The 72089-nt window shown below is 39.7% G+C and overlaps 2 protein-coding genes across 2 annotated transcripts; both read right to left on the bottom strand.

Moving 5' to 3' along the window:
• Positions 1-7050: 7050 nt before the first annotated feature.
• On the bottom strand, positions 7051-15027 carry LOC121320923 (zinc-binding protein A33-like). The gene is made up of 6 exons (XM_041259703.1): positions 14430-15027; positions 13658-13753; positions 11070-11303; positions 9925-9947; positions 8959-9107; positions 7051-8403 (listed from the first exon to the last, which is right to left on the bottom strand). Exons 1-6 carry the CDS (start codon positions 14991-14993, stop codon positions 7874-7876), a joined length of 1596 nt encoding a protein of 531 aa, XP_041115637.1. The 5' UTR covers positions 14994-15027; the 3' UTR covers positions 7051-7873.
• A 10291-nt stretch (positions 15028-25318) lies between these two features.
• LOC121321161 lies at positions 25319-54653 on the bottom strand. Its single transcript, XM_041260060.1, has 41 exons — positions 53557-54653; positions 53358-53476; positions 52896-53049; positions 52004-52128; positions 51503-51692; positions 49209-49360; positions 45549-45729; positions 42115-42831; positions 41913-42034; positions 41582-41807; positions 41369-41490; positions 38721-38910; positions 38520-38638; positions 38141-38351; positions 37932-38053; positions 37608-37833; positions 37393-37514; positions 34740-34929; positions 34539-34657; positions 34160-34370; positions 33951-34072; positions 33627-33819; positions 33412-33533; positions 30764-30953; positions 30563-30681; positions 30184-30394; positions 29975-30096; positions 29651-29876; positions 29458-29579; positions 29095-29290; positions 28897-29018; positions 28717-28816; positions 28374-28496; positions 27930-28102; positions 27626-27723; positions 27283-27410; positions 26836-27016; positions 26277-26421; positions 26079-26154; positions 25741-25905; positions 25319-25491 (listed from the first exon to the last, which is right to left on the bottom strand). The coding sequence occupies exons 1-41, from the start codon at positions 54638-54640 to the stop codon at positions 25397-25399; spliced, it is 7731 nt and encodes a 2576-aa protein (XP_041115994.1). The 5' UTR covers positions 54641-54653; the 3' UTR covers positions 25319-25396.
• Positions 54654-72089: the final 17436 nt, after the last annotated feature.

Genomic DNA, 72089 nt, shown 5'->3' with positions numbered 1-72089 from the left:
CCTAGAAACAATCCAAGAGCCAGTGGCTTCAGAATAGAGGTCTGCTTGGGCCCAAATTTAAATCCTGAGCCTGAGCCTGGCACCAATTGAAATATTTGCATACCCCACCATCTCCACAAACATATTCCAAACATAGGCTATTAAAACACTATTAAAACTATTAAAACTAAGTACCTTCTGTGTACTTTCAAAGTGATCATATGGATGAGCCTATAACTGAGCATCTATCTTTTGCTATATAAATTACATCCTTTGAAATCTTTTATTTCTCTCCAAAAGGCAGGGAAATAATTCATCTGAAATATATATTTAAAAAAAATGGAACCATGTCAACTTCACAAGTGTTTGTGTCAATCTAAATGTAAGGCATGGTATGTTTCTAGTCACCACTTCAGTTTGTGGATCCATTTATATTAGAAATATGTTCTAAAAGGTTTTGATTAAGACATAATGTTTTAATGACACATTAAAATGCTTAGGGTAAAACATAATCACAGACATGCAGAAAGAAATTAAGTTCTTTCAAGTGATGCAAGGCAAGAGATGCCTACAGCATGTCAAACAAATACCCCCTTTTCATCATTTAGGCATGCTTTTATATACAGTTCTTAAAGCAAAGCATGTATAGCTGTAGAACAAACACAGAAGGGCTAATACTGTACTAGAAATAAAACTCAATGGCCACAGGAACACTATGAAAGACCCCGTAAAACATTACTGCACCATTGCTTCCCAATTACTTATATTCTAATTTAGGTAAACAATATCTATCTACAACAACATTACACTTGTATAGTATTGTGAGGCGAGAGTGTATTAAATGGAATGTCCAGACAGTAATTTATGTGTACAGAAATAAAATAATTTATTTTTATTTTCTATACACAACAAAAAGGATTAAATAACAAACGAAAAACAAAATGGTGTGAGGGAAGGAGTGCAGGGGTGAAATCCAAAACAAACTGTGATGACTCGTCTTTAATTTGTCTTCGTGGTGACCATAAACAAAAAAAAGACAAAAGAAATGTTAGTATTTCAAAAAAAACCCGCTGCACAAAACCAGTATCTCCCTTCACCCGTTACTCCTCCTACTTTTTCTTTCGGACCAACCCCGAACACAGTAGTACGTTCCCTTTAGTATGTAATGTCCCGCCTCTGTAGTCAGTGGAACACCAATCCCCAACCGACACGTGTCCTTATCCTTCACTTGACTCCAGTGGCTGGAATTTACATACTCGTACTTCCGCCCCTCACCAAGGTGCCGCCCCTCAAAAGATGACTTTTGCCATGGTCACGAGATCTTGGTAAGGGAAGTCCCGAGTTGGTTTGATGCCACCTACTGTCGGGAGGCTGAATCACAGACCGAAACCCCTTTGACTCATCACATATCCCACCCCTCAGAGTGGAGCCGAAGGAACACTCGGAAACCTCTAACCCTTCCCTTTTACCTCCCTCCCGGGAAAAAAAATCAGCATTTTGATGTAACTTACCCGCACGATACCTTATTTGAAAGGCGAAGGGTTGGAGCGCCAGGTACCACCGCGTAATCCTAGCGTTTGAATCCTTCATCGTGTCTAACCACTTTAAAGAAGCGTGATCTGTGATGAGTACAAAGGGTCGTCCCAGAAGATAGTATTTTAAAGATTCCACTGCCCATTTCACTGCCAGGCATTCTTTCTCCACTACCGAATACCTCTGTTCTCTGGGCAGTAACTTCCGACTGATGTATAGTATCGGGTGTTCTATACCATCTCTCTCCTGGGACAGAACCGCCCCCAGACCAGTCTGCGATGCATCTGTCTGCAGGACGAACTCTCGGCTGAAATCCGGGCTTATTAATGCTGGGGCCTGACTCAAATTAGTTTTAATAGATTCAAAGGCTGTCTGACACTCTGCACTCCACTTAATTTTATTTGGAGCGTTCTTTTTAGTGAGATCAGTGAGAGGGGCGGCTATAGTGGAAAAGTGTGGAATAAAGCGGCGGTAATAACCAGCCAACCCTAACAGTGATCTCACCTGGGTTTTCGTGGTAGGTACCGGTGAATCCAACAAAGCCTGGACTTTTGAAACCAACGGTTTCACTCTACCCTTACCCATTATGAAACCTAAATATTTAGTTTCTTCTTTTCCAATAGCGCACTTTGCCATGTTCGCTGTGAGCCCCGCCCTCCTCAGAGACTGTAAGACGGCTTCTAATCTAGTCAAATGTTCTCTCCAGGAAGAACTATAAATGACTACATCATCGATATACGCAGCTGCATACTCTCGATGAGGTTGTAAAACCCTGTCCATTAGTCTCTGAAAAGTAGCAGGCGCTCCATGAAGTCCGAACGGCATAGTACAAAATTGAAAAAGACCCTCTGGGGTTGAAAATGCCGTTTTCTCACGAGAGGCTTTCGTTAATGGAATTTGCCAATATCCTTTCGTCAGATCCAGAGTTGAAATAAACCGAGCTTGCCCCAGTTTGTCTAAGAGTTCATCTACTCGAGGCATGGGATATGCATCAAACTTGGAGATAGCATTCACCCTCCTAAAATCGATACATAATCGTAGTGACCCATCTGGCTTGTCTATTGGTACTATTGGGCTACACCACTCACTTCGGGAAGGTTCAATTACCCCAAGTTTCAACATACACTCCACCTCCCTTCGAACAGAATCTCTCCGACTCTCTGGAATGCGATACGGTCTCTGTCTAACTCTTAGACCTGGCGGAGTGATAATAGCATGTTCGATCAAATGCGTTCTTCCAGGCACGTTAGAAAACACATCACTGAACATTTTAATTAGATTGCTTACCTCTTCACGCTGATCAGGAGTTAATTGTTCCCCCATCGGGACCTCAATTGCTGACTCTGACTCAATTGAGGGTCCAAAATCCTCTCCCTCCTGTACAGGAGATATAAAATGGACTTCCCGTTCTTTCCACGGTTTCAGGAGATTAACATGATAAATTTGACTTTCTTTCCGACGCCCAGGCTGTCGGATCTCATAATTGACTTTACCAATTGCTCGAATAACCTGAAAGGGACCCTGCCATTTAGCAAACAACTTAGATTCCGATGAGGGCAACAATAACAACACTTTATCTCCAGGTCGAAAGTTCCGAATTCTTGCATTTTTATTGTAGCTTTGTTGCTGCTTCTGCTGTGCCGCTTTGAGATTGTCATGTGCCAATCGACCGACTAATTCTAAGCGATCGCGTAACTGCAACACGTATTTTACTACATTTTTAGACTCCTTTGACTGTTCTTCCCAGCCTTCTCTTATGAGATCCAAGATACCCCGCGGCTGCCGACCGTACAAGAGCTCAAACGGGGAAAACCCCGTTGAGGATTGTGGTACCTCGCGAACTGCAAAGAGCAAGTAGGGAAGCAGTTTAGCCCAATTGCGTTTTTCTTGATCTACAAAGCGGCGCAACATATTTTTCAAAGTCTGATTAAATCGTTCAACAAGCCCATCCGTTTGTGGATGAAAAACTGAGGTTCTAATTGAACGAATTTTCAATAATTTATATAGTTGCTGAATACAGTCTGACATAAAATTAGTGCCCTGATCAGTGAGAATTTCTTTCGGGATTCCCACCCTAGAGAATATTTTTACCAATTCATTCGCTACAGCTATTGCATTCATAGAGCGTAAGGGAACAGCTTCTGGATATCTCGTTGCGTAGTCCACTACTACTAAAATATACCGATATCCTGACTCTGTTCCCTCCAGAGGGCCTACTAAATCTACACCAATCCTTTCAAACGGTACCCCAATAATTGGAAGTGGAACCAGAGGTGCGGGGCGAACTGACTTAGGGGCAGCTAATTGACATTCAGGACACTCCGATACATACTTCCGCACAAGACCATAAACCCCAGGCCAAAAAAACCGGGCCAGAATTCGTTCCTGAGTCTTTTCAGTTCCCAAATGACCTGAAAATGGAATGTCATGCGCCAATCTCATGATTTCTGACTGAAAAGGCCTAGGAACCAATAACTGTTTTACGAGCTGTCCCGTCCCGGGAGCCCGGGTTATTCTATATAATAAGTGCCCAGATACAGAAAAATGCGGAAATACCACCGGTTGTCCTTCCTGCATATCCTTCCCCTCGATATATCTAACCTGTTTCCAAGCATACTGTAACGTGGGATCATTTTGTTGTTCATATCCCAAGTCAATATCTCGGTCCCAATGGTTAGGTACACAGAGAGGAGTGTCTTTTATTACATGACCTTCCACCTCAGTAACCTCGCAGCCCCGGTTACACTGAATACCTACTCCCTTTCCTTGCCGTTTCAACGATTGGTTTACTTTTGTGTCAGACCCCTCCCCTTGTCGTCTCAGAGTTCCCTCATATTTTTCCACCCGACGCTCTCTTTTTGTTTTTCTTGGGCGGATTTTAGGGTTAAACAGGTCGGATTGCAACGGAAAAATCTCGCCAATTGTTTTCTCCTGTTGCTTTAATTGTCCCCTGGTAGAAACTAAGACCATTTCCCGACCTAAAATACGATCAAAAAACGGCCAGTCTCTTCCCAGGAGAACAGGGTATGGTAAACATTGCGCTACAGCCACTTTAACGCAAGCTGAATAATCACCTACAATAAGTCTAACTTTAGTGGTGGGATAAACCCGAGTTTCTCCATGAATACAGGAGATAGCCACTTTACCCTGTGGCTCCCAGGCTACCCCATCCAAGAGAGCTTGCCGAATCAATGTTTGTGCACACCCAGAGTCCGCAAATGCGTAAGTACTCTTTCCCCCGACCTGTACTCTTAACTGATAAGGGCCCTCCCGACATTCCCCAGTGTTCCTACCTGTTACTGCTGACCAGGATCTTGTCGCCAGGTCCACCTTTCTTACTGGACAATTCCTGGCAATGTGTCCAGGCTCATTACATTGGTAGCACACTTGGTTAGGAGGCATCAACGGAGTTAATCTGTCCTGCGAGTCCGCGACCGGCAGGTTAGGGGGATTCTCTCTCGCCCAGGATGGGGCTAACCTCGACCTCCATGGTCTGAAGGTCCGGTTACCCCCTCTGGGCTTCATTGGTTGGTTGGTCCGAGTTAGTTTAGGGGCAGGAGTGGGGTCTGACCCGGCACCTTCGTTTGCGTCTTCGTAGGCCTCCGCCAGGAGGAGGGCATCCTCGAGAGTGGTAGGTCTATTCCTCTTAATCCACTCTCGATTCCCTGGCGGTAGTATAGACGCAAACTGTTCTATAACTATTTTCTGCACCAGTTCTTGGGGTGTATGTTCTTCTGGCCGCAGCCACCGGGTGCACTGATCTAAAAGATATTGTCCCGCAACCCGGGGCCGCATCCCCTTGGACAGCTGGTATTCCCGAAAACGGCGCCGGTATGTTTCCTCCGTGATCCCGAGGCGTGAGAGAATGGCTTCTTTAACTTTAACATAGTCCCCTGCATTCGTGGCCGTCAGGGCTCGATACGCTGCCTGAGCTTCCCCTGTCAGGCAGGGTGCCAATTTCATGGCCCAGTGTTCCCTAGGCCACTCTGCAGCCTCTGCCACTCTCTCAAACGTAATCAAGAAAGCCTCGGGATCATCTTCCGAGGTCATCTTCTGAAGATTAGGCTGAGCTGCAAACATCCGGGCAACCGCTCTCTCTGATGTTGATATTGATAGTTTTTCTACCAGCTGTCCCAAGAACTGGGCGAGCTGTTCCAGGTGCCGTGTCTCTCTCTCCTCTCGCTTCTCCTCCTGCTCCCTAAACATTGTCAAAACTGTAGCTGGATCCATTTTCACTTCTGACACCACGTGTGAGGCGAGAGTGTATTAAATGGAATGTCCAGACAGTAATTTATGTGTACAGAAATAAAATAATTTATTTTTATTTTCTATACACAACAAAAGGATTAAATAACAAAAGAAAACAAAATGGTGTGAGGGAAGGAGTGCAGGGGTGAAATCCAAAACAAACTGATGACTCGTCTTTAATTTGTCTTCGTGGTGACCATAAAAAAAAAAAAAGACAAAAGAAATGTTAGTATTTCAAAAAAAACCCGCTGCACAAAACCAGTATCTCCCTTCACCCGTGACTCCTCCTACTTTTTCTTTCGGACCAACCCCGAACACAGTAGTACGTTCCCTTTAGTATGTAATGTCCCGCCTCTGTAGTCAGTGGAACACCAATCCCCAACCGACACGTGTCCTTATCCTTCACTTGACTCCAGTGGCTGGAAGTTACATACTCGTACTTCCGCCCCTCACCAAGGTGCCGCCCCTCAAAAGATGACTTTTGCCATGGTCACGAGATCTTGGTAAGGGAAGTCCCGAGTTGGTTTGATGCCACCTACTGTCGGGAGGCTGAATCACAGACCGAAAACCCTTTGACTCATCACAAGTATGTTTTACATTCAAAACCACCCAAAGACCTTAAGAAAAACAATAAAAAAAATCATGTCAAAATAAAAGTGCCAAGCTGTTCAGTAGTTAAGGTCAGGCATTGTTACATGCCAATGCAGATATGTAGGTCTTAAAGTGATATATAAACTAGGAGAGTCTTTGAATCGCAACTAGACGAGGAAGACCATTCCAGAGCTTTAGAGCATGGCAACTGAAGACTGTCTATGTGTTTATCTCAAAGCTTGCAAGCAGACCCTTATTTGAGGATCAAAGAGAGTGAGTGAGCTGGTTAGGTGTAGGTGGGGCTTGATCTCTAACGTAAGTTAAAAGCAGAATCTTAATTAATATGTGGATTGGTAGCCAGTGAAGAGACAGTTGCATGATAGGCTGACGCATGTCAATTGTTGTCAATAGCGGGTCATCCAGAATATGTATGAACTGCAATCTGTGTATGGAATCAGAAATCAAGATAATAAATAATGCATTACAATAGTAGAGTCTAAAAGTCATGAATGCATGAACCAACTTCTCAACATCTCACTCAGCTAGACAAGACCTAATCTTAGCAAGATTACAAAAATGGTAAACTGTGTTTGTCACAGCTTTAGTGTTGGTCTAAAATGTCATCAGTGTGACCAAAGACACTTCAAGATTTCTAACCTCATCTGCGTCAAAATAAAATCTAAAAATAAACATACCAGAGAAAAATGCATTATTTAATACAAAGTTATTCAGTCCATGTATTTCCATTTGACAGGCAGCATTTCCTGAAAAGAACAATTCAATATTATAATATTTCTGGTATACAAAATGTCCCAGTCTCACCTATAAATAACACATTTTTTTTCTCTTGTGCATTTCCATATTCATATCTAGTTATACAAAAGATAACTTATTTTATTAAAACAGGATCATTAGCACTTGTTAAAAGCTAATTTGTGGACTTTGGTTTCAGCTATAGTCTTTGATTATTAAGAGCAGAATACTTTGATTGTATAGAGATAGACTAAAACAGGAAACAGTTGCTTCATTTTCTGTTTTTAATAAACTGAAAACTAAATCAAAGTAGAAAGGTGTTTCGGTTAAAACAGATTAGGAACAAATCCGTCAAGTTAAATGTTGTACACTACACTGTTCACAACAGACAGAGTCTTAAACACATAAGTTCACAATATACTGTAAATGTATTAACATTGGTACCAACACAATTAAACAAAGCTATCATTTTAAACGCTGAATGTGTCATGTGAAAAATATCAGAATTGTAGGATAATAAAGATTGTAAAACCGAGACATAGTCAATAACAACATCACTGGCAAATAATGGCATTGTAATATCATGTCATCATTTTGCACTTTCAGACTTAGAAAAAAATGACACCTCAGGGACAATAAGAACTACAATGTCCTGAAGTATGACATTACTGCTGTTTTATTTTCGAATATTATCATAGTCAAATGCATTAGTACACATGCATTGCTTTATGCGCTTATGTTAATTCTAGTTTTTCAGATTACCGTTGAGCTAGAGAACTATTAAAGGTGCACCATTCCCTCCTTTGCTGTTACACGGGTTGAGCACAGCATGAACGGCTTCAGTGAATTTACTATAAAAAGAAAGTAAAAGAGTCATCTTTTCAGCATCATAAAAAGACAACACCCCCCCTGTGTAATCCAAATACACACCGACTCTTTCTAAATTGGAGTTCATGTTCAGTTTTATTGACCTATTATCATGCCATCCTGTGCAGTGGCCTCCGCTGCAATCCAGAGACCATGAAATGTTATTTCTCCCCAGCCAGGTTTTCCCTTTCCTGGGCAGTGAAGAATATGCAACTCCAATCTCCCAGTCTGTCTTGCTTTTTACAACCACTTCCCAGTAGTGCCTTCCAAAGTTGAACCCCTCACATCCCAACACGTACAAGGTGTCATCAAACCTCTTGGGATTGTACGGGGATTTCACAGGCTCATCTGTGTAGCGCACAACGGTTCCATTTTCTGATAAAATTAGATTTTCATTTGCAGTTCCAGGGTCCAAAGTGATAGTTGTTGCATCTATTGAGAAAAAGTAAAAAGTTGTGGTCAAGAGGTCCAATACACAGAAAAGTTCCATTTATAAAGCAATATTGTGAGTGAAGTACCTTAACATGAACCACATGTGGTGGTATACATATAAAAATAACTATTTAAAATAACTGATTATGCAAATGTCTGTTTTATTTATGAATTATATTCTGTAGAAAGGCCAATGCAGCACTCGATGTGCCCCCCCCCCTCCCCCCAAGCAGAAGTAAGTCTAAGTCTTGGGTGATCTTCTGTATGTTTTTAAGGAAGAAACAAAACCTGTATTTGGGAATGTAACAAGGATGATTGGAGATCCGGATAAAATCTTTTTTAATCTGTATGGGACACTGTCAGTGTCCACAAGGCCTGCTTTCTTATTAAAAGCAGAGCATACAGATGACTAAAGAATGAAAAAATACACTGAACAGATCCCAAGGACTATTATATATTTCAGTGTAAAGGAACCTGATTGCAGCTGCAGCTTTAAAATGGCTACAACCAGAACAATCCTGAAAAAAGTGAGCATTAAAGTGATACAGTACTTACATGCCAAAAAAGCCTTCCTGACAGAGGCAGTCTGTTTTGTTAAACTGTCTGAAAGCTTAGTAATGGATTTAATTAAGGATGAAAGTTTTTCTTCGTCGACGACTGTTTCAGGAACAATTAGCTGTTGCTTCCTCAGTATGGAGTGCATTCTAAAAATAAAAGCGTGTTAGCATTTTCAAGAGACTAATTATTCTTGAATAAAGATCTCAGATAAAGCAGATGGGTGGTTTTCTGATCTACAATGAACTTTTTTTCATTTTAGAACCTGCAAAAAATCTGTGCAGTTAAGCACCAGACTCGCTGTACCATCAAACAAAAGAATGCTCCCAGAACAATTCCAATACTGAAGAATTGACATTTTAAATGAAAAACTGGACGTGTGCTATAAATAGGATTATAATTCATAATTCTGGTGTACAGAAGTCACCCTTAGAACATATGCACAACACTAATGATTAATAATATTATGAGTACAATGTTTGTTTTTTTGTGATTTAAAATAAGCTAATATATGTTGCGTGCAGGGAGCCTCCGATTCTAAAATAAATAACTTGAACAGACAGAACGTCTCGTGCCCTCCTCCCCCTCCCCACTGAACAGCATGACATCTCTTCATGAGAGATTCTCTATATCAGGGGTTCCCAAACTGAGGACACAATCCCATGTGGGCCGCGCGAGCAAAGACATTCTATGTATTGTTTATATGTAATAATGAAAAGCAATAATAAAATAATAATGAAGAAAAAATTTGATTCAAATGAAAAAAAGAACAATTTAGATTGTTTATGTAGTGTTTTAGGTTTTGTCATTTTTCTTGAGTGCTAATAGCAGGGCAGCTAAAAGTAGGTGGGCCTCGGGTAAAAAAAAAAAAAAAAAAAAGTTTAAGAACCCCTGCCCTACACCCAATGTGTTATCTTGCCCTGAAATAAATAAATAAAGAAATACATTTGAGCAACCAGCACTTACCTATATTCATTGCAGTTCACACTCTGAAAAAGAAAATTGATGATGCACTATTTATTATTTATCTGACATGCCTAGGACTGAGACATTTGTATCTATAATTCATTAAGAACTCTGCTGCTCGCATGGTGTTCTCTCTGTCTCTCTTCTCCCATGCTACTCCACTGGCTACTCCAATGGCTCCCAATCTCCGCTTGCATCCTTGAGCAGACTGCACCCAACTACCGCCAGACCCTCATCTCTCCCTACATGCCACCGGACCTCTCTGCTCCGCCTGCACAAGAAGACTGGCTGTACCTCCTCTACGCTCCCCTGCCTCCAGAGCCCGCTCCTCCACCCTCGTCCCTGCAGTGGTGGAACGACCTTCCTATGGATATCAGGACTGCCCAGTCCCTGACCACCTTCCGGCGCCTCCTCAAGACACACCTCTTCAGACAACACCTGTAAAACTCAACTCTTCCTTTCTGGACAATATGGCACTCTGCCCTTAATGCCCTTTAACTTGCACTTATCTGCTCCCTATTTTACTGTATTTAATCCTGCACTTAACCCAATCTGTAGTATTTTGGATTTCACTTGCACTCGTATCAAACCCTGATGAATCTATCAACACTGTTATCTGCTCTTGAACTGCCCTGATATCAAATTGTGCTGAGTTTTGTATTTGCTCTTGTTCGTACTGAAGTCATTGCATTTTGTTTCATGCTCTTAATTGTACTGTAATTTTTTAGATGTATTTTGTGTGTACAACTGTAAATTGCCCTTGGTAAAGGCGTCTGCTAATAAAATAAATAAATAAATAAATAATAATAATAATAATAATAATAATAATAATAATAATAATATAACAGAGCTAGGCATAAGAGTTATATAACAGAATGATTTTATTATTCTTTTTATAGATTCCTCACCCCACCCCTAATACATGTGAAGAGCAATTCTAAATAGGATTGTAAAACAGCACCAGAAGTATTATCAGGATATAACATATTTAAATTAAATATATTGTTCAATGTTCTGCCCAGTATTCACTTGTGGCATGGTGAACAATAGCTAAGGAAAATACAGGTCTTGTGGTTTTAGGGAATTCTGAGAAGTTGTGTACTGAATGTCTACAGGAAAGCAACGAGAGGAAAAACATGGTTTACCTTGAGGAACCTTAAAGTGTCAGTCTGGTTTAAAAGGTGGTGAATCTGTTGGAGAACTCCTTCCACATCATCTAGCTCCTCCACCTGTTCATTGGTCTGGGATTCGATTTGTGAAATGGCAACCTGCCTTTCAGACTCAATGAACTGTAGAGCCTGTAGTTCATCTTCTTCAATGAGAGCTTTTATCTGTTTATAATGATTAACTGCTTTTTCATGGAAAGCTGAATATGCATCCTGTAAAAAACAGTAATCCACATCAAGCTGGCATGACCAGTTTAATAGGTTCCAGAAGTATCTTACAGTCTTATACCTAACTGTGGAACAAAACCATGGCAAACTATACAGCAATTTCATTGCTCTGGCTCATCCCAAAACCAGGAGACTGCTGACTGAAACATTTACATTTGGTACTGCAGTGAGTCACTATGATGATACCATTATTTGGATGGCAGTGCAAGCACTGTATTTGTTACTCAATGTATCTGAAGACAATCTGTAATGCACGGTTGGGGCTTTGATGATACTGTAAGAAAATACTTCAGCTAGAAATCAGAAAAAAAAAAAAAAAAAAACTTTTCAGCATATTGTACTTGTAGGATTAAGAGAACCTGGTTTACCTTTTATTTTACTGTACAATGTTCACCATAAGAACACTTTTCATTTGAGTTGTGCTATGGTACTGTTCATACACAAAACATAATGTACTAAAGACTATGATAAGGTCTATGTCAGTAACAGTGTATAATAGATAAACTGCATAAAGCAAAGAGAGTTGTAAATATAAATTGTGAAGGACAGAGAGAGAATAACACTTTTGCAGAACCCTAGTGATAATTCACAGCAATGACATATCACCTACATGACATCACCATGTTTTCCCCTTCACATTTTAATGAAAACTGCCAGTGCATACAGTTCAGTAACGTTTGGATATATCCATTAACCTCAGAAAGGTGTCGATGGTATCAAACAAGACACATTATTATCATCTGTAATTCTAATCCCTAAAAATAAAAACCTTTGGGACATGGGGGTTAAAAAGGAATAATTAATCAGATACATTCATGTTAGTATACAGGGCCATTCTTAGGGATGGGAATTTTAAATGTTTAAAACATATAAACTCTAAAGAAGTGGTTAAATGTTGAATAATATGCTAGACATAATCGGTCACGTGACAAATTTCACCAAATGCATATTTTTTAATGTATTGATTTTAGTAATTTATCATCATATACAGTCAGTCTCATATACACACGTATCAGACTGCTGTGGAGCCAGAGTAAGGACAGGTATTATAAAAAGGAAGGGGTTTGGCAATTGCCTCCAAGTAGCTTTTCTAATTGGTGCAACAGAAAGATTGACACTGGGGCGGGTTTTATTCTCAGTCGATCTTGCCCTTCATTGGGGCACTCTGTTTTTCATGTTGTAGTGGGCGTGGTATGGTATCAACTCCACCGTGTAATAAAGTTAATGACAAGAGTTTTTTTTTCTGAAGTTTTTATATATTTTTAATAAAATGGCATCTCTAAACAAAGGAACGAACCGAAGCCACGGGGCCAGCACAGGGTCATCTCAATAGTGCGGTACTATGGGGTGCCAAACAGGCAATATATCAACTTTGGGATATATATACATCAATGTTTGAAATATATGGATTGATATTTTATATATATATATATATATATATATATATATATATATATATATATATATATATATATATATATTCTATTGATTGCTTAGTATTATATGCAGGACGACCACTATAAGATTGTTATCTTTATTAAAAATGTGCACAGATGAATGTACCGGTTAATCAACTAATGCCCATAAATTAACTGATCAAAAATTTGAATCGAGTGACAGCCCTAATTTGAATATATACTTTGGTGTTTACGTGTTTTTACTTTGTAGTTATGTCTTTGCAATGTTAAAACATCATTTGCTTATTTAGGGTTTCTTTGCTTATAAAATACTAACCAGCGCTATCCATTCTGTGCCAACTCAACCAAAACATAATATGCCCCCCACCCACAATTTTGACATGAAATTATATACAAGGCTGGCAGAGAATTCTTTTAAGTTTTAGGGTCATAGATATCTGTATACCCATTTGTCAACCCAGTTTGAAATTTCCAATTCAAAAGTTTTCTTAACCTTTTAAATCCTCTTACTGATCAGAAGGACTGAACAGGCAACAATCATTTCTCCATGTCAAACCAATTGCCTTTTCTCACCAGCTGAACCTAAGCAAATTGATATCAAGTCTTTGAGGTCCAGCCTGGCTAGCCTCCACCTGGCCTCGTGGGTGCCTGACCAGCAGGGGTTGCTGAAGTGTGATGTGATAAATTATCCCCAGACAATTTTCCTCCCAAACCCATTGGGTTCTTAGCCATAAAACAACCTTGTTCTCCACATGGTAGAGATTTAAGCTGGCAGGTCAATGTGCCGCCAAACCAGCTCAGAATATTTTACACCTTTTAACATGGGCCTGTATGAACTAAACATGGAAAACATTGAGCAGGAGCTCTTGGCTGAGAGGTATGGATTGGCCTTACAGTAAAACAAACAAAAAAGTTGCTTACCTGTGAATGAGAGTGTATTTCTCGAAGCTGTTTTATTGTATCCTTTATTTTAATCTTCTTTGTATTAAGGTCCTGTAATTTCTCAACAAGGGAATCCTGGTAAAGAAGACATTTGACACTGTCAATGGGATGTGAAGTTGGTTTTATAGGCTGTTTTAAGTGAGAGGGAAGCTCCAATTGCCACTGTCCCTGTTCTACCCGCTCTGTAGATAGGGAGGCCTTCAACTTTCAGTGTCATGAACAGAGCAATTTACACAAACATTTATAAATAAAATAAAAAGTGAAGACATTTTAGCAACACCACCAGAGGTATCAGTTAACTGATAGACAGTTTTGAGATAAAATTGTAAGAAAACTGACGTATGGATAAGGGGGTGGTGCATCAAATGTTAGGAGAACTTTTTCTGAACCAAAGCATTTTAGTTGGATAAAAGTATGATATTAGCCAGGAAGTAGAACATTTATATTGGAATAGTATGCATAGGTGATAGTGCATTTAAAACTTGAAGTATAAATTCAAGGTTACCAAGGCAACAGCACAAATAAAAGCTTGATGTTTATTTGGTAATAAAATAACAATCCTCCAACTGAATAGCACTGTGGTCCATTCAAGGCTTTACTTGGCTTTATCAGTCACACATGAGCTTATGATTTGTCTGTAAAGTGATTCTGCTCATAGTAAAAGCCTGGAATTGTTTGAAACCACTAATATTCAACATCCCTATCCCCAATTGTATTCAAACCTCTGCCCTCTTTATTCAAACCTCCTTACCTCTGCTTCTTTTTTTGCTTCCTCTATGGTACACACTGTGTGCTGTTTGTGCTGGCCCACGATACAGCAGAGCATGCAAATGCAAGTGCGATGCTCTCTACAGAAGATCTTTAGGATTTCCTTGTGCTCGGGACACTTTCTCAAGGACATTGCCTCTGCAGGCTCCACCAGGTCGTGTTCTTTCAGGTACATCTTCTCGCTGTGGGGACGGAGGTGGGTCATGCAGAAGAAGGCTTCACACTGAAGGCAGCTCATCACGGCGGGGGCCTCTTCTTCCAGACAATAATCACAGATAATGCCTTTCTGCTTACACCTTGCATGCTGCTGCACCTTCTCAGACAGCTCTCCATTCTTCACTAGTCTTGGCTTCACCTCAAACTCAACATGGCATTCGGGACAACTGTACTTGTCAGCCGCTGTTTTGTGCTTCAGATGATCCTGAATGCATTTGAGGCAGAAACTGTGCGAGCAATTAAGCGAAACTGGATATGTAAATACCTGAAGGCACATAAAACAAGTTAATTCATCTTTAAAGATATTGACAGATTTCATAAAACCAGCCATCGCAAGCAAAGGCACTCTTCTTGACAGGTCTCACTTGTAAGAGAATAAATCAGTCTGTATAATATTTCTTTCCTGACTTGTTGACAGATGCTGTTTAACCTGCATAAATAATAAATTCAAGTTTTAATCACTTATGAGAAAAATGACCCATCACTGTGGACTTAGGTTTCAAGCAGACTGCCATCACTGTCATTTTGACAATTGTATGTTGTTAGGGAAAACTTTTCCTCAATTGCCAGAATTATTGTATTTACAGCAGTAAAGCAGTTGTGGATTTCTGTTAGCGGTGTTATAGTTCAAACTTTAGCACTAAATAGTTCTCATTTAATTTCCAAGCACTTTTTATAAATTACTGAAAAATGTGTATACATGTACAAGATTAAAGGTGTACAGAATGATATATATGGAAAAGGCTTTGCAGATATATTTAATACAATATGAAGATTACCTTTAATATGGTTTCTTCATAGTATGATGAACTCCACACACCAGCTAAACTCCTGGTCTCCATAATGCTTGGTCAGGAGATAATAAAACTGATCTCTTTGCCAGAGATCCTCTTTGTAATCTTTTTCTGGTACCAAATCCCATATCACTTCCTCCATAAAAGCCGTTGTCACAACCAATTCATTGTACAAACTTTGAAAGTAGAACAGTAAAGAAAAGATAAAAAGGAGGGTGGGATATAGGTGTGTGGAGTTCATCATACTACGAAGAAACCACATTACAGGTAATCTTCATCTTCCAACCACATACACTGAGTGGACAAAACATTAGGAACACCTTCCTAATATTGAGTTGCACCCCCTTTTGCCCTCAGAACAGCCTCAATTCTTTGGGGCATGGACTCTACAAGGTGTCGAAAGCATTCCATAGGGATGCTGGCCCATGTTGACTCCAATGCTTCCCACAGTTGTGTCAAGTTGGCTGGTAGTGGATCTCTACTCCGAATAGCTTGTTCCATCTCATCCCACAGATGCTCAATTGAATTGAGATCTGGTGACTGGGCAGGCCACTGCAGTAAGCTGAATTCACTGTCATGTTCGTGGAACCATTCCTGGACAATCCTAGCCTTGTGGCATGGGGCATTATCTTGCTGAAAAAATCCATTAGCAGATGGATACACTGCTGCCATGAAGGGATGCACCTGATTGGCAATGATGTTCAGATATCCTGTGGCATTCAAACGTTGCTCCACTTTTATCAAGGGGCCCAATGTGTGCCATGAAAACACACCCCACACCATCACACCACCACCACCAGCCTGCAATGTTGACACGCGGCATGATGGATGCATGTACTCATGTGGTTTTCTCCATACCCTAGTCCTCCCATCAGTGTGAAACAACAGGAACCGGGATTCATCAGACCAGGCAATGTTTTTCCAATCCTCCAGTGTTTTTTCGTTCCTTAGCCCACTGCAACAGCAGTTTCTTGTGTTTTGCTGAAAGAAGTGGAACTCTGTTAGGTCGTCAGCTGCCATACCCCAAGTTGTGCATTCTTTTATGGGTCTTTTGGCACCAATGTTGTACTGGACTGTCAGTTGACTAACTGTAGCCCGTCTGTTGCTCTGCAAAATTCATGTCAGCCTCCTTTGGCCTCTTTCATCAATGAGCCGTTTTCGACCACTGGCCTGCCGTTGGCTGGATGTCCTTTGGGTGGTGGACCATCCTTGATACACACGGGAAACTGCTGAGCATGAAAAACCCAGCAGCGTTGCAGTTCTTGACACACTGAAACCGGCGCGCCTGGCACCTACTACCATACCCCGTTCAAAGGCACTTAAATCTTTTGTCTTGCCCATTTACCCTCTGAATGGCATACATACACAATTCATTTCTCAATTGTGCAAGGCTTAAAAATCCTTCTTTAACCTGTCTCCCCTTCATCTACACTGACTGAAGTGGATCATAGCTTTCATCTGGATTCACCTCGTCAGTCTATTTCACGGAAAGAGCAGGTGTTCCTAATGTTTTTTACACTCCGTGTATAATGAACTCCACACACAGCTAAGTAAAATTAGGCTGAAAACAAGACACATTCAAGTTTTAATGCAAATAAAAGGTCTCCAAGGAGGGCCCATTAGCAGCGTGTCAGTACCCTATGTTGGGCAGATTTTATTTTTGCTCCTATATTAATCTTACTCTGGAATTTTGATGGATCCTGAAAATGGTTTCATTCTAAGGTTACAAACAAACTTGATGCAGAAAGAGATCCAATTTAAACTTGTCTGTAAACATGGATTTTTCGTTTTGTATTTGTGTTGTGATCTCCTTACTGAGATCACCTGCATTAGATATGCAGTAGACATTTCTCTAATCTGTAGTTAGGGTCTGACTGTGGTAACCTGATTTGTTGAATACAGGTTAAGGCTCCCTTGAGGGATAATGTTTCCCTGGGGTTCTTAGGTGGTAGCCCCACCAAACACTCTAAGGGTGGGACCTACAATGTGACCCTCCCTGCCAGGTAGCCAGATGGAGATTGCAGCAATGAGAACATTGATAGAGGGTAGGTAGAACCCCTGTGCAATAGGTGGCTGAGGTATGATAATACCTGTAAATCGTGCACTGATTTTGGATCACAGCCCAGTATAAAATTCCTTCCACTCAACTGTGCGGACCTCAAACCTGAAGGTTTCCCTCCTTCAGTCTTCCTGCATCTAGCCTCAAATTGCAAAGTGATTGCGGAAACATTGATGTTGTTTTGGACCGCAGATCGCTGCTCCACTGTAGGTGGAGAGATCCTCTTTCCCCCACTCTTACAAATACGAAATCTTTAGGATCAGTGAGGAGCAACTAACAAGACTGGCTCCCTTTTATTTATTATCCAGTTAATGTTGAATTATTGTCAGGGATGAAAATGCCTTCCTGTGCCAGTTGACAAAGAAATGGATTGGATCGTGTGCCATGGCTGCTGCCCGCTGAAACTGCAGCTGCTGTTCCTCTGTTGCGAGAAAGACTACTCTTGTAAACTCTGCGGGATCTATAATCCTGGGGTATCCTCTCTGCTCTATATCCCTGATGCTCTTGTTAAGTACAGACCATATCTGGATTGTGATATCCTGTTTTAACTGGTCAATGGTTTTCAGCGCACGTCCGCTTGCTGAAAGTCTGGATGATTTTAGAGAAGGTGTGAGTTGTTTTAACCATTCCTCTGATAGGCCTGCTATCTTAATGTTTCCAATGTTTTAATGGTACAGCAATATGTTTCTAGTCACCACTTCAGGTTATGGATCCATTTATATAAGAAATGTGTTCTAAAAGGTTTTGATTATTATTATTAAGACATAACGTTTTAATGACACATTAAAATGCTTAGGGTTAAGCATCGTATCAACGACACGCAGAAAGAAACAAAGTTCTTTCAAAAGTTATAGAAGGTTCAGATCAAACCAAACACTGATTTCAAGAGATGCCTTCAGCACATCAACCAAATATCTCCTTTTCACCATTCATGTATGATTTTATATACAGTTCTTAAAGCAAAGCGTGTATCGTTTTAGATCAAACATGTCCTTTATGCTATGTACTTGCCGAGTATGACTATTCCTTTCATTTCAGTTAAAACCAGGATCCCCATGTCTGGAAATTAACAAGATTTACATACAATATGGTTATGGAAACCAATTCAATTTAAATGTAATGATCTGCTTTGTTCACTTTAAATTATGTTGATTACATTTGAAAACATTTTTTAAAATTATTTTTAGTATACTTCATACAGAGGGGTTTATGCTGTACTAGAAATAAAACTCACACAGACGGTAGCGGTCGCACTCAGCGGCAGGTTCTTCTGGTTTGGGGGTCCCACAAGAGGGTCATTCCGACCAGGGCTGCAACTTTGAAAGCAAGGTTAAGGAGTAACTCGCCAGCTGTACCCTGACGGGATTCCACAGCCACTGTAGGTCTGTGGAAAACCTGTACTGGAGATTGCCCCAACTACAGAGCTGTACTCTTGGGCAATGCACCCTGCAGACTTTTTGGGGACAAAAAGAGACTAAGGTGTGGGCAATGTAGTGATCCATGCGTCTATGTAATTGCATGTACTGTACTGTTATTCCTATTGTATTGTGTTCCTTTCCCCCTCTGTATTCCCTGCAGTTGCTGGTTGACTGTCTCTGTCTGTGTAAATGTAGCCTGCAAGTGTAGTGCTTTCTGTGCCCCTGTTATTGGCTGTTTGTCTGTACCCATTGGTTCTGGTGTGCGGCTGAGAATCAATGGGATGTATGTAAGCTCTGGTACCCGATTACAATAAAGGGGTGGAGCTACATTATTAGAGGGTGCTGTGACACCAATTGTGTGTGTGTTCTCAAAGCTAGTTACTGTTCCAGGATTGCAGTGAAGCAATTGAACTTGAATCAAGAGTGTTGTCTCCTTCCTACTGCCTGTGAACTGTTACAGTATCATGTCGTCATTTTGCACTTTCACACCAAGAAAAAAAAAAAAAACCCACACATAGGAACAATATTACAACATTACTGCCGTTTTATTTTGTATCATAGTGAAATGCATTAGTACACATGCATTACATTATACATCTATCATGTTAATTCAGATTTTTTAGCACAGGATGAACTGCTTATGTGGATGTATTTTAAAGACAGTAAGAAAGTCATCTTTTCAGCATTATAAAAAGCCAACATCCAAATACACACCAGCTCTTTCTAAATTGGAGTTCATGTTCAATTTTAAATCGGGCTATTATGCCATTCTATGCGCTGGCCTCTGCTGCAATCCAGAGACCATGAAATGTTATTTCTCCCCAGCCAGGTTTTCCCTTTCCTGGGCAGTGAAGAATATGCAACTCCAATCTCCCAGTCTGTCTTGGTTTTTACAACCACTTCCCAGCAGTGCCGTCCAAAGTTGAACTACAGCTTGTTTCTTTACAACCCCAGATCCCTTGATACTACAGTATACATATAAAAATAACCGATTATGTCACTGGCTATTTGTTGAAAGGCCAATCCGTAACTATAGCAGAGCTTAAATGTATTTATCTTTCATACAGTTGCAAGGAGCAGCAGGAGTGGATGTAACTCTTGAGTGATCTTGTGCATGTTTAAGGAGGAAGCAGTAAACTGAATGTAGGGAACAAGACGGATGACTGGAGACCCAGTAAAACTGCTTTTTTAATCTGTATGGGATACTCAGTGTCCACAAGGCCTGCTTTCTTTTTAAGCAGGGCACACAGAGGACTAAAGAATAAAAGAATACAGTAAACAGATCGCAAGGACTATTATATCTTTCAGTGTAAAATGGAACCTGATTGCAGCTGCAGCTTTAAAACAGCTACAACCAGAACATTCCTGAAAAAAGTGAACATTAAAGTGATACAGTTCTTGCATGACAAAAGGCCTTCCTGACAGATGCAGTCTGGATGGATTTAATTAAGAATGAAAGTTTTCCTTCATCAGCGACTCTTTCATGAACAATTAGCTGTTGCTTCATCAGTATGGAGTGAAATCTAAAAATAAAAGCGTTTTGGCATATTCAAGAGACTAATTCTTGAATCAAGATCTCAGACGAAGCAGATGATTGGGTGAACACAGCAAGGGCTGAGAAGACAGGCTCATCCCACCTTGTCTTCTGATCTTCAATTAACTTTTTCATTTTGGAACCTTGTAAATACCAGGCTTGCTGTACCATCACACAAAAGAATGCTCCCAGTGTACTGTACATAAAATTCAAATTCACGCATAAGAAACTAATGTTAAGGATTTGTCTATTCCACTAAATTTTGTGTATTGAAGTCACCCTGTTCATAGAACATATGGCATTTGTTTAACATTTGTTTAATACTATTACCAGTATAATCTTTACTTTTCATGATTTAAAATAAGCTAAGGTGTTGTGTGTAGGGATTCTCCTCTTCTAAAATAAATCATTTGAACAGATAGAACTACACTTTCGCTATGTGGTACATGTCTCTCTCAAGGAACCATCACTTCCAATTCAAACACAAAATGTCTCACTTTCAATCACTCGACAACACCCACAGTACAGAAATGTTTATTAACAAAAATGAGAATACATTAAAATAAACCAAAAAAAAAAAAAAAAAAAAAAAAAAAAAAAAAAAGAAGATGTAAAGCTGGTATATTCGTATCACAGAAACGGATAACGACAGAATGTGTGTACAGCACTGAAACGCTACGTTTAAAAAACCGAACTGTGCTGCTCATCCTCATCTTTAATATTAGCATCACAAGTGTATCCATGTATTATAAAAGAATAGACGCGCCTCTTTAGTGAGTTACAGGAAAACAATTATATCTCGGGTTTCTTTGACAGTTTATAAAATTACTTGACCTTCGGTCTCAATTTATAACGTCACGGAAACCCTAAATTAACTTATTTTCCTGTAACTGACTGAAGCCCATCTATTATTCTCTATATAAATCAACAACAAAATACAAATAAAGAAAAACTTCAATTGAAATGAATAACAAAAATAAAACAAAAAAACACCAAACAAATTTAGATTAAGTTTATTTAGTGTTACAGGCTTTGTCATTTCAGCACGGAGAATCCACTTAAATGAATGGCACTGAATGAATGATGATGATGATGATGATAGCGATTGTAATTGCAGATGATTTATGACACTGAAGGCTGCTCAGGGCACGATGACTATGGGGGCACTCAGGGCCTGAGTGAAATATACATTTGGCCGGAGGTCTTGTCCGTGGGTGCCCGACGGCTACCCGCATGAGGCCGGCTAGAAAAACACGAACAGTTACAGTTACATGCATCCCAGTGCCGCAGATAAGTGGCGAGGCCGCCAAACCATGAATGAATAATAAATAATTAACGCTCTCCACAGTGGCACTCTGCCACCTACCCCCCAAATATTAAATTTAATGAAAAAATCATCAGCTGAAACAAGGCCCGCCTCCCAGAGCATGACTGTGTCGGGGGAGAGAGCCCAGCCTCTCCAACCTCCAGCCTCTTCTGAGGAAAAACCTCAGAATGGAGTGGGGTAACCAGTGGTGTACCACAGGGATCAGTATTAGGTCCTCCGCTATTCCTAATCTACATTAATGATTTAGATTCTGGTATAGTAAGCAAACTTATTAAATTTGCAGACGACACAAAAGTAGGAGTGGCGGCAAACACTGTTGCAGCAGCAAAGGTCATTCACAATGATCTAGACAAGATTCAGAACTGGGCAGACACATGGCAAATGACATTTAATAGAGAAAAGTGTAAGGTACTGCACGCAGGAAATAAAAATGTACATTATAAATATCATATGGGAGATACTGAAATTGGAGAAGGAATCTATGAAAAAGACCTAGCAGTTTTTATTGACTCAGAAATGTCTTCATCTAGACAATGTGGGGAAGCTATAAAAAAAAGGCTAACAAGATGCTCGGATACATTGTGAAAAGTGTTGAATTTAAATCAAGGGAAGTAATGTTAAAACTGTACAATGCACTAGTAAGACCTCATCTTGAATACTGTGTGCAGTTCTGGTCACCTCGCTATAAAAAAGATATTGCTGCTCTAGAAAGAGTGCAAAGAAGAGCGACTAATTCTGGAATAGAATTATTCCAGGCTTAAAAGGCATGTCATATGCAGACAGGCTAAAAGAATTGAATCTGTTCAGTCTTGAACAAAGACGACTACGTGGCGACCTAATTCAAGCATTCAAAATTCTAAAAGGTATTGACAGTGTCGACCCAAGGGACTTCTTCAGCCTGAAAAAAGAAACAAGGACCAGGGGTCACAAATGGAGGTTAGACAAAGGGGCATTCAGAACAGAAAATAGGAGGCACTTTTTTTACACAGAGAATTGTGAGGGTCTGGAATGTTGTTGAAGCTGACACCCTGGGATCCTTCACAAAATCTCATCAAGCAGCTTCTTGATCAATAAGCTACTAACAACCAAACGAGCAAGATGGGCTGAATGGCCTCCTCTCATTTGTAAACTTTCTTATGTTCTTAACCTGACCACGCACCCCGCAGAACTAAATATGAACCGCTCAGCACTCGGGTAAGGAAAAACCCCCTATTCGCAATTAAATTTTTTTAAGGGGGAAACATCAGGAAATCTGTGGCTGTAAGCAGTCAACTCCCATTTCGGCTTCCCAGCGTTTGACTGAGCAGCCGAAACAAAAAGAAGCAACAAGAGAGAATCACACACAGAGCTTTTATGTGCTTGCTGATGATGTATTGGTTAGGGATGGATTCTCCTTCCAGAAAAGCAACCAAGTTTACAATTCTTTAGTGAAAATAGCGGGACACAGTGGGGGAAAAAAAAAAAAAAAAAGTAAAAAACGTTTGAGAACCCCTGTCCTACAGCCAAGGTGTTATCTTGCCCTGAAATAAATACATTTGAGCAACCAGCACTTGCCAATATTCATTGCAGTTCAAGTAAATAAATAATAAAAAATAAAAATCATCCAAATATACTTATTTATGAATAGATGTTGATGAGATCTACAAGAATCGAGCAAAACATTTTGGTATCCGCGGATTTTGGATTTTTTAAGTTGCATTTAAGCATTGCTTATGGCCATTTTGGTGAGGTTAAAGTACCACATAGTCCTAACTGAACTGGCGTTATTATTCAATATTGCATTTTCTGGGGTTAGATCTAGAGTAAAAAGGTGACAGAGTGTGTTTCCAGTGGCACTAGCTTGGAGCTGAGGTGTTATCAACTTGCATGTGGAATTTAGATTTGTTACAGTGACACATTTGAAAGTACCAAAACCTCACTTGGGCCATCAGAGATATCAGGTAAGTGATGTTCAGCATTGCAATAAAATTGACGTGTGGATAAGGGGTTGTGCAAGCAACCCCAATGATTAATCTTGTGTCTGCATCAAACGTTAGGATAATAATTTTCTGAACTTAAGCATTTTAGCTGGATATAAATATAGAGACAGTTTCTGGAATTAACAGTAACCAAAATCAATATTCTAAATATAGTGCTCTATAAGGCCCTAATGTCACAGTTCACTTCAAATGAATTTACAAAAGCAACTATGATGAAAAAAAATAATGCACAGTATCTAAAAATGTTTAATGAATAACTTACATTACCATAGATTTTCTCATTTGCTTTGTTTTTGGAGGAAGCACTGTGTAACTGCACAATAATAAAGACTGACTGATTTGCCATGCAAGAACAAAAAAAAAAAAACAGGCTGTGACAGTTAAACACGTACATTGTAGCATTGAAAGTATGGGCTTTGTATCAGAAAACTGATGACAGAAATCATGTGTGCACTAATTTATTTTATTTCATTTTTATAAAAATAAAATAGGGATTGATTTTAGAAGGGCAGTAAAACACGACTGATGTATCTTCTTAAAGGATAGCCGAGTGCTGACTATCTCTTTCCCGACTTGTTGACAGATGCAGTTTAACCTGCATAAATAATAAATTCAAATTTTAATCACTTCTGGAGAACAATGACTCCCATCACTGTGGACTTGGGTTTCAAGCAGTCTGCCTTCACAACCATATGTTGGGAAAAGGTTCTCTCAACTGCCAGAATAACCATTTAAAGCAGTGGATTTCTGCTAGGGGTGTTATAGTTTGAAACTTTAGCATTAAACAGTTTCCATTTCTAATCATTTATGAATTACTGCAACAACTGTATACATGAACAAAATGTGTACAGAATTCATTTCCATATGGAAAACGACTTTAAGTATAATATGAACATATTTTTAGGTCAGGACACCTGTCATCAGGTTCGGTTATCTGGCAGCTAACAACTCCTGCATTGCAGATTATTGCTTAAGCATGCAAGCTGATCAGAGTCATACAAAACGTTAGGGTTAGCCAATAGGACCAGACGTGGAACAGTTGAATAGTACAGATCAGAATGCAAGCCTAAACAAAGACAGCAAATGGGCTGAAGTTAGCTGCATAGCTCTTACCATTCAGAATAAACAGGATTTAAAAGATTCATTAGAAGAGGTTCTGCAGAGTGTTCTAGGTGGATACTTCGGTCTACACAAAATTCTGCCGATAGCTACATTTTTGGACCAGTAGTTTGTAGCTGGAATCTTGACTGCAGTAAAATGTAGTACCACTACCAGTCGGGTGAACCGGTGCATGTTGTGGACTATCCTGCAACACCGGCTCTCTGCTTCAGGTCACTATTCCAGTGTCACTCTGCAGGCGCAAAATTTAGAACGGGTACCGTTCAGCAGCCGTAACTTTTGTTCTTTACAGTCTTTAGCAGCACAGCTCCAGTCACCACATTCCTGTCATTGAGTGCAAGTTGATTAACTTCACCTCCCTACACCAGTGTCAAGGTCAGCTTCGCCCCTTTCTAAGCCCCTTTCTAATCCCCCACCCCCTCCGTGAATGACACAAGACAATTTATAAAAAAAAAGGTACAGGTTTATTCAAGTTCGACTGCTTCTCTAGGATCTGACAATTTTCTAGACGACCCTTTTGAGGAAGAGCATTACAAGAGATACCAGGAGCAGCAAACCAAGCAGCCCCAGGAGACCATGGAAGTGGGTCCAGTGCTTCTCTGAAAGAGGAGGAATAAATAAATAATAAATTACACACACTTTGGTGGCAAACAAAAGGATTTAGGTGCTCAAATGAGGAATAAATTAAGCATCAGGTCAGGCACTTTACCCAGACCTAAATACCAGTCAATTTCAGTTGTTTTTGAGCTTTGGTCAAAGCCAAAACAGGCCTATCTCCATCTTTAAAAAGGGAACAATAAATGAAAGGATTAGTACTGTTGCAATACAACATCTCCGAAATCACTTGCCCATTTGTTCACAGGACACATTCTCATCCAAAGTGAAGGTTCCTTCACTGACAGCGACGAAGCCGGTATGACCAGGAGCAGCTCGCTTATCTACGTTTGATTTCCCAGGACAGGGCTTTCCTGCACAGCGCCCTCCCACACCAAGATCTACTGGAACAGGCATCTCTGTGGAAGGAGGAGTTATCTGGAACATTATCAAGTGGTATAACTATTGCCCAAATTTGTGAACCAGGGGAGGATAATTTAAAACAAATACTTTAGGGAGAAGTCTCTGAAAAGCATAAGATAGAAGACTTAATGCTGCAATAATTGAAGGCTTGATCTAAAATGGAACATACCTCTCCCATCAAAGCATCCTTCATTACAAACACTGCGTTCTGGGGAACACACTTCAGTTGAACACATAAAATAGATCTAAAAAGAAAGTAAATGGAGTTAGAGCAGCTGTAGATCTGCATGTCTAGAATATACCATTAATGGACTAGGCATTTGGAGGCAAGCTTGAGTATGATTGGACCACTATAAAAGATTCTCACTTCCTCATCCAAACGCTGCTTGGTCTTGTAGTCCAGGAACTGGAAGATTTCTATTTCAAAGCGTCGAGTGTGCTTGGATACAGGCATGTTATTGTATTTGACATGGAGGCCAGCAGCACTGCTATAATCCAGGATGCTGGGGCAACTGTGGGTAGGTATTTCAGAATGGAGAGTCAGACACTTTCAACGGGGAGGACTTAATATGACAACCATATTATATGTATTATCTGAGACAACCTAAAAAGCTTGCATTTGTTATAGTAACTTGCAAAAGAGACTTAATTAGGTGTTTGCAGCCAACAATATTGGTTAATGGGCCAGTCACCTAAGCTGTTGCTAAAATTACAATACTATATGAACTTCTCAAAAACAAAAGGTTATTGTGTAACTGTTGAGTGGGTAAGTGTCTGAAGGGTTGATTTCAGAAGGAAAAAGAGAAGTGGTCAGCAATTTGATTATTGGTCTGGCAGAAGCTATTGGATAAAGCCCTGGAAATGTTGCTTTGTTACAAAATAGATAAAAATCAGGATTAACACCGTCAATGATGCAGGACACTCACCCTTCATAGAGGATCACCCAGGCAGCTTGAGAAGGCTGGGGATAGGCGATGCAGTAGTGGACCAGCAGAACTACATTGGATTCAGGGGGGTTTACAAGCTGCACTTCCAGATGCACCTTGCTTCCAAGCAAGAATCTGATTGGCAAATGGGACAATGGGTGGAAAGTTGTGTAGCTGGCATCTGCAAGAGATAAGTGCATTAGAATAACCAGACTCAAGGTACTGCATGTACTTCAGTGTCAACACAACCCATTGAAAGAAAAGACTCTCCACAGCCAGACACATCTGGCAGTCATGGGAGAGTCATGATGCTCAACATAGCACTACAGTTCCACAAGACTAAAATGGGATAAGTTATACCAAAAGACATTACCTTTGTCACATCAAGTATATCGCAACCTTTAAATGTTTATAAAATAAAGAGCAGCAAGAATTTAGTTCAATTACCTGTGGCAATTCTTAACCTAACCCCAAGGGATCCAAAAGCCAAGGCTGCTGATGGAGGCGGTGGGTTCACCACCAAGTAACCAGTGCTGGCCAAGTTTCCTTTAGAATAGCGACATTCCACCTGGAAACTGCAGTGCGGAGAGGTGACAACGAAGATAAAATAATAAATTTAGTTAACACAGATTTCCCCATTTCAGTACAAAAACATTAGAGGGCTTTTAGTCCTAGAGAAAATGTATTTCTACCCATCCATTACAACCAGCAGTGCATGCTGCAAAATAACTTTCCTTTCAGCAAGAGGGTTAATTGGCTGCCTATTCCCAGCCACTGTAAAAGAGATTACCGGTAAGAGTTGTCTCTGGTAATTTCTCCAAACACCTGCCCGGTCCCTTGAACCAAGCCATGAACTTCAGCAAGATAGACTGTAGTCTCTGCCACCATCTACACAAGAAAGCGTAGAGGGGAGAATATTGTAGCTGATAAAGCATTGTAATCAAATGGGCCAGCAAAAAACCAATGGTACTCCATCAGATTAACACACCACCCCTTAAAACATATGACTACAAAATATAGACTGTAATGCCCCAAAGTCCTAATACTACAAAAGCAATGTCAAAATTGCAATACCCATAGGAAAAGTAACTTACAAAGACATGTGTCCCACAGTCAGTCACTGGGAATTTGAAGATAGCAAAGTCTGGAGTGCAGATTACAGGGGCACAGGATTGGTTTCCAGCAATTACTAGACTACCAGGATCTATATCTGGCTTGGCCGAGGTGCGGTAAACTGCAAATACAAAATGCCCATCTGCTGTGCATGCTGAAAAGTACAAGCAGAGAAATTGCTACATTAAAACACAAAAACATGCAATCGTGACACTTGTAGGAAATCTTACTGGGGGGGTGGGGGGCGCGTTTAGTTGAAGGACCATTAACCTGTACAGCAAAGCTGGAATGCAGGTAAATGATATAGGTCTTTCTTCCACCTCCCCCCTAAATAGTCAAGTTTTCCTATACAAGCTGTTCAAAGTTAATATGAATTGCTCATTAGATGAGCAGTGCTATATCAAAAGTGTAAAACCAAGCCATACCATCCATAGGATAGTAACACTGGGAAGTTCTTGCATCCACACAACATCCATTGGCCACACACAGCTGTGGATCAACATTTGGTGGACCACAAGCAACCTGCTGATTTATTGGTAGCTTGCACCCTGTAAAACAGTAAACTTCAATGTTTCAGGTTGTATAGGGAAGACCCTGTAGTTTAGGCTTCAATATCCTCAGGCAGGGAAATTGTCAACTTCCGTTGTCAAGAGGCACATTGTATACAAGTAAAAACATCATGATGTAGCAACAGCATTTGGCAGACAAGGAACACCAGACTTGAGCACTCCTGCATTATGAAGAAATATCCAGTGAACAAACACTTACCCTCACGTGGTACTAGACCAGGAACAGGACACTTAGCCTCTATATCTCCTCGCTCCCCAGTAAGACTTGTGTAAATCACTTTCAGGATATAGAAGTTGTTCTAGAAGTGGATCATTGACAGTATTTTGATCACTTGTAATATAAAAATAGGTATGAAATTTGTGATTTCCCTCAGCTTACCAGTATCTTGACATTACAGGCCTTGTAAGGAGCAGTCAAGATGTTCTTGCCATTTTCCCTCACCAAATTGTAGCCACAAGTCTTGGGAGCACTGGAAACAGCTACCAAGTTACTGGATTCATCTATAACAAATGCCACATTTAGAGCATGATTCCCCCATTTACAGCACCCAAATTACTGAGTAGCACTACCACTCACCCATTAATTTAACCTCTTCTAGAAGTCCCTCAGGAAGCTCCACTGTCATGCAAGTATCACTGCAGAGGACAGAAACCCCAAAGGGAGGGCGCGGTGAGCCTGTTGGTAGGGCTGCGCTGGTTGGACATTTCATGCCCACATATCCAAATACCCCCTCAGTGGTGGTATAGTGTAGGGTCAGGGCATAATTCTTTTTCTGCAGAGGAAAGAGAGGAGTTTGGACAAGATGCTGGGAGTAAGTCACCAGAATACAGTTCTTCAAGCACATCTAAAATATATGCATCAGCTAATCTGCTGACAACTATAAAATAAGGGCCCTCTATCAATAGAGAAATGGAAGTTTATTCTGAAAAGGAATCTTACCAGTATTTTAACATTACAGGTTGTGTAGGGGGTTTCGAAAATGTTCCGTCCTTCACCCTCTACCAGACTATAGTTGCAGTACTTAGGGGCATCTTTAACAGGAACCAGACTATTAGATTGATCTACAAAGAGAGAGTACCAGACATTAAAAATGTCCCTCAACTCTAACAAAGAAATAACCCACACAACCAACCTATTAGTAAGACTTCTTCCAGGGGGCCTGGAGGGAGCACCACCATCATGGTAGAGGATCTGCAGATAGTAGTTGCAATAGGCACTGGTTCTGTTGGCTTCCTAGTGGTGGTTGTAGGTGTAGGGGCTTTTGTTGGTTCTCCAGCACTGGTGGGACATTTCATCACCACATGCCCTTTTTCTCCACCAGTTGTCTGATACCAAATTTTCAAAACATAGTTTTTATTCTAGGACAGATAACATCTTAATTACTAGTATATCGATCGATTGTTGAGCTTTTAATTGGCATCAAACAACATGCTGGATATCTGATCAAAAGGATTACCAGTATCCTGACATCACAGGCTGTGTATGGGGTTATGAAGAAGGTCCTTCCATTTCCCTGCAACAAGGTGTAATTGCAGTACTTGGGAGCATCAGTGACAGCTACCCACTTGTTGGATTTATCTACAAAGATAAGGGAAAGTTGCTATAAAAGACTCCCTACAGTGCCAGACATGATACCCTCCAAAATCTAACAAAAGCCTAACTCACCTAGAAACATGACATGTTTTAGAGGTTCCTTGGGTAGTTCCACCACCATACGGAAAGCTGTGCAGACCACAGTTGCAGGGGCCTTGGTTGGCTTCCTAGTTGTTGAAGTAGGGGCCTCCGTTGGATCTCCAGCACTAGCTGGGCATTCCATCTGGACCAACTCTTGTTCCCCATTAGATGTTATGTATATTAAAGTCAGGACATATTTATTCTGGAAGGAAAGCAAGTAAACATTTTTACTAAATGTATTCAGCACCTCCCATTTTGACCACGATAAAATTGTGGGTGGACAACCAAAGCAATAGAAGAATTACCCATATTGCATTTAAATACGGCACAGCTCAGTTTAGATCATTTATTTAAACTGAAGGACTCTTACCAGCATCTTGATACAGGCCGTGTAAGGAGCCGTGAAGATATACTTTCCCTTTTCCTGCACCAAACTGTATCCACACCAACTCCGAGCCTCACTAACAGGGACCAGCTTTTTGGCATTATCTGCAAGACAAGGTTTCCATGAGATTTGATCTGTCCCATATTAATTAGTTCCCTCCCAAAGTTATGAGTTAGCCAAGCTTACCTATTATTTTAAGTTCTGTTGCAGACCCAGGCAGCTCTATGGCCATGTGCGAGACCTTGCAGGAGTGTTTAGTGGTTGTGGGGGGAGGAGTTTCTGATGGTTCTCCAGTACTGGTTGGACATTTCATACCCACATAGACAAATACCCCCTCAGTGGTGGTATAGTATAGGTTCAGGACATAATTCTTATTCTGCAGAGGAAAGGGAAGAGTTTGGATAAGATGCTAGAGTACTCATATGGTGGAGAAAGTATAATACAATTACTTTAATATATATTTGGGTCTGCGACTAACCGGATTCTAACTTGATAAAGACTAGATCCGCCACGGCAGTCACTGACTGTTTGAGGTTTCCCCCCATTTAAATTACTCTGGTGTCAAAGTTACGCGGTTGTCCGTTTATGACTTTTCCCCAAATACATGTATTTAAATACCCTGATGGCATTTAAAAGGCAGGAGCATGAAAATAAGGAAGATATAATCCCATCCACCTAGAACCGCCAAAAGCAGTCATTTTGATTGCCTTTTACAATACATGTTTTTATTTGGAATTAACCTGCAATATTTTGTATATAAGCCTGCTATCTCTACTGGACCTGGCAGCCATCAATTCCTTTGTTTTCTACAAGGAACGCACTGTGGAAAATAAAAGTCAGTAGGAGAGAATTAATCTTGAAGCCCGGCACAGCACATCAGCAGAAACATTTCGATCAGAAAACTGCAAAGCAGCAGGCTACTGCACTGACTGACACATGCAAGAGAACATAGGTTACTTTCATGTTTACAGTTTTCTATGTACACAGACCTGTTTACACACAAGATTCTTTCGACATGAAAATAGTTTTTGTAGTGCTTTGTGGCAACTGAGAACTTTAATTGTTCATTTAAAAATGGCGTTTTGGCTGTGCAAATGTTTGATATGATGTGCTTGAATAAAGCTCGAGTTGTATCGGATAGTTTCTCACTTTAATATTGAGGATTCAAATGTAACTGTCAATGAATGCTGGCAGCAGTTTTAAGTACGAGTATAACCGTGGCAATTCTAGTGTTAACAGACTCGAGACAATCTGGGCAAGTTCAACCCCCTCCCAGATCCACTCTTGGAAGAGAATGAGCCCTTCTGAAAGAATGGACTTAATTTGATTACAATCTGGTGAAGAGCAGTTTTATAATCTGTGAACAAAAGCCCTGCTGTGAGGGTCAGCTACGCGGAACAAAAACAAATGCAGATCTTCATCAGAACAGTTGTCCTTTGTTTACATGGGAACATACAATATTCCAGATTAGGACTGAATACAAAGTGATCAGATTTGCCCTCTACCACAATTTGCAAAACTGTCCAATGTGGAGTAACTGCCCCCTTGTGGATAATGGAGGGTATGTCAAACTGAAACTAGCTATGCATGAAGTTCCTAATTGTATTAATTGAGAACATGCTTGTAACCAGTTACATTTACAAAACAGTGCACATTTAGTACAATAGCATTACAATAATCTCAATTGAAGGAATCAAAAAAAAAAAAAAAAAAAAAAAAGCAAATGTTTCGATACATATGTTTGGTATGAATCTGAGAAATGGCAAAATTAAATGGACAATAAAAAATTCTGCAAGACTTCCGAGGAGGTAATCTAATCTTTTGAAAAGTGTACTGAATGCAAAACTCATTGCAATAGTAATTGGGTGGTGCTATGAACCTCCTTAAAGTTAATCCTTTTCTTAGGACAAACTGGGAATAAGTCAATGCGATTCGAGAATTTGAGAAGAGCATCCCCCCCACCGTCCTCAAACATAGCGACCATAGGCCATTTTGAAACACTCAAACTTGCTTCCTGTATTTCAACAACTTGTTTACGGAATTAAATAGGATCTAAGTGATAAAGTTCATTTTAAATATAAAACTGTGCAGCTTAAAAAAAACGACGAAAACTCGTACGAGAAAAAAACGACGAGAGCCCTCATCTAATGGTATCTCTACGCTTGCCTTTTCATCCTTTTGGAATCCAGAGCTACAAGAAATCACCGACTTCTCAAGGTATTTGCTGAAAGACCGCATCTCTCTACAGTTAGGAGGGGAGGTATGCAGCTGACTGACAAAACAATGTGCAGATTTTGCAACAGACGGCTGGAATGGGATTCAAAATACACCATCGTTAAGCATTAGCGTTTAATGCTTTTGGGCAAAAATATACCTTGCTAGGATTTTGTATGAAAATATGCCAATTCTGTGTTTTATTTCAAGTAGTTCAAGCTATAACAAAGCAAATGCAGTTTTAGTTTTGAAATGAATGATTCTGGTTTGGTTAGTGGTTTAAATACTGAACAACTCCAAGCTTCTTGTATACTGGAGCTCTGCTTCACTGCAACAGGATTGAAATACAATTCCTATCTTTAATGGGTAGTTTGTATGTGCAATTATGACAAACCCACAATATTAGAGCAGAAAAAATTTCTAATTCTCATTGCATTATTATAGAGGACATAGGCAGTATTTTCTGTACTGTAAATAGACAGTTAAATAGTGGGGGACTTGATGTACGTTACTGCCGCTATGAGAAATTCTAGCAATAATTAATTCTATGTAAAAAAAATCTATTATATAACATATCTATTATCGCACATATCTATTATCACATACATACAGAATCTTACCAATATTTTAACATCACAGGTGGTGTAGGGCGTTATGAAGATGTTCCTTCCTTCTCCCTCTACCAGACTATAGTTGCAGTGCTTGGGGGCATCTTTGACAGGAACCAGATTATTGGACTGATCTACAAAGAGATGGGACCACACATTTAACCTCCCCTCAATTGTAACAAAAACAAAAACTAAAAAAAAAAAACCAACCCACACACACAACCTACCTGTTAGTAAGACTTCTTCCAGGGGTCCCAGAGGGAGCACCACCATCATGGTAGAGGTTCTGCAGATAGTAGTTGCAATAGGCACTGGTTCTGTTGGCTTCCTAGTGGTGGTTGTAGGTGTAGGGGCTTTTGTTGGTTCTCCAGCACTGGTGGGACATTTCATCACCACATGCCCTTTTTCTCCACCAGTTGTCTGATACCAAATTTTCAAAACATAGTTTTTATTCTAGGACAGATAACATCTTAATTACTAGTATACCGATCGATTGTTGAGCTTTTAATTGGCATCAAACAACATGCTGGATATCTGATCAAAAGGATTACCAGTATCCTGACATCACAGGCTGTGTATGGGGTTATGAAGAAGGTCCTTCCATTTCCCTGCAACAAGGTGTAATTGCAGTACTTGGGAGCATCAGTGACAGCTACCCACTTGTTGGATTTATCTACAAAGATAAGGGAAAGTTGCTATAAAAGACTCCCTACAGTGCCAGACATGATACCCTCCAAAATCTAACAAAAGCCTAACTCACCTAGAAACATGACATGTTTTAGAGGTTCCTTGGGTAGTTCCACCACCATACGGAAAGCTGTGCAGACCACAGTTGCAGGGGCCTTGGTTGGCTTCCTAGTTGTTGAAGTAGGGGCCTCCGTTGGATCTCCAGCACTAGCTGGGCATTCCATCTGGACCAACTCTTGTTCCCCATTAGATGTTATGTATATTAAAGTCAGGACATATTTATTCTGGAAGGAAAGCAAGTAAACATTTTTACTAAATGTATTCAGCACCTCCCATTTTGACCACGATAAAATTGTGGGTGGACAACCAAAGCAATAGAAGAATTACCCATATTGCATTTAAATACGGCACAGCTCAGTTTAGATCATTTATTTAAACTGAAGGACTCTTACCAGCATCTTGATACAGGCCGTGTAAGGAGCCGTGAAGATATACTTTCCCTTTTCCTGCACCAAACTGTATCCACACCAACTCCGAGCCTCACTAACAGGGACCAGCTTTTTGGCATTATCTGCAAGACAAGGTTTCCATGAGATTTGATCTGTCCCATATTAATTAGTTCCCTCCCAAAGTTATGAGTTAGCCAAGCTTACCTATTATTTTAAGTTCTGTTGCAGACCCAGGCAGCTCTATGGCCATGTGCGAGACCTTGCAGGAGTGTTTAGTGGTTGTGGGGGGAGGAGTTTCTGATGGTTCTCCAGTACTGGTTGGACATTTCATACCCACATAGACAAATACCCCCTCAGTGGTGGTATAGTATAGGTTCAGGACATAATTCTTATTCTGCAGAGGAAAGGGAAGAGTTTGGATAAGATGCTAGAGTACTCATATGGTGGAGAAAGTATAATACAATTACTTTAATATATATTTGGGTCTGCGACTAACCGGATTCTAACTTGATAAAGACTAGATCCGCCACGGCAGTCACTGACTGTTTGAGGTTTCCCCCCATTTAAATTACTCTGGTGTCAAAGTTACGCGGTTGTCCGTTTATGACTTTTCCCCAAATACATGTATTTAAATACCCTGATGGCATTTAAAAGGCAGGAGCATGAAAATAAGGAAGATATAATCCCATCCACCTAGAACGGCCAAAAGGTGTCATTTTGGATTGCCTTTTACAATACATGTTTTTATTTTGAATATAACCTACAATATTTTGTATATAAGCCTGCTATCTCTACTGGACCTGGCAGCCATCAATTCCTTTGTTTTCTACAAGGAACGCACTGTGGAAAATAAAAGTCAGTAGGAGAGAATTAATCTTGAAGCCCGGCACAGCACATCAGCAGAAACATTTCGATCAGAAAACTGCAAAGCAGCAGGCTACTGCACTGACTGACACATGCAAGAGAACATAGGTTACTTTCATGTTTACAGTTTTCTATGTACACAGACCTGTTTACACACAAGATTCTTTCGACATGAAAATAGTTTTTGTAGTGCTTTGTGGCAACTGAGAACTTTAATTGTTCATTTAAAAATGGCGTTTTGGCTGTGCAAATGTTTGATATGATGTGCTTGAATAAAGCTCGAGTTGTATCGGATAGTTTCTCACTTTAATATTGAGGATTCAAATGTAACTGTCAATGAATGCTGGCAGCAGTTTTAAGTACGAGTATAACCGTGGCAATTCTAGTGTTAACAGACTCGAGACAATCTGGGCAAGTTCAACCCCCTCCCAGATCCACTCTTGGAAGAGAATGAGCCCTTCTGAAAGAATGGACTTAATTTGATTACAATCTGGTGAAGAGCAGTTTTATAATCTGTGAACAAAAGCCCTGCTGTGAGGGTCAGCTACGCGGAACAAAAACAAATGCAGATCTTCATCAGAACAGTTGTCCTTTGTTTACATGGGAACATACAATATTCCAGATTAGGACTGAATACAAAGTGATCAGATTTGCCCTCTACCACAATTTGCAAAACTGTCCAATGTGGAGTAACTGCCCCCTTGTGGATAATGGAGGGTATGTCAAACTGAAACTAGCTATGCATGAAGTTCCTAATTGTATTAATTGAGAACATGCTTGTAACCAGTTACATTTACAAAACAGTGCACATTTAGTACAATAGCATTACAATAATCTCAATTGAAGGAATCAAAAAAAAAAAAAAAAAAAAAAAAAAAGCAAATGTTTCGATACATATGTTTGGTATGAATCTGAGAAATGGCAAAATTAAATGGACAATAAAAAATTCTGCAAGACTTCCGAGGAGGTAATCTAATCTTTTGAAAAGTGTACTGAATGCAAAACTCATTGCAATAGTAATTGGGTGGTGCTATGAACCTCCTTAAAGTTAATCCTTTTCTTAGGACAAACTGGGAATAAGTCAATGCGATTCGAGAATTTGAGAAGAGCATCCCCCCCACCGTCCTCAAACATAGCGACCATAGGCCATTTTGAAACACTCAAACTTGCTTCCTGTATTTCAACAACTTGTTTACGGAATTAAATAGGATCTAAGTGATAAAGTTCATTTTAAATATAAAACTGTGCAGCTTAAAAAAAACGACGAAAACTCGTACGAGAAAAAAACGACGAGAGCCCTCATCTAATGGTATCTCTACGCTTGCCTTTTCATCCTTTTGGAATCCAGAGCTACAAGAAATCACCGACTTCTCAAGGTATTTGCTGAAAGACCGCATCTCTCTACAGTTAGGAGGGGAGGTATGCAGCTGACTGACAAAACAATGTGCAGATTTTGCAACAGACGGCTGGAATGGGATTCAAAATACACCATCGTTAAGCATTAGCGTTTAATGCTTTTGGGCAAAAATATACCTTGCTAGGATTTTGTATGAAAATATGCCAATTCTGTGTTTTATTTCAAGTAGTTCAAGCTATAACAAAGCAAATGCAGTTTTAGTTTTGAAATGAATGATTCTGGTTTGGTTAGTGGTTTAAATACTGAACAACTCCAAGCTTCTTGTATACTGGAGCTCTGCTTCACTGCAACAGGATTGAAATACAATTCCTATCTTTAATGGGTAGTTTGTATGTGCAATTATGACAAACCCACAATATTAGAGCAGAAAAAATTTCTAATTCTCATTGCATTATTATAGAGGACATAGGCAGTATTTTCTGTACTGTAAATAGACAGTTAAATAGTGGGGGACTTGATGTACGTTACTGCCGCTATGAGAAATTCTAGCAATAATTAATTCTATGTAAAAAAAATCTATTATATAACATATCTATTATCGCACATATCTATTATCACATACATACAGAATCTTACCAATATTTTAACATCACAGGTGGTGTAGGGCGTTATGAAGATGTTCCTTCCTTCTCCCTCTACCAGACTATAGTTGCAGTGCTTGGGGGCATCTTTGACAGGAACCAGATTATTGGACTGATCTACAAAGAGATGGGACCACACATTTAACCTCCCCTCAATTGTAACAAAAACAAAAACTAAAAAAAAAAAACCAACCCACACACACAACCTACCTGTTAGTAAGACTTCTTCCAGGGGTCCCAGAGGGAGCACCACCATCATGGTAGAGGTTCTGCAGATAGTAGTTGCAATAGGCACTGGTTCTGTTGGCTTCCTAGTGGTGGTTGTAGGTGTAGGGGCTTTTGTTGGTTCTCCAGCACTGGTGGGACATTTCATCACCACATGCCCTTTTTCTCCACCAGTTGTCTGATACCAAATTTTCAAAACATAGTTTTTATTCTAGGACAGATAACATCTTAATTACTAGTATACCGATCGATTGTTGAGCTTTTAATTGGCATCAAACAACATGCTGGATATCTGATCAAAAGGATTACCAGTATCCTGACATCACAGGCTGTGTATGGGGTTATGAAGAAGGTCCTTCCATTTCCCTGCAACAAGGTGTAATTGCAGTACTTGGGAGCATCAGTGACAGCTACCCACTTGTTGGATTTATCTACAAAGATAAGGGAAAGTTGCTATAAAAGACTCCCTACAGTGCCAGACATGATACCCTCCAAAATCTAACAAAAGCCTAACTCACCTAGAAACATGACATGTTTTAGAGGTTCCTTGGGTAGTTCCACCACCATACGGAAAGCTGTGCAGACCACAGTTGCAGGGGCCTTGGTTGGCTTCCTAGTTGTTGAAGTAGGGGCCTCCGTTGGATCTCCAGCACTAGCTGGGCATTCCATCTGGACCAACTCTTGTTCCCCATTAGATGTTATGTATATTAAAGTCAGGACATATTTATTCTGGAAGGAAAGCAAGTAAACATTTTTACTAAATGTATTCAGCACCTCCCATTTTGACCACGATAAAATTGTGGGTGGACAACCAAAGCAATAGAAGAATTACCCATATTGCATTTAAATACGGCACAGCTCAGTTTAGATCATTTATTTAAACTGAAGGACTCTTACCAGCATCTTGATACAGGCCGTGTAAGGAGCCGTGAAGATATACTTTCCCTTTTCCTGCACCAAACTGTATCCACACCAACTCCGAGCCTCACTAACAGGGACCAGCTTTTTGGCATTATCTGCAAGACAAGGTTTCCATGAGATTTGATCTGTCCCATATTAATTAGTTCCCTCCCAAAGTTATGAGTTAGCCAAGCTTACCTATTATTTTAAGTTCTGTTGCAGACCCAGGCAGCTCTATGGCCATGTGCGAGACCTTGCAGGAGTGTTTAGTGGTTGTGGGGGGAGGAGTTTCTGATGGTTCTCCAGTACTGGTTGGACATTTCATACCCACATAGACAAATACCCCCTCAGTGGTGGTATAGTATAGGTTCAGGACATAATTCTTATTCTGCAGAGGAAAGGGAAGAGTTTGGATAAGATGCTAGAGTACTCATATGGTGGAGAAAGTATAATACAATTACTTTAATATATATTTGGGTCTGCGACTAACCGGATTCTAACTTGATAAAGACTAGATCCGCCACGGCAGTCACTGACTGTTTGAGGTTTCCCCCCATTTAAATTACTCTGGTGTCAAAGTTACGCGGTTGTCCGTTTATGACTTTTCCCCCAAATACATGTATTTAAATACCCTGATGGCATTTAAAAGGCAGGAGCATGAAAATAAGGAAGATATAATCCCATCCACCTAGAACGGCCAAAAGGTGTCATTTTGGATTGCCTTTTACAATACATGTTTTTATTTGGAATTAACCTGCAATATTTTGTATATAAGCCTGCTATCTCTACTGGACCTGGCAGCCATCAATTCCTTTGTTTTCTACAAGGAACGCACTGTGGAAAATAAAAGTCAGTAGGAGAGAATTAATCTTGAAGCCCGGCACAGCACATCAGCAGAAACATTTCGATCAGAAAACTGCAAAGCAGCAGGCTACTGCACTGACTGACACATGCAAGAGAACATAGGTTACTTTCATGTTTACAGTTTTCTATGTACACAGACCTGTTTACACACAAGATTCTTTCGACATGAAAATAGTTTTTGTAGTGCTTTGTGGCAACTGAGAACTTTAATTGTTCATTTAAAAATGGCGTTTTGGCTGTGCAAATGTTTGATATGATGTGCTTGAATAAAGCTCGAGTTGTATCGGATAGTTTCTCACTTTAATATTGAGGATTCAAATGTAACTGTCAATGAATGCTGGCAGCAGTTTTAAGTACGAGTATAACCGTGGCAATTCTAGTGTTAACAGACTCGAGACAATCTGGGCAAGTTCAACCCCCTCCCAGATCCACTCTTGGAAGAGAATGAGCCCTTCTGAAAGAATGGACTTAATTTGATTACAATCTGGTGAAGAGCAGTTTTATAATCTGTGAACAAAAGCCCTGCTGTGAGGGTCAGCTACGCGGAACAAAAACAAATGCAGATCTTCATCAGAACAGTTGTCCTTTGTTTACATGGGAACATACAATATTCCAGATTAGGACTGAATACAAAGTGATCAGATTTGCCCTCTACCACAATTTGCAAAACTGTCCAATGTGGAGTAACTGCCCCCTTGTGGATAATGGAGGGTATGTCAAACTGAAACTAGCTATGCATGAAGTTCCTAATTGTATTAATTGAGAACATGCTTGTAACCAGTTACATTTACAAAACAGTGCACATTTAGTACAATAGCATTACAATAATCTCAATTGAAGGAATCAAAAAAAAAAAAAAAAAAAAAAGCAAATGTTTCGATACATATGTTTGGTATGAATCTGAGAAATGGCAAAATTAAATGGACAATAAAAAATTCTGCAAGACTTCCGAGGAGGTAATCTAATCTTTTGAAAAGTGTACTGAATGCAAAACTCATTGCAATAGTAATTGGGTGGTGCTATGAACCTCCTTAAAGTTAATCCTTTTCTTAGGACAAACTGGGAATAAGTCAATGCGATTCGAGAATTTGAGAAGAGCATCCCCCCCACCGTCCTCAAACATAGCGACCATAGGCCATTTTGAAACACTCAAACTTGCTTCCTGTATTTCAACAACTTGTTTACGGAATTAAATAGGATCTAAGTGATAAAGTTCATTTTAAATATAAAACTGTGCAGCTTAAAAAAAACGACGAAAACTCGTACGAGAAAAAAACGACGAGAGCCCTCATCTAATGGTATCTCTACGCTTGCCTTTTCATCCTTTTGGAATCCAGAGCTACAAGAAATCACCGACTTCTCAAGGTATTTGCTGAAAGACCGCATCTCTCTACAGTTAGGAGGGGAGGTATGCAGCTGACTGACAAAACAATGTGCAGATTTTGCAACAGACGGCTGGAATGGGATTCAAAATACACCATCGTTAAGCATTAGCGTTTAATGCTTTTGGGCAAAAATATACCTTGCTAGGATTTTGTATGAAAATATGCCAATTCTGTGTTTTATTTCAAGTAGTTCAAGCTATAACAAAGCAAATGCAGTTTTAGTTTTGAAATGAATGATTCTGGTTTGGTTAGTGGTTTAAATACTGAACAACTCCAAGCTTCTTGTATACTGGAGCTCTGCTTCACTGCAACAGGATTGAAATACAATTCCTATCTTTAATGGGTAGTTTGTATGTGCAATTATGACAAACCCACAATATTAGAGCAGAAAAAATTTCTAATTCTCATTGCATTATTATAGAGGACATAGGCAGTATTTTCTGTACTGTAAATAGACAGTTAAATAGTGGGGGACTTGATGTACGTTACTGCCGCTATGAGAAATTCTAGCAATAATTAATTCTATGTAAAAAAAATCTATTATATAACATATCTATTATCGCACATATCTATTATCACATACATACAGAATCTTACCAATATTTTAACATCACAGGTGGTGTAGGGCGTTATGAAGATGTTCCTTCCTTCTCCCTCTACCAGACTATAGTTGCAGTGCTTGGGGGCATCTTTGACAGGAACCAGATTATTGGACTGATCTACAAAGAGATGGGACCAGACATTAAACCTCCCCTCAATTGTAACAAAAACAAAAACTAAAAAAAAAACCAACCCACACACACAACCTACCTGTTAGTAAGACTTCTTCCAGGGGTCCCAGAGGGAGCACCACCATCATGGTAGAGGTTCTGCAGATAGTAGTTGCAATAGGCACTGGTTCTGTTGGCTTCCTAGTGGTGGTTGTAGGTGTAGGGGCTTTTGTTGGTTCTCCAGCACTGGTGGGACATTTCATCACCACATGCCCTTTTTCTCCACCAGTTGTCTGATACCATATTTTCAAAACATAGTTTTTAGACTAGAACAGATAACATCTTAATTATTAGTATACCGATCGCCGATCGATTGTCGAGCTTTTAATTGGCGTCAAACAACATGCTGGATATCTGATCAAAAGGATTACCAGTATCCTGACATCACAGGCCGTGTAGGGGGTTATGAAGAACGTCCTTCCACTTCCCTGCAACAAGGTGTAATTGCAGCACTTGGGAGCATCAATGACAGCTACCCACTTGTTGGATTTATCTACAAAGATAAGGTCGCCATGAAGACCCCTAGGTGTCAGACATTATGCCTCACCAAAATCAAACAAAAGCTTAGCTCACCTAGAAACAGGACATGTTTTAAAGGTTCCTTAGGCAGCTCCACCACCATACTGGAAGCTCTGCAGACAACTGATGAAGGGGCCTCCCTAGCACTGGTTCCAGTCTCCTCAGATGGCTTCCTAGTCATGATTCTAGTTGTCTTGGTCTCGTCCCCAGCACCGTGCGTGGGCTTCGTCTCGTCCCCAGCACCGTGCGTGGGCTTCGTCTCGTCCCCAGCACCGTGCGTGGGCTTCGTCTCGTCCCCAGCACCGTGCGTGGGCTTCGTCTCGTCCCCAGCACCGTGCGTGGGCTTCGTCTCGTCCCCAGCACCGTGCGTGGGCTTCGTCTCGTCCCCAGCACCGTGCGTGGGCTTCGTCTCGTCCCCAGCACCGTGCGTGGGCTTCGTCTCGTCCCCAGCACCGTGCGTGGGCTTCGTCTCGTCCCCAGCACCGTGCGTGGGCTTCGTCTCGTCCCCAGCACCGTGCGTGGGCTTCGTCTCGTCCCCAGCACCGTGCGTGGGCTTCGTCTCGTCCCCAGCGTGGGCCGTGCGTGGGCTTCGTCTCGTCCCCAGCACCGTGCGTGGGCTTCGTCTCGTCCCCAGCACCGTGCGTGGGCTTCGTCTCGTCCCCAGCACCGTGCGTGGGCTTCGTCTCGTCCCCAGCACCGTGCGTGGGCTTCGTCTCGCCCCCAGCACCGTGCGTGGGCTTCGTCTCGCCCCCAGCACTTCTCCTAGCTCTCCTGGTTGATTCCCCAGCACTGGTTGTTGTAATCTTTTTTGGATTCCTACTAGTGGTTGTAGGGGTCTTTGTTGGACATCTCATGTGCACGTAGTCTTGTTTACCAGCAGTGGTTTTGTAGAGTAAGGTTAAGATGTAACTTCCATCCTGAAAAAAGGGACAGAACTAGTTGAAGACTGGAAGGACTGTATTCCACTTCTACATTATGGAATCAGCACATATTGCAAGACTTTATATAGTTGGGTATCAAGCCACTTCCTCAAATATTGTTGCATTTCAGAGATATCAAATTCAAGATTAGCAAACAAATGTATGAATCCTACCTGTATGCGGACAGCAGAAGCCCTGTATGGGGTTGTAAAGAAGTTTCGCCCTTTTCCCTGTAACAAGTTGTAGTAACTGGTAGCATCATTAATATCTTCCCATTTGTTGGACGGAGCTACAAAGAAACAAGGTTTACATGAACTACCAAGATTGATCAGTTCCCTCCAAAAATGTTGGAGCCGAATTCAAACTCACTCAATAATAGAACTTGAAGCGACCCAGAAGGCAGTTCTACAGTCATGCTGGAGGCTTTGCAGACAGCAGGGGGAGGGAGAGTTGGTTTTGTAGGTTCCCTAGCAGTTGCAGTAGTCCTAATAGTATGGGCTGTTGGTGCTACAGCCCTGGCTGGACAAGTCATTTGCACAATCCCTCTTTTCCCAGGTGCAGTTGTGTACAGTATAGTCAACACATGTGGTTTATTCTGAAAAGGGTAGACACAGGAAAGTCGTCATGGACAACAAGGGATTAGACAGTGGGGAAAACGGCAACTTTGATTTAGGTGAAATCATATGTTCTACATGACATTTAACAAAGCCTAACTTTCCAACTAAAATGCATGAAAAATGGTTGTATTAGTTACTAGTAAATTTAGGTTAAAAGGCAAGCCATATTATGGCCATTTTGGGATTCTTGTAGTTAATATGTGGATCAGTAGTGGAGGTGCAGGGTGTACAGTTGCACCCCCTGGCCCCAAAAATGAAAGTTTGTGGTCCCCTTGACTGCCCAATACTGTAGTCGTTATATGCTAAACTAACTGGCATGAGACTTATCTAAAAAAATCAGCTCAAGTGTTGCTTTTAGAATGGGCAGTCCAATGAAAATTGGCCCAACTGCGCACATTGTCTTTACAGCTGTTATTCTATTAAATAATGGATTGCTTTCAAAACTACGCTATACAGAAGCCCAGCTATAATGCTTGTACAATATGTTTTTTGTATCCTTGTTTGGCCATTGGATAACAAGAAATCAGATGGTTTTGTGGGAGTTTCAGTTGAAGTTGTGCTGTTGGTCTGTCTCTTCTGCGACGCTGCCTGCTTGTATGCTGTGTGAGAGGAGTATTTTTTTTTTTTTTTTTTTTTAAAAAGGTACAAGCACACCAGTCAACCTCATGATTAAAAAAAACGTAATATGTATTCATTTATTTAGTTATCGTAAACCTGTTACTCCTTCACCCCCTCACACTGGCTGAGGTGAAACCTTACTTTAGTTTTATAATTTATTATTTCTAATTTATCATTAACTCCTTATTACTATTAGCCTCTTCTTTGACAAATTAATAAATAAATAAAAATAAAAAACACACACCACACACTTTATATAAAAAAAAGCAGTTTACTTATCTAGCCAGAAGATGATTTTTATTTTCATAGCAGTATTTAGATCATTTTAAAATTAATCCTTTTTTTTTTTTTTTTTTTTTTTAAAAAAAAAAAAACTGTCACTATCAGAAATAAAATCATGTGACACTGCAGCTACTCGATCCCCCCCCCCCCCCCCCCCAAAAAAAAACACACTACATAAACCCCAATATGTATAGATGCATAAAACTATTTCTTTCCACTGTCCTTTTATTTATCAATAAACCCTTCACTGTCTGTATTAGTGGTATTCCAAGCAATCTGCTGGATTCTTAGTACCTCAATAGCGGGCATTGGTAACTAAATATCTCCTGTTTTCAACTTTATATACCAAGTCTCTACAGTTTGAAAGTTTATCCTTATGGTCTCAAGTCTACTTTATGCACATCAGTATTCCACTATACATTAATTCAGCACTTCTGCTTCAATACAATATTACAACACCAGTAAATAAGACCACTATTTTAAACAATGGGTCCCTAGAGGAAGACTCTCCCCGTCCCCCCCTAGAATGGATGCACACACTAAATTAACAGTTGCTGCTTAAATAATTGTAACGAAAGGACAGCCCAAGTTGCTTTTGAGGTTCCTCAGAAAGCTCGGTCATGTTGGAAGGAGTAGGTTCCACTTGTCCCCGTACTGGATGTAGGGCGTTTTGTTTTTATTCACCAGCACCATTTGGGTATTCCATTTCTAAATGTTCCAAACAGTTAACAGTATAAAAGTAATAGTAAGAAGGAGCAGCAGTTGAGTTGCTTCATACCTCAAATAGTACCAAGTGCGTGTGTGTGTGTGTGTATATATAAAGGGAAATTAAACCGTGCCTTACCACAAACTTTACATCGCAGGCTGCATAAACAGCTGTAAAGATGATCTTTCCTCTCCTCTCTACCACATGATACCCACATTTTATGAATGCATCACTAATAGCCACTGGCCTGTTGTCTTTACCTAAAAAAGAAGACTTCTGTGAGAAGTGTTCTATATTTCAGTCTCCACCCTTAAAAAGGATTTGTTCCATCATTATCCAACTCACCAATGACCTGCACTGGCTTCAGCGATCCCTCGGGCAGTTCCACCATCATACTGTTGTTTCTGCAGACTACAGACGGTTTTGTTGGCTTTCCTGTAGTGGCTTCTGTTACTGGGCATCTCATATTCACAAAGAATACACTTCCCATCCTCATGTAGCGTACATTCAAGACATAGTTTTTAGTCTACAGCAAGGAGAGGAAGAACACTTAGCGTACACCAGTTAAGTCAGAGAGTCAAGCAAACAGGAACTAGCATAATTAGGCAGAATTTAGAAGACCCAAAATTGTAGGTTACAACAACAGAATCAATCTGATGTATAGTACCAGACTGCAAGTCATAAATAAGTCAAATCCTCCAGCATTGGTTATTCTTTCATTGGCATTACAGCAGATCTGGATGCTTAAATAAAATAAAACACAATTTGACTATTAAAAAGCCTCCATAATCTTAATGCCTTTTCTTCATTAAGTATGCACAGAACATGGAACCCAATACTATGGGCCCTGCTTATTTATATCATGTTGCCCAGATCAATTGGAGTTAATCATTACCAGGATCCTGACATGACAGGCCTTGTAGGAGGTTATGAAGATGCTGCTGCTTCTTTCCTTCATCAGCGTGTAGTTGCAGTTTTGTGGGACATCCTTTACAGCTACCCATATTCCACTGGATTTATCTACAAAGTAGATACATTTCCATGAGATTACCACAAGGCACTTGGGTTTTAAATAAATAAATAAAAATATATCCTCACTCATTATCTTGACTTGTTCCAGAGGTCCCTCAGGCAGCTCCACCATCATGCTGGTAGCTCCGCAGACAGGAGTTGGAGGAATGGGTTTTGTAGAGGGAGGGGGTTTGGTTGGTTCTCCAGTAGTAGGGCATTCTATCTGCACTGATGCAAATTCTCCAGAGTAAGTTGTATAAATAATGGTCAGGACATTGTTTTTATTCTAGATGTACAATGGAGAAGGAAGGGACAGTGTTAAAGTATTGAAGCATGCATTAGACAATTATCACTCTTTCTAAAACTAATTTGACATTCATACAAGAAAATGCAAATGGTAACACTTGGCTACCACTATAAAATTCTAGTCAAGTATTTTGGATTGGGGGGGGGGGGGGGGGGGGGGTGGGCGTTAAATTAAGAAAACTTAGTTATTTGCATATTCATTGTTTGTACTGCAATAGGTTTGCCGGAAGTATGCAGCAATATTTAATATTCATGGGAAATATAGCATTACACATCCCCACGTGTTGCTACAACTGTTTAAGTAACATACCTGTAATTTCTCTTAATTGTGAACGTCACATTTACAGAACTTTAAAAGTAGGTTTCAAAGCTCTTCTCAAAATGGTAGCTTGATGTTGCTCACAAGAGCCCACTAATGCGCATCATAAAAAGCGTCAGCTCGGCGTGCACCTGCTATGCGAGTTGCATCCTGTGAGCAGCATGTCCGAGTACGTAGGTTAGAATAAAGGTCTTTTCACACCAAGAGCATTGTATCAAAGCGTCAGCGTAACATTCATCGTTACAATGCTCTACATCTTACACCAGCCATGTAGCGTAAAACAGACAGCTTCTGAAATAAACTGTGTTCCTATTTCTCTGTGCACATGCATCTTAAATTTAGCCAACACATGCAGCAATACCAATATAGAAACATCAGCATGGCAAATGTCTTATTACCATGTTCAAAATGAAAGATATTATATATTTCTTTAAGGTGTTTAAAATTGTGAATGCTTGTTTGAGTAGCTGTGGGAAAGTGGCAGGTGAAGGGGGAACAGGTGTAACAGTGATGCGATGCAGGAGTGACAGGCAGACAAGGGTAATCTGGTGAAAAGTGCTTTATTTATATTCTAGGTCTGGTGACTGTAAAATAATAAATCCCCTGCAATACACAATGTGTAAGGCACGGGGATAACAAACAGGGCACAGTCCCGAACAAAAACGAACACACGGTAACAAGTCCTGGGTGAGTGCAGTCGTGCTGGTGCTTAGTGCTAGCACAGGTATTTCGTAACGGTAGTGCAATGGTGATCCGGATAGTGCTGACCCTCGGCGACAGCTCCGGATGTGCTTTAACTGTCTGGTGGTGAAAACACAGACAATTACAAAGACAAACGCAACATGTACACTCTTTCACAACGAGAGCTCCTCTCTCGGTCCTTCTCTCTCCAAAAGTTTTACCCAAACGAAAGAAAAGATCAGCGTTACCCTGGCCCCTATATGTAATCCTGCATGACATCTAGGTAAACGGTTGCAGATGCTTTATTATTTGCAGCCCCTCGTTTACCTTTCAGGTCAATACAGTCTTACAGAGTCTCGCTTCTTTCCAGGCCAACCGACTTCCCGGTCCCGGAAACGAACTGTCAGGCCAGCCCTTCCAGATACTACTCCTCCCATTCTTTAGCACCCCCATCGGTCGGGAGGGAGATTTATCACCAGAACTCATTATCTTTGTCACAGTAACCTACAGTAAAAAAAAATAAATAAAAAATAAAGTCATCCACACCATTGCCTTGGCCACACTATACAAATCCTGCACACTGTGCATGTACAGCACTACCCTATGAAGTCACAGCAAACGCTATTTATAAATGTAATCAATAGTTTTAGGAGAATGACAAACTGTAAATACATATAAAAAAAACACCCCAGTTCAATTAACATACCGTGGAGATTTTTATTTTTCATGTAGCGTTTACACTGCTGTGCCCTGAGCCAGCTTAGGTCCGAATGCACGCATACCAACTCATTTACAATACGTGCTCAGTGAGGTCATAGACCAGTGAAGGAATGACGAGTTTATCCCTCCCCAAACCAGGTATTATAAACATAGTGTTGTGTTCATATTGTGGGGTATCATCTTAAAACACCGTATGACTTCAATTTGGTGCCGCCGTCGAATAAACGCCGCTATAAATAAACTAAGGTATTTCTCCCCCTACCGGTACAAAAAAAAAAAAAAGGGGGGGGGGGGGGGGATGGGAGCCTTAATCTAGCACGGAAATTACAAACTAATGTACACACACACAGTAAGCACATTATTTTATGTTAGTACAGTTCTGAAAGAAAATGCAAGCAACTACATACTGAACAGCAGTCCTTCTGAAGTTCATGTCCCGATCCATCCCGCGCACAAAAAATATCTACGCTTTGCCTTTCAATGCAGCGCATACAAGTTTTGCGTTCTACCGTGTGGCCGCTTGCTGGCGCCCCGCACATTTTCCAAGTGCATAGACACAGCACTGGCTCCACTCAGGCTGCGGGGTATTCGGATATTGAACTAGCTGGATGATTAGCTAGTTTGCAAGTGTTCAAAAGCACGTGCCGAGGCACACAACAGACAGGTCACAGATCACGTGACAAAGTTAGGGCTTTCCATACATCAACAGAAGAGCAACTTCATACCGTCTCAGTCCACAGTGTTCTTGGGGATCAAATTAAACTCTGCAAGCATGCTTGCCTCACTGTCGGAAGACAGGATTCGGGTGTTGGAAGACACACTCTCCCAATTCAGGCAGAATGCTGTTCTACAGGTACGAACTTTTCAAAAGGTTGTTGGGGCCGATGGCAGCCACCTCGAGAATCCTTCCCCTAGGGCTTCTGAGAATGCGCCCACTTCAGGCTTGGGTGAATGGGCTCAAAGTGCACCCGGTCCGCGATCGACACCAGCTGGTGTGAGTTTCCAGACAATGCCGAAAGACACTGGAGTCGTGGCTCTGCCCTGGCAACCTGCGCCTCGGCTTCCCCCACAGAACAGAAGTTGTCACTACGGACGCCTCCAGACTGGGCTGGGGGAGCGTCTGGAATGGGAGGGGAATATGTGGTCAGTGGAATGGACCTTGGCAGCAAGCAGTTCTTGTGTATTTATATGCTCAAGTAGTAGCCCTAGCGCACTCTCATTTTCGCCAGCAGTTAGTGCACAAACATGTGCTGATCCGGACGAACATGACAGTGGTCGTCTACATAAACCACCAAGGCGGCCTGCGCTCACCTGGCCTTCACAAGGGGCAAAAATCAACAGAGCCTAGTGATATGCGGCCCATGCTCGGCAAAAATAACCAGAGTTTTTTCAGTGAGATAAACCCGGGGAAAGGGGCAGCCATCAGCTTCCCATGCACAATTAAGGCAACGGAGGGTACAAACACTGAATTTTATTAAATGAGTGTTATAAGAACAAATAGTTTACGCTCAATCCCGATCAGAAGCTGAAAGCAAAAGAGGCTGAGCTTCCTACGCTCTGCATAGTTATTCAGCACCCGAGGTGCGGGCGTTGACAGAGCTACGGAGGCCTAAAGGCAGCTTTTATATTAAGCTCAGCATAATCCTATCACCCGACTGCGATACCCATTAGTTGATGGCCATTTTCTAATTGAAAGAGAACCCACGTTTATTGACACAGAAGTTCCCAAATGGTTCAACTTGTATTGGCACGTTACAATAACGTAAAATGTAATTTACTAAAGCATATTGTTCAACAACGACTTGCACATCTGACAGTTGTAAATTCACAATTTACAAAATATATTTGTGCACAGAATTATTTATTTTTTTTTTTTTTAATAACACGACAGGCAAAGCACAAACATCTACAACAGTTTACCATTACTGTATATTACAGGTTTACTGCATAACTTCACTCCATGAAAAGTGTGCTGTGAATTGCTGTTGCATACGGGGGGGTATGTTTGCATTCAGCAGTAATTGAGAGAGTAAAGAGCTGCAAGAGAGTTCAAACGTGTCCTTGTTATTAGATACAAAAGTTACATTTGATACCAGAGTCGTGTCTTGTTTAAAAGCAAAACTGCACACATCGGAGGCATGTATTAAAATGGACATGCGTCTGGGCAGATAGGATTCGGTGAACTGAATCCCCAAGTATTTGGCCGAATCCGAATCCTGCTCAAAAAGTAGGTATTCGGGCCAAATCCGGAACCGAATCCTGGATTCTGTGCATCCCTAGTAATGAATCACAGGTAACATTAAGAACTAACCCGGCCTTTTTGCCAAAGGTGGTCTCTTCATAAAACCAAACAGTGGTTTTAGAAGGATCGCAGACAGCACACGCTTTGCCCAGTCTGAGCTCTGCGCTGTTACCTGGATATGACAGCATCCTGGAGACAGTCCAACTAGCTGTTTGTCTGCTATGGGTTCTGCTCTAGAGGTCAAGCCCTTTCGAAGTAGCGTCTAGCACACTGGGTGTCAGATGCCATACGGTTGCCGTATGAACAGACAGACTCCCCCATGCCGGGGAACATTACGGCCCATTCCACCAGGGGTCATGCGATTTCGTGGGCTCTCTTCCATGGCACTTCCTTGGATGAGCTTTGCAATGCTGCTACCTGGACAGGTAGTCAGACATTTGCGTGTTTTTACCGCCTTGATGTTGCAAACTGCCAGAGTACAGGTATGTTATTTAAAAACGGTTGCAGCAACACATGGGGATGTATAATGCTATACTTTTTCAGAACGTCATTACTTATGCGAAGGCGGGGAATAATTTAATATTCTTACCACAAATTCAACCTGACAGCTTTGGAATGAGGAAATCAAGATGATGTGTCCAGTCTTCATTTGAAAGAGTTGATAATTGCATTGCTTGGCAATAATACTGACAGGTATTGTCTTGCCAAAGCCATCTGCAGAAGACAAGCAATTCCATGAAAGTTTCCAGCAAAGGAAGTTTTTATAAAACGCATATTAAAAGGACAAGGACCGCTCGAGGGTTAATGTTTTAGAACTAATACACGTGATTCTACAAGAAATCAATTGTTACAGAACTCAGAAGAAACTATGCATTACTCCAGTTATAGCCAACATGCCAAGAACTTTATGCAATTGAAGATGGAAATGGTTTACAACTTCACTTTCTACATCAAGATTGGCAAGGAGGGCTGGGTTGACAGTATCAGAATTCCCATCACAGGAACATAGATGCAACTCGCCTCTCACTTTGACTGCGTTAAGACTTCCCTTAGGCAATCTGATTATCATGCCAGACTTGGCACAAAACACAGACGGCAAAGACTCTTCAGGTGGGACTGCAACATTAACTCCGGTCCTACAAGACATGAGTGTCTGTCCTAGCTTCCCTGGAGCAATCTGATAGTAGAGGTTATAGAAATAACGATCCATCTAGGAGGGGGGAGAAAAGTAAAAAATAAATAAATAACACACACCACTGGAGTTTAAAATCTTCACATTATCCTGTTCCTATGGGAAGAAAGGCTATTCTAGTTTCATATTGAAGTGAACAGGCACATTGAGTACAACAGTTCCAATATTTAACTAGGCAACAAGCTGAATAAACCCATTATATATTTAACAGATCATGTTGTATGGGCACACAGGTGAAATACTGGATTGGTCCATTCATCCTAGGTTACAATGCATGCTGTATACGGAGCATAATGTTTCTATACTGGTGGAAAGCCGGATACACATACCAGTCTCCTCACGTGACATCCATTGTATGAAGTAGTGAAAGTGATCCTTCCCTCTGAATCACTCAACAGTTGATATTTGCATTGAACAGCAACTTTGTGAATGGATACCCATTTGTTGAATTTATCTACAATTGGAAGAAAGTTAGTGAGATCTCCCCCATTACACAGCTTTTTCAATGGGTGCACCCACTCACATTAACAGTGTACAGAAACCGACTAGAATAATTCTTCTGTTTAGTTACTCAGAATCGTTACCAAGCATTAAAATAAAAATAAATAAAAAAAATCCATCACCTCATCTTACCCACAGATCCCACGATTGACCACAACACAAGTCAACAGATCCAAATTACTTTTGTACAGGGGTGCTATAGTCCTTATGTTCAAAGCCATATACTACTTGAAACAAGTAGCCTACATGTAACACTTTCAAATACAAGTAGTTGCAACAAGCTATATTGGGAAGCAAACGCCCATAAACCAAGACTGAGGGTTTAACTTTGAAACACTTCTTTGTAACACTTTTCAAACATGTCACTGCGTTTAATAATTCTATAATGTGTTTATTTTGTAAACTCTTGGAAGTGTTTAATTTGTAACGCTTTTTAAATGTGTATGCATTTAACAGGGCTAGTATTTAAAATCTAAACAGTATACTTTACAAACACAGCACAGAGTAAACAATGTTTAACAATTATTTAGAGTACCAAATGACTAAAAACACTAACGTCACACCTAATTACGTATCAATACTGCTGCTTAGGAATAGAACACGTCTATTTTACTACACACATGCCGTTTAGATATAAAATGCATCACAAGTTCTTTGGTTTTACAGAGTACATTCCAAAGCAGGTTCTCATTTGGTTCCTGCCAGGCAGGAACAGCTCACCTTTTACACGAAGTGCTTCTATTGGTCCAGCTGGGAGTTTGATGGTCATGCTTCTGTCACCACAGATTGTAATAGGTCTATCAGGTGTGGGAATTGGACAGGACATATTCACATATTTGTTTCTCCACATCAGGGTCAAGACATATTGCCCACCCTGCAAGCAAAGGTAAGAAGTCTGGTTGAATGGGAATGTTTTAGTCAGCACCTGTATGACCGAATGTTTTGACTACAGCAGACAGTTTCAATAAAGACCAATTGAGTTTAAAGTAGATGCTCTGTAGTTACACTATTAGCATTAGTTCTAATATAAAACACAATTATGCCAAAATAGATTAACTTAAGAAATTGAATTAGTTGTACATTTATTATGTTTAACAGCAGTGTACAGGCATTTACTTCAAAGGCCAACAAGTTAATGTTTTAGGGCTTAGTATCAGACTAAATTATGAATCTAAATCTTACCAGTTCTTTCACATTGCAACCTTTGAAGTCAGTTGTAAAGCGGACAACTCCATTTTTCTCCAACACCTTGTACCTGCACCTCTGCATAATCTTGTTTACTTCAACAAGTATAAAGGAGACTGTGGGGGAAGAACGTAGTACAGTGAGACTTGCCTCTTCTGGAATTAAAACAGATACCAGGCTAAGCAAGAACCCTTACCTCGCACTTTGAGGTCTGTCAGCCTTCCACCAAACAATTTGATGGTCATTTCTGTAACACCGCATGTAGTTGCCGAAACCAGAGAGGTTGGCCCGCTTTCACTTTTTGGAGAAGGATCTGCCAGTGCCGCTGTGCTACAGTGAGGAGGGTTTCCTGGGATCTCAATAGGTAGATTGAAGACACCGTAGGGTCCTATAGAGGCATCATAGACGCTGCTTGGCAATACGCGACCTCTGGAGAGATTAGGAAACTTGCGTGCACTGGTAATCTTGACAGCTTCATACAATTCCAGATTTATATCAGTAAGCACAGAGCAGTCAAAAGCTGCATGCACTCCAGTAAGGTCACCAGTAACTACATCTTCAGGGGGCAAAGAATCACTACCTTCCTTTGAAAGAGCAAAAAACGAGGCAAAATCATAGCCTAAGGTTTCAGAGTAGGTACCAGATGTATATTTGTCAAACTCTTCATTGCCAAGTTCACCTATATGCATTTCTGTCGCTAGAGTATTGGACACATTCTCTTTAGCTGAAGTAACTAAATTAGCATATGCAAAGACTTCAGGGAAGTCAACATCAGGGTCATTACTCTGATCAGTAAAGTGTACATGTTCCACATCACCTTCAGATTCTGAAGCCACAGGGTAATCAGTAGCAACTAAAGGGACAGAGTTCTTGGTCAAATCAGAATTTAAGTCAGTCTCTGGATTGGAAAAGATAGGCTGTTCAAGTGCATCCTCATCATACCTATAATGCTGGCTGAAATCAAAAAGCCCATAGTTTGCAGCATCAGATTCAGTCTCAGCAAACACAGGATCAAGAGACTGCAGCTGTTGATCTGCAGAATAATCAGCAATCTTAGAAAGTTCACCTTTTCCATTTGTTGAAAAGTAATCCTGTTCAGAAAAAACGTCCTCGGTATAAGGAATGGCTAAACCAGTAAGCAAGCTCAAATTCCCTCCACGATCCAAGTTTCCTGTCCCTGACATGGAATTCGCAGCTGCTTCGTTCTGCAGAGGATCATGAGCTGAAGCAAAAGCTTGTGTGAGCCTCAAGACCCAGGCCAATAAGAAGAAAGGCAGCATTGCCAGCCCTCTCCGTGAATAGCTAGTGCAACAAAATACAACTACAAAAAAAAAAAAAAAATAATAATAATAATAATTGCGTGCACAACTAGCTTACTAAAACTTTAACTTTGTTGTTTGTTTCTTTTGTTTATTAATGGTTTCTATATGTTTTATTGTACACTCAAAAAAAAAAAAAAAATCTATCAATACGTCTTTACAGGCGCGGGCATTTAAAGAGTGAGGCTTCAAGCGTTTTAGTTGAAGTTGTATTTAGTAAGCTAATCGCTGCCGTTGAATTGTCAGCATTCTCAGATCATTATTTAATCACCGCTGGACTGAATTCAGCACGAGGATAAATCAGCTGGTTTGATTTTCAAACAATTGTATTATGCGTAAGCTGAGAAACGTGAGTAAATGTGATGTGACCTGTACTGAGAAGAAAAACATAGCATTGCATTAGAAATGGGAATTAACGTAACGAAAGAATGAAGTACCAGTGATTCCTGTAAACGGCATTCAATATATAACATAACAAGTAAACTAAATGTAGTATTTGTGTATTTATTCACATTATTTTTTAATAAATAATTTAAGAAAGAAAAACATGAGCTTCACATGGAAATTAAAAATAGTACGGTTCCGTTGTAGTGTCACCTTTCTTTCCATGTCAGATTTTATCACACCATGCAAATTGCAGCATCGCTATTAAAAATAAACAAACAAACAAATAAATAAATAAATGGCAAAGTGGTAATGCTGTTAAAATCTTTAGGATAATTGTTTATCAATTATTCACAACTAGCTTACTAAAACTTTAACTTTGTTGTTTGTTTCTTTTGTTTATTAATGGTTTCTATATGTTTTATTGTACACTAAACTATCTATGAAGAACTGGAATTTCTTTTAAAGAGGATCAACCAAAACAGCTTGCTAACAATTACTTTAAAATGTGCCTTTAAAAAAAACATGATTATGAAACAAGTCAGCTTTGCGAATAGAAAGAAAAACACACTTTGTTAAAAAGAGAATAACAAATGTATTATAAATAATAAATAACAAAGGGCACAATTCATATTCATATTATTATTATTATTATTATTATTATTATTATTATTATTATTATTATTATTATTATTTAGTATATACTTTTTGGTTTTTACGATATCCACTTCTGATTCCAAATCTGAATTGTAGTATCGACGTTTTTTTTTTTTTTTTTTTGTTTTTTGTTTTTTACTGATCTCTTCTGGCATTTGTTGTTTCGTCTTATTTTCCAGTTTCTTAATGATCCTAATAAGTTTGTCCATGTTGTCTGTAATAAAGACATTTCTAACCTTAAAACAAAATGAAATTACCTTATTTTGCTTATAATTATTCACATGTTCTACTAAAATGCGGATAAGCAAAAATTCCTTCTCTAGTATTGGGCGATTTAAAAAAAAAAAAAAAAAAACTGCAATAGCGCGAAGAACTATTATTTAAACATAAACCGAGTTCAACAAAACCTTATAGCTTCGTTTACACATACAAATGCATAGAGATATTCACTTCCAATCTCTAGAGTTTCAGCTGGGGAGCTTTCATCTTCAAATTTCATGTCTACAGCTGTGCCAACCGATAGGATACTATTTGTGAGAATATGTCACCCTGGCACAATGTCCCAAGACAGAGGATCTTCTCCCCACTTAATTAATACCTGCGACATATTTCATAATCTAGGGCAGTGGTTCCCAACCTTTTTTGGGTACTGTACCCCCAAAACACTTTCACCTGCCTGAAGTACCCCCTTATCCGTGTGTGACCGGTGTGATTCCTAGATTAGGTGTAAATTTGACTAAATTAGGTTTAATATCAATATTATTTGTCTGTCTGTCATTTACCTGTGAATAATGATAATGTATTACTATAATAATACTCATACTTTTATCAGTTTAATATTTGTATGACTTTTTCACATCTTCAAGAGTCCAGACCAGTTATACAAAAACAAAGATCAAATTTTATACACATAGTAGCAGCCTACTCTCAATATCACCCATATGTATAGACTTGCGTATGACACATGAGGACTCACCAATCAATGAGAAACTTGACCCTGTCTCTCACTCATAAGCTTTGTCAGTCTCTGGGAAAGTGTGGCAACAGCTGTTATCAGGCTTTTCTCCAAGGTGAGTCTGTTCCTGCCCTTGGTCTTGATTATGGTCATAGATGAAAATGTCACTTCACATAACTATGTAGATCCAAATGGCAGCAGTTCATTCAGTGCATGTTTCCCCAAATCAGGATATTCCTTCTCCACATCACACCAGAACTGTGACAGTGTTGTCTCTGAGTACCTCATCTTCAAGACACGGTCTGAGGACACATCCAGCAGATTTTCCTGCAGTCTGGTAGGAATGTTGTTGTTGGTACTTTCAGTCATGAAAGGATTACGCACCCAGTCAAGTTTGGCAGAATTGTTTTCAATGTCAGGGAAGTAGGAGTTGAACTCACTGTTGAGTTTGCATAAATGTGTGTTTATTAGTTGCACCATAGGAGCTCTGTCAAAATCACCTGTAGAAAGGTAGGTGTCAAGCTGCTGGAAACAACTTATGTCCCTATCTTCACATTTTCTCTCCCAGAGTTTGATCTTCTTTATGAATCCACACACTTTGTCATACATGTTTAGAATGTGTGTGTCTTTACCTTGCAGAGTTAGATTCACGTTGTTCAGTTTGCTGAACACATCAGCAAGATAGGCAAGGCTACCCAGTCTGTGTCCTCGAACACAGCCACAAGGGGGTGTGAGTGCTCCGACAGAAAAGCACTTACTTCGTGACGCAGCTCAAAAAGCCTCTGTAGTGTTTTCCCTCCCGATAGCCAGCGTAAGTCGGTGTGAAGCAGTAGCTGCTGGTGCTCAGTCCCACTGTCATGACAGAGCCTTTTAAACAGTCTGTGATTCAAAGGCCTGGACTCGATAAAGTTAATCACCTTCACTGCATCATTCAAAACATCATGTAACTCAGGACTCATTCTCTTGCTGGCCAGTGCCTCCCTATGAATGATACAGTGATTCCACTCAATGTTGGGGTTGACCTTCTTTATTTGGGCAAGTAATCCTTTCACCCTCCCAGTCATTGATGCCACACCATCCGTGCACAAATGAGTACAGGATTTCCAATCCAGATTGTGCTTTGAGAGAAAGCTGTCAATAATGTGAAACACATCCTCACCCGTAGTGCTTCCCGTTAGCTTCTTGCAGAACAGAATGTGCTCATTAATTTCCGAAATCTCTCTGTCGGTCGCAGTTGTTCAAAAGTTCAGACAGCAGGCCCTGAAACAAGAGAGAAGTTATATTTCTGGGACCATTGCAAGTAAAAAAGTACATCAAATTAATTATCTAGACCACAGTCCATAATAAATGGTATCCTTCATTAAGTAGAAACAGGCAGTAGACTCCACCATTGAGGCCATCTCACCATGAGAACCTCCCCTGGGCTCCTTTATACCACCAGTCAGTTTCTTTAAAAACTAAATAATAATGCATATCTTATTTTCCCTGACATTTGTCATTACAGTTGTATTTGCATTCACTGTCCAGGTTTCCATGGAAAAAAAAGTCTTACCTTTGTCTCACACTATCACGCCGGCTTTCTTTGCAGTAGCAGTCTGAGAAACGACAGGAGGAGGTATGACACAGGCCCGTTTTTTGGGATGGAACTGCATAACAGTCTCGCGTTTTGATTAGTCCTTGTCTGTCCAAGGAATATGACGTCAAGTGGGAAAGTATTTGTAGAATAGATTGACCAGACCTCCCGGTGTCCTGACATCTTCCCCCAAAACCTAAAGGCACTGGTTTCAAGCACTAGCACTCTTTACTTTAATTAGGCAAACACTCTTCAATCAAATTAAAATATGGTTCAGAATAATATTTTTCAGATAGGTCACTATACTGAATTAAAGTATGATAACAATAGAAATACATTTTGTTTTAGTGAGTCAGACAGTCCAGAGAGACTGCAGAGATGTGGCTGACCTGGCAGTAAAGCAAGCCCCGCCCACGTGTAAACAGCTGTTTAGGGATTCTGGGAAGCGGGAGGTAGTGTTGTTTGCAGGCCTGTATTGGGGTTTGTGTTAATGATTGCTAATTGCAGTTAATGTACCCTTGTCTTTGCTGTGGTGTGTGTTCTGTGTTGAGTTTGTGTTTGTTGATGTTGTTTTATGTTTAGTCATCCTGAGTAGTCGTTCGTGTAGTGGGCTATGCTTTCTCTGGCCCTGTTTGTGTGCTTGTGCTTTCTCCTTCATGTCGCTAGGTGTTGCTTGTGACTGTAGAGCTGCTTCCTCATTGAGGCTCAACAAAGGATTCAAAGAGCAATTCCATTTTGTTCTTGCCTCATTGTTGACCCCACAGCTGGTGTCTTTCTAAAGCTACACTGTTGTTGCAACATATTGTTTAACCTGACAACGAGTTGGAAAGGGAAAGTGCAGAGGTTGTGCAGCAGTCCAAGAGAGTCATAAGAACATAAGAACATGAGAAAGTTTATAAACGAGAGGAGGCCATTTGCCCCATCTTGCTCGTTTGGTTGTTAGTAGCTTATTGATCCCAGAATCTCATCAAGCAACTTCTTGAAGGATCCCAGGGTGTCAGTTTCAACAGCATTACTGGGGAGTTGATTCCAGACCCTCACGATTCACTGTGTAGAAAAGTGCCTCCTATTTTCTGTTCTGAATGCCCCTTTGTCTAATCTCCATTTGTCTGTTAGTTTAATGTGAAAACAGTAGTGAAAGCACCGTATTAAATGTCCTGGTTCTAAACTTTGGAAATCTGGTCACCCTATATTTGCATCAGAACTATTGTACAGTACATAATGGATTATATTATTTGTTCTTTATTATTTGTCAATTATGTAAATCAATATGCGTTGAACTACTTCACTAACCATTTGTATTTTAGAGTTTTTGCAACTAAATACAACAGAACGTTGATTTACATTTACCCGACCAGCCACTAGATGGTGCACACACATAGTAGAATAAATCAATATTAAGAAAAAAAAAAGAAAAAAGATTTACATTAACAATAGATTTTAATTAGGTCAATTTGAATTAGGTCAATTGATTATTCTGAAGCTTCAGTGCTTTACACACAGAAGTGGGAGGTGAAACACTATGTATTGTAATATATTTCTGCTCACTATGAAATTGTGTTATACGATTTGAAAAGCCATTCCCAACCCTTAATGAGATTCAGTACCTTCTCAGGGTTTAGGTTTGCATTAACCTTTCAACATTTCTGAAGCACCAGCACTATAGAGCAATCCTCCCCTTGGAATACATTTCCTTTGTCCATCTCGGAGAGCATTGGGGATACATCTAAATGTCCCTGTAGTTTCAGTAAAGCAATATGGTACTACAAGGGTTGGGTGGTGTTCTAAATGTAAAGGGTAACTCATTGTCAGTCCAGCAAACAAAGTACAGACCAACCAACCAAAGTACAGACCAAGATTTCAGAGACTTTTCAAAGACAAAACTATTAGAAATTAAATGTTCAACTTCACAATAAATAGAAGGGAATAAATTCTAAACGTTGGGACTACTGTATACCTACATACTGTATATGTCAGCTTAGAGATTCTAGCCAGGGCGGAAAAGAAAGGTGCAGATATTGATGGTATTTCAAACCAATCATATTTTATGGTTCCATGCCCTGTGGATATCTGACCCCAGGGTTGGAAATTGTTCTTTGGGGTGTGTGGCAAAGTGCCCTGACCCTGGGGCATTTATTTGTGTTGTATGTTACGTGTAATGTGTTAATGTTGGTGTATAGGCATTGGTACACGGGATATAAATGGGTCTGTGTAACACAAGTATTAAAAATGTATATTTGTATTTAGGCACGAGAATTGCACAGCACTTCACTTGCAGGTAAAATGTAATATATGCGAGCACGGGGACTTGCACTTTTATTAATTCATGTGCAGTTGTACCGAGACTCCAATTAAATGATTGAGTAGCAATCGAGTCTTGGTACAGCTGCATAAAAGCAGCATGTTTTCACTCACTCGGGTTTGCGTGTTCGGGAGTGGAGAACTGAAGAGAGAGAGGAGAAACGTAAACAATATCAATTGCTATGAGTGCTAGAAGGACCAGCACCATACTTGTTTTGTGTAGCGTTCGTCCACCCTGTTTTGTTAGTGTCTAATTGTTTTGTTTGTCTATTTATTTTGGCCACAACTGCCGTTTCCTGTTTTGGTGTCCGTGTTTTTGTACAACTGTTTTATTTTCTGGTAATAATAAACCGTGCAGCAGCGCATTCATTCATTATTTTATTCGCAGTGCTGTGTATTCATCTCTGGTCTGACGTCACCCACTACAGCCGTCTTTGTGACAGGTGTTATCAGACATTAGAGTAACTCCAGTGGCTGCAGACAGGCCTCTCCTGAAACTGACAGCAGTCCCAATCTGGAGAGTGACCATATACACGTGCTTCCTAGAAATCCTTAGTTTGGATCCTGCTGACTGAGCTCCTCACTCTTCATACTACCAAACCCTTCAGAGGTAATAACCAAGCCTTTAAAATCAATTTCATCAACACAGTTGAAAGCACCTTAAATATCTGAGTAATTTTAATAAGAAAAAAATGAAAAATTTCAAACTAAATTAAAAAGTCTATTAGAACTGGAGCTATATTTCTATACAGGGATGTGACAGGGTCTTCCTCGTGTCACGCGTGTGGGTAGCCGCTGTTCAAGCATACAGAGAGACAGAGGTTGGTGTTGAAACGCCGGCACAGGCGCGCAGGATTTATTAACAACAAACAAAGTGAAAGTAAAATAAAGGCGGTCATGTGACGTTACCAGCGATGGTAACGCACAGAGGACAGTACAGAAAACCGTACAAAAAGTGCAAAATAAAAACACAATACCCCAAACTATAACTCAAAAGGTGCCGTGAAAACGGCAGGCCTTGCAGCAGCCCCGATCACAGCGATCAACATGCTTTTATACTGACGCTCCGCTGAGACACGCCCACCTGCCTGCTGGAACAGCTGATTGCTTTCAGCTGCTGCTCCACGCAGACCGGTAATCGTCCCCAGCGGAGCGCCACAGCAGCTAAACAATTAAATCAATTGTAACAATTAACACAAAAACATACAATAAACTACATATTTCCATTGTGCAAGGCTTACGCTTTGCCACATATCCTCCCGCTCAGAATGGAACCCATAGGGGTCCATTCGACAAAACAAAAAAAACACAAGGGTGGGTGGGAGGGAACATTAGAGCACAGGCTCAACCTCCATACCATCATACCAGACACCAGGCTCCAACGTCAGCATTGCTATAAACAATAAACATGCACACACATACAACCACTATCCATATACCAATAATTAACAACAATACACCCAGAATTATTATCCCCTAAACCCAGTGTCCCTTCACGGGGCTCCTCTCCGTTCGGGATGTCTCGGCTCCTTCACAGTGCCTTTAAGGACCGCCTCCTTCTGTGAGATCCCCCACAAACGACAGGTCCTCCTTCGGCTCCATCCAGTCTCTCCTTCCTAGCTTCCAGCCCCTCAGGGTTACCTGCGGTCTGCCCTTGTCCCCCCCAGGGTTAAAAAAAATTTCAGGGGTTTGCTCCTCCTGTCTCTCTGTAGCCATCTAGCCTTGCTTCGGCAGGATGCAGCGGAATCCACTTCCGACACCATATGTGACAGGGTCTTCCTCGGGTCACACGTGTGGGTAGCCGCTGTTCAAGCATAGAGACAGACAGAGGTGGTGTTGAAAACGCCGGCACAGGCGCGCAGGATTTATTAACAACAAACAAAGTGAAAGTAAAATAAAGGCGGTCATGTGACGTTACCAGCGATGGTAACGCACAGAGGACAGATACAGAAAACCGTACAAAAAGTGCAAAATAAAACACAATACCACAAACTATAACTCAAAAGGTGCCGTGAAAACGGCAGGCCTTGCAGCAGCCCCGATCACAGCGATCGCCATGCTTTTATATTGACGCTCCGCTGAGACACGCCCACCTGCCTGCTGGAACAGCTGATTGCTTTCAGCTGCTGCTCCACGCAGACCGGTAATCGTCCCCAGCGGAGCGCCACAGCAGCTAAACAATTAAATCAATATTAACAATTAACACAAAAACATACAATAAACTACATATTCCATTGTGCAAGGCTTACGCTTTGCCACAAGGGTACTTCAATGCTGTGGATAACGTATCATCAAAGTGGCAAGGTCCAAAATACTTCGCGTTTCTAATAGGTAACAAGCTCATGTGTGTCTTATTAACGCATAGTACAACCAGGAATTGATCATGCTATGCAATGGGTCTTCTTTCCATCCCTGCTATATTATACTGGAGAGGGAAATGGAATTATTTGTGTTTACTTTCATGAAGCTATCACAATCACTTCTACTACTACAGCTCTCTCTGAGTGATATTACGCACTGATTTTACAGGTTACAATTTCAGTTGAACAATGCTTGTGCAGCAGATGGTGCCGAATTAGGCAAGGCACTTTTGTTTTAGATATGCTGACCTCTACAGGTGACACAAGGTAATGGGATATAAATGTGTTCAACGTTTGTCGTATGGCTGTTTCAGTCTTTTTTATAGTGTTAGCAGATGTCATAATCCATAGGTGTTTTGTCTTAAAATTGGGGTTAATGACAGCTTTACTTGAAACCTGTTTTAGTGCCATGTAACTGCCATCTCATTGATTTGCTTTTCACATTCACAATAGTATAGTGCATTTATTTCTGCCATGTTCACTCTTAATAGTGAAATAATATGTTAATGCACAAACTTACCACAGCTAACTAAATTCCACGTCATACTTAAATGTTAACATCTTTAAATATTTTTTATACTAAATAATAAAATACCTTTAATAAACTGAACACATACAAAAATGACAAGAGAATAAATACAATCATGAAGTTTTTGCATATTGTGTAGTTTTGAAAGTATAATTCAAATGTAAAAAATGTTTAGACTATATTATGAACTCAAGAGGTTACAGTAGGCTTAAAGATAGATACAGCTGTTCTTAGGGTAGCTGCTAGCCTAAAGGTTTGGAATTCAAGAAGAAAATGCAGTAGAAATATGTAGATTGGTTTTAGCAATCAGATAACAGTAATCCTAATTCACAAGGGAGATTAATTTGAATGTAAAACAGCTTTGTAAATCGGAAGAAATTGTCAGTGTTAATAAGGTTGGGTGTCTTTGTGAAAAGGGCATTACAGTGTGTGCATCATCAGAGGAGTTGGGGTAAATGAATGTTTATTGTATAAAAACAGCAGATCCTAATAGGTGCTGAAACATTAGAGCATCAGAGATACTTTTTGAACTGTAAAAAAAGGATTTAACTTCCAAAAAAGACTAAAATCTGTGCAAAAGAATAACACATTTAGTATTGATACGATAGCAATATAAAATACGTTTTTCTTTTACTTCTTGGATATCACAGACAATATATGCAGTATATTAGACTTTTTGGGGTTAAAAAAATGTAATATATTTGTGCCCAAAAGCCCAAATTCTTCATATTTGTTTTAGTTCTTTTTTGAGTATTTTCTTACTTCAGTTGATTGTTTTTCTTCTGTCTGATATTACAGCCTGACGGCTTCTCTTTTATTGGCTGAGGTAATGAAATATTTAATTTGTGATACATTCCCCCAAAAACTTTGACTGAGCAGATGCAGGGTAGCATTTATTGCAGTGCATGCAGCCCCTTGTTAATTCTTCACAGTTTAAATGCCACAGCTATGTTTGGACCCACAGGCATTATAGTGGCTGTCTGTCCTATTTAAATAATAATAAAAAAAAAAACTTATTTAATGTCTTATTTGTCTTTGTTTAATGTCTTCTAACCCGCAGACATTTTCATGGTTTGCCCAAGGTTGTTGATTCAGATACCTTTATCATTCTTCAGATAGTTGTAGCATTGTATCACTTGGCCAGCGTGTGTGCGCTACATCTGTTAGAGCAGGCTGCTGGCATTCCACAGCTGCCATTATGATTTAGTTATGCAAGGGATTTGAAAAAGACGACTGTTATTTAAGGGAGCAGAAGTGCAGCTGTAGAGGGGTGGAGTGAAATTAAGGATAATGTTTGAATTTTGTCATACTAATTGAATATGTTTTGCGTCACTTGCTTGATTGCAATGAAATAGATTTTCTGTTCTCAAAAACAGCATTGACCAGCACAGCTGTTGGGCATTCAGTTACATTTAGGTGTTTAGGGGAACGTGGGTCAAGTCGTCAATTGGGCTAACATCTGGATAGTAGGACACACAATGTCACAGTTTTAATTGTAACAAAGTAACTAGAAACAACTTCAAGTGGTTGCAGTACAATCGTTTCATAGATCTTACCCTTTGTGCACTGCCACTCAACACACAGCTCTCAAATGAGCCTTTTTGGAAGAAACACATGTTTTAGCAAACATTTGATATTTTCATGTATATTTGATATTTTGATATTAATGCAATTACTTTAAAAGGCCTCCAGACCTAATCAAATTTTATGTCAAGCATTTTGCAACAAGGTACCCTAAATCTATTCCAGCTTTGGATGAATTTTTACACAAAACACTGACTTATTCCATATTCTAACTAATAAATGTCATGTAGAAATGTATTTTTTAGAAACTTCTGTTATGTTTGTATGTGTGGAGCTTTTGAGATGACAGACTGCAGTCAGAATAACCTTCACTAACTGCATCCAGAAAAACAATGCTTTGACAATTTATTAGCCTTCGGAAACCTTTGATTCCTTAGTGCCACAGCTGAAACATCTTCGTGTGAAGTGCACTGTTGAAATCATTTCAACTTAAACAGCAACCTTTTTGTTTTCTATTTTTTTTTTTTCAACTGATTGTTCATGATTCTGATGTTGAGAATTAAATTGACATTTTTTTTTCCCTTCGTAATGTTTTGGGCAAGGTTTTTTTTTTTTTTTCATTAACTGTTCTACAAGGTTGTGGGAGTAAATATGACACCGTACCATAAATATATCATTTTATTTATTTATTTATTTTTGTAATTTCTTACTCTGACTTTGCACAGATAGAACCAACGTGATTGACAGTTGTTCTTTATAATGTCAAGAGATATTTAAGGTTGCTGTTTAGTTCTCTAGTGTAACCTGTGTTTGTTTCCATTTGAGAAGAAGCAAGAACACACAGTACCAGTAAGCCAAAAGGGCATGTTCCTGCATTTTATTGCAGCATTAGAAAGATCTAAAAATATTTCTGCACTGTAACTGGTCCTGTCACTAACTCACTGCCCTTTATATTGAATGTAAGATGAGGTGGCTCTTGAGGAGATAAAATAAGTTGTGTCGATATCCAGGGATAATTTATCTTGTGATCTTTAATGAGCTCCTGCACATATGACACTAAGCTATATGTATGTAATATTTTGAGTGTATTTAATTTAATATTGTAAACCTGTTTTTTTATATTTAATTTATTTGGTTTAATATCACATTATATGCATTCTCTATTGTGCTTTCTGCCTGGATCATTATTTATACAGCTAATTTGCTTTTTCAAGCACTGGGAAAGCTGAATCTCTGAGGTGAGGTGGTTAGAAAAATGCATCTTATAGCTGCCACCTTTGGGACCAGAAATTATAGTGGTAATTTCTAAGACCACCTCACTTGAGAAATTCAGCTTTTAGAAGTTATTTCAGTTGAAAAATACATAAGTTAGCAAGGCTGGTAAATATTAACGTAGGCATATTAACAAGAAATGAAATATCCTGAAAATATGCTGTAGATGGTATGTATAAAGTACTTCAAGCAGTGGAAATAAACAGTCTACTTAATTTCAGCAGCAGGCTATTGATGGTATTTATTAGTATAGTGTTAAAATGTGGGATTCTTGCAGTGAATAAGACTCTGTTTTATTGCAAACATTGCCTAATGCAGCGTGCATAGAAGTGATTTACTGTTCTTGTGCTTCTGTGAAATATCTTTTTTCAATTGACCTCAATTCTCAGATATTCAGATTTGATTTCACACCTTGTCATTCGACAGCATTTCAAATCCAGCTTTCGAAAAATATCTACCAGTTTGCAATTGGATTTATTTTTTATTTTTTTTAATCTGGACTATTTATTTCTCCAAGTATGCACTGATTTGTTTATTTTGTGGCAACTGGAAGAAATATTTGTAACTGGTTTACACATCAATGGAATGTATTCCTAATTTACAAAACTGCAACCTTGTCATGGTATTTGTTTACTTTTGTGATTAGCTCTGGTGCCCATTAAACAACACAATCAGTTAAACCACTGTGCCACCTAACCATACTGGTTCTGTCCTCCTTTTTCTGGAATTTAAATTCACCAGTGGTGACCTACTGATATTTTTTGAGTGTTAAGGTCCAAATAAACAAACCCTTTTACAAAGCACATAATATTAGTACAAAACAACCATATTTTTGGAGCATTTCAGATCTCGGCATGCTACTAACTGTCCTTTGTGCTAGTTACTGTATTGTATCTGCTCACCTTGTATGCGCAGTCCATTAAGCAGATAGCTGACTGAATGAGAACTTTATGTATTATCAGCTGTGGGGTGGCTGAATTATCATTAAAGAGTAACGCCAATTATGTCAGTCTGCTTAACCTTTTCTGTGTTATATGAGCTCTCAATAATTCACAGTTTCCTAGTACAGTTCTGTGTCACATCTCATCTTCTGGTGGTACAAGTATTAGATGATAATTGGCAGATAATGTAGGACGAGGTACCCTTTTTAAAAATACTTTTATATCAAGCTCAAGCTCCCATCTGGTAGGAGAGTTAAAATAAAAAATATAGATAACTTTCCCTTTGAGATATGTAATTAATTTGCCAGCATTCACACCCTCAATAGTAATGAAAACTATACATGTCAACAGGAATATATATTTGTTATTTTATTATAGAGTTACCCTTTAATCCCCACATATATTACACTGGGACTTTGTATAAAGTTTACAAATGCAAAGCTGCTGTTGCTGTCAATATACATATACATGTATGTGACAATTTTTGAATACCAAAAATTACTTTAACTTTCTGCTGCACTTCAACACTTTTCACATCTACTGAACAAGTCTGTAACCAAATGCTTTGTTTTCACAATGACACTTTAATCCATCAAGGTTAAATTGGCACCTCAGTGACAATCACGCAGCTGCATGACTGGCACTCGGACAGCAAATTACCCACCCACGTGTTCTAGCCGAGCTCTCAGAGTGCTTTCTTAGTTAAGGAGGGGGGTGGTCCTTCACTGTCTGAGTGAGAGACACTGGTTGATTAGAATTTTTAAACTGAAAACACCATTAACTGCTTATTACAAACAGATGACTTGGATGCATTGCTTCCACAGGTAAGCAAACCCTCCACATGCAGTTCATTCAGGCTGAATTTTTAAAGTGGTTGAATACTTATTTTGGGGGTTGTAATCTTTTTATTTTTTGTGAACTGCTTGCACTCACTGCGCTGTGAAATGAACCTTTAGATGACTGCTTGTTTTACATGTTGTGTGAGTATTGTGCTTGCGGTTTACTGACCAAATATTGGCTTTAGTTTGGAGGACAAAGGGGGTGGAATTTGAGTGTGACTTTTATTGTTTGATTTTTGTATACATGACAAATACAATGTATCCTCTAGTTCTCTCTGTGAATTACTAATAGGATGTTTGTATCCGAGGGCTGTCTGTCTCGTTGTGATTGGTGAGGAGCTCTCTGGAGATGGCAGTGTGGTCTGTCTATGTGTCTTTGTCAGAAGTAGCAATCCATATGGGAGCAAGCAGAAGGATTAATGGGATCCCTGCTGGGAGGGTATTGTGGGCTTGTGGCAGATGAAAAAAAAAATAAAGCTGCTGGCCTCAGGTGTTTGAAAGCTGACTGTTAATTAAAATAATATAATGATAAACTCAGTTGGGGATTCGAAATCCTGTGTCTACATTTTAGTTATAATAATAAAGCAAATCAATGAACAATATGTAAATGTTAGCTCTGTACCCAAATAGAGACACTGTGTACTGTTGTTGACTACTAAAGCTGGTATGGAATTATATCTTGGCAGTCATTGATAGTAAATAGATAATATTTTGGGAACCAAAGTGTATTGAGGATAGGACAATTATCTATTCTGGAATATTAAGATAGCAAGCAAGAGGGAAAACGAGAAAACATGCCGCACAACCAGGTAGTGTTTTAAAATGTATATTTATCAATTTCTGTAGTCATATAACATATTGTAAATGCTTTGCTGTAAAACTTGCCCAAACTGATTAATGTATAGTGTGACTTGGCTGTCAAAAAATCTTGCAAACTAGGATATATTCATAAATACCTACATGTACGGGCATCACACATTAGATCATTCATGTGTGGAAAGTTAGGTTTCTCATAGCAGAGGGTAGCACTACTAACCTGAACTGATTTATGACATGAGCACATTATTTAACTGTGTGGGCTTAAAATTAGGCCACTGTGTCAAGTGTCACAATTAACAGTGAATGAGCAGTTTTGTGTAAACGTTAATTGAAGGATATGCTATAAATGTGCATGGTCAACAGTAGGGGTGGGAATTTCAAGTAATTTAGTACTTGAGTACTCGAGCATTAAAAATTTTTGGTACTCGAACCTAACGCCAGACAATATTATTCTACATATGCGCCACAAAAATGACCATGTTAACACTAGAACCGCCACGGTTATACTCATACCTAAAACCTCTGCCTGCAGTCATTATGATGGTTACATTTTAAACAACATCAGTATTAAAATGAATGACAGACTATCCAATACAACTCAAAAGTTTTATTCAAGCACATCATATCAAACATCTGCACAGCCGAAACATTGTATTTAAATGAACAATTAAACATAAAAGGGTTTATTTTCTAACTTACCACATATAAAGCACTACATCAAAAAAATGTAAAAAATACAATAAAATAAACATTTTAAAAGAAACTAGTGTGTAAACAGGTATATGTAGATGCAAAACTGTGAAAACAAAAGTAGTTTATTAATTTTAAACGAAAGTAACATGTGTTAGCTCTTGCCTGTGTCATTCGGTGCAACACAGAATCCAGGTTGAGCTGCTGCAGCCTGCAGCTTTGCAGTTTTCTGTCAATTTCTGTAGTATTTACTTTTTTTGTCTGTTTTTCCATGCTTCTCTACGAGTCCTTGTGATCTACAATGTAGTGCCACCTTTTTCTCTTGACACCAAATGTCGGTATTGCTTTTCAGAACAAGGAAACACTAAAAAACACATAGTTTTTCTTTTGGTGTGAGGCCAAGGCTGTTCAAGGAAACTATAAAATATATAGGGTTATTTGTAGTTGCAACAGTTCAGACTAATAGCTGGAAAAGTACCAAGGCAGCAGGGAGTATTGCTATTCAAAAACTGAACATCACTGACACTAGCATGCCTCTGCACAAGCTGTGCAATGAGATTGCAGTGGGGGTTGGAAATCAACCAATGGGGTTAGAAAGATAATCTGGTTTAAGTTGCCTATACAGTGTTTATAAGTGGAGTTTATTTTATGCTTCCATCAATTACTTCTTCATGTGGGATTCCACTGTAAGTACGAAACCAGACCGCATAAAAAAGGTTTTCTCTTTTGTCTTCAAATGTGGTTTAAACTCTTAAAATCAGCTTTGATTGTGGATTTCCATGTGCTGTTTTTCTTTTTTTAAACTATGTTTAAATTAGTACAAATTAAATCAGTACAGGCACATACAGAGGGTTCTCATAATCTCTTAATAATTGCACAGTATACAATATATAAAAGCCAGTTTTTTATTCATAGTCAAATGTGATCTAAAACATATGTAAGAGGTTAGTAGTGTATAATTGGTGCACGATCAAGGCAGTTATGATGTTCACCATGTAGAGTATGATAGACAGACAGGCAGGTGGATGGACGGGCGCGGTCAGAACAGAAGGGTCCCTGAAAACATAGCAAAAATACTCTGATAGTGTTATTAGCCAGGTTACACGTATGCTATAGATAACACTTAACACTTTTGGAGGATTCATCATTTCTATTTTCCTTTCTTTTTAGGAATTCACTTTTTTTAAACTGCAGCTGTTTATTGCTATCAGTCATTATGTTACTTTGATCTATAATGAGTGAAACTCCTTTATATCCACAATAGCCTTGTTTTTAAGAAGCTCAAAATTAGTAAAACTGTTGTATTTCATACTATATAGCTTATTGTGTAAGTAGTAGCAATTTAAGTTAACTCATATGCATACAGAGGGTCCTCCGAATTGATGTGAAATCAAAAGTTTACTAGATTGTTCACAAATGCAACCCGAAAGGTCTAGGGGGTTCACAGTATGAGAATTTTTATTTCCGTATGTAAAATATGTAAAATCTGATTTTCGTGTGATGAATATGTTTTCATGGAAAGTCTAGGCTACAAAAAGAACCACTTAATGCCTTAATCCCCAATCATTTTTTTGACATTTTTCTATCCAAAATCAAACAACATCAACAGCCTGCAGGTCGTGTACAGAGCAACTGCATAGTGACTTACATTGGTTTAGGGGGAATCGGACCTAAAAGTGTACTGTATAATGTAGAATTGGAGCTTCATAACAATTCACATGGTATCTTTGCCAGACTTCTGTTGTACACTTACTATGGGTATGTTGACATTGGCAGGAATTCAAGACTTGTGAACTGAATCAACTGGTGAAGCTGTAAGTTCCGTACTGTACTCAAACAACTTATTTCTTTAAACCATGTTTACAAAGAAGCCTTCCGAAGACATACAGCAATAACCTACTGTATTCGCAAAAATAGAAGTCAGAAATTTGCAGGGAAGTTGCAATTACCAACATAGAGCTGCAGTGTCCCAAAAATTGTGCTCCATTTTATACTAAAATATCAATTCTGTGGTGTCTGTTCCAAAATGCAATCTTCTGCGTATTCTACTATTACGACTTTAAAGCTTTAAAGTTGTCAGGATGTTAACAATGAAAAGAAAAATGACAGGTATGTTATTTAAATAGTTGTAGCAACACGTGGAGATGTGTAATACTATTTATTTTAGCAATCTCGCTGCTAACTTTTGAGGCAGTGGAGCTGGCATATCAGTAGGTAGAGATCATGCCACTGCTTTACAGTGTTGGATAGACTGACATGTCCTTTTTCACTACATTCTATAAATGCACAATTTTAACAATTAGTAGAAAATGATTTATTAGCATAAACCATTTTGTCAGTTTTAGGTTGACACTAGCAGTATAAGCATAACACAGACAAACGTGCCACTGGTAGCCCGTTATTACAATAAATATTTTTTATCACAAAAAATAAATACAGCAAACATTTTTCTTGCTTCTGGTAAATAATTGAACACACAGCATAGAGCTTCACGATTTCTTTAAAATGTCTTCAACGAAAAAGACACCAGGTGACTCAAAGATCAGAAATATTTCTGCTAAAGATC

Source organism: Polyodon spathula, chromosome 9 (assembly GCF_017654505.1).
Source record: "Polyodon spathula isolate WHYD16114869_AA chromosome 9, ASM1765450v1, whole genome shotgun sequence".
Lineage (NCBI taxonomy): Eukaryota > Metazoa > Chordata > Actinopteri > Acipenseriformes > Polyodontidae > Polyodon > Polyodon spathula.
The sequence above is the reverse complement of the archived record's forward strand: the minus strand, read 5'-3'. Positions and strand labels throughout refer to the sequence as shown.

Bases quoted from the DNA above. Each gene is read 5' to 3' on its own strand.
- LOC121321161 (XM_041260060.1), bottom strand. From the start codon at position 54,640: ATGCTGCCTTTCTTCTTATTGGCCTGGGTCTTGAGGCTCACACAAGCT. The intron at 41,491-41,581 runs GTAGGTTGTGTG...ATCTCTTTGTAG, and splicing joins GGAAGAAGTCTTACTAACAG to ATCAGTCCAATAATCTGGTT. The intron at 25,492-25,740 runs GCAAGTGATTTC...CTCCTCTTTCAG, and splicing joins TGTGTCCTGTGAACAAATGG to AGAAGCACTGGACCCACTTC.
- LOC121320923 (XM_041259703.1), bottom strand. From the start codon at position 14,993: ATGGCTGGTTTTATGAAATCTGTCAATATCTTTAAAGATGAATTAACT. The intron at 9,948-11,069 runs GTAAACCATGTT...TTTCTTTTTCAG, and splicing joins ACACTTTAAGGTTCCTCAAG to AGTGTGAACTGCAATGAATA. The intron at 8,404-8,958 runs GTAAGTACTGTA...TTTTCTCAATAG, and splicing joins CAGGAAGGCTTTTTTGGCAT to ATGCAACAACTATCACTTTG.